The sequence below is a fragment of the Gopherus evgoodei genome, chromosome 20, assembly GCF_007399415.2.
Source record: "Gopherus evgoodei ecotype Sinaloan lineage chromosome 20, rGopEvg1_v1.p, whole genome shotgun sequence".
Classification (NCBI taxonomy): domain Eukaryota; kingdom Metazoa; phylum Chordata; order Testudines; family Testudinidae; genus Gopherus; species Gopherus evgoodei.
This window is the reverse complement of record NC_044341.1, coordinates 1,558,987-1,622,485: the sequence shown is the minus strand read 5'-3', so window position 1 is coordinate 1,622,485 and position 63,499 is coordinate 1,558,987. Positions and strand designations below refer to the sequence as shown.

General features: G+C 50.2%; 1 protein-coding gene across 4 annotated transcripts; it reads right to left on the bottom strand.

Moving 5' to 3' along the window:
- Positions 1 to 10,217: 10,217 nt before the first annotated feature.
- Positions 10,218 to 55,742, bottom strand: RSPO1 (R-spondin 1). 4 transcript variants are annotated; one of them, XM_030539384.1, is made up of 7 exons: positions 55,683 to 55,742; positions 54,966 to 55,200; positions 36,682 to 36,786; positions 19,047 to 19,238; positions 17,093 to 17,242; positions 14,996 to 15,184; positions 10,218 to 11,677 (listed from the first exon to the last, which is right to left on the bottom strand). In XM_030539384.1, the coding sequence occupies exons 3-7, from the start codon at positions 36,722 to 36,724 to the stop codon at positions 11,520 to 11,522; spliced, it is 732 nt and encodes a 243-aa protein (XP_030395244.1). In that variant the 5' UTR covers positions 36,725 to 36,786; positions 54,966 to 55,200; positions 55,683 to 55,742; the 3' UTR covers positions 10,218 to 11,519. The 4 variants fall into 4 exon arrangements, with proteins under 4 accessions (XP_030395244.1, XP_030395245.1, XP_030395243.1 ...); XM_030539385.1 differs by lacking the exons at positions 54,966 to 55,200; positions 55,683 to 55,742 and adding an exon at positions 36,271 to 36,306 and having other exon boundaries at positions 36,394 to 36,769; XM_030539383.1 differs by lacking the exons at positions 36,682 to 36,786; positions 54,966 to 55,200; positions 55,683 to 55,742 and adding exons at positions 21,859 to 21,991; positions 36,394 to 36,478.
- Between the last annotated feature and the right edge of the window lie 7,757 nt (positions 55,743 to 63,499).

Here is a 63,499-nt window from a genome sequence, read left to right as displayed (position 1 = left end):
CACCCCCGGCTCTAGTGACACGGGGCCATGACATCACCACCTGCCCTGCTCACACTAGCCATGACATCACCCCCGGCCCTAGTGACACGGGGCCATGACGTCACCACCTTCCCTGCTCACACTAGCCATTACATCACCCCCGGCCCTAGTGACACGGGGCCGTGACATCACCACCTGCCCTGCTCACACTAGCCATGACATCACCGCCGGCCCTAGTGACACAGGGCCATGACATCACCACCTGCTCTGCTCACACTAGCCATGACATCACCCCCGGCCCTAGTGACACGGGGCCATGACGTCACCACCTGCCCTGCTCACACTAGCCATGACATCACCCCGGCCCTAGTGACACGGGACCATGACGTCACCACCTGCCCTGCTCACACTAGCCATGACATCACCCCCGGCCCTAGTGACACGGGGCCGTGACATCACCACCTGCCCTGCTCACACTAGCCATGACATCACCGCCGGCCCTAGTGACACGGGGCCATGACATCACCACCTGCTCTGCTCACACTAGCCATGACATCACCCCCGACCCTAGTGACACGGGGCCATGACATCACCACCTGCTCTGCTCACACTAGCCATGACATCACCGCCGGCCCTAGTGACACGGGGCCATGACATCACCACCTGCTCTGCTCACACTAGCCATGACATCACCAGGGCCATGGTGACACAGGGCCATGACATCACCACCTGCCCTGCTCACACTAGCCATGACATCACCAGGGCCATGGTGACACGTGGTCATGACATCACCATAGGCCAGAGTCACACTGGGCCATGACCATCCCGGGGCAGGTCTACAATACGGCCCTGCATGCACCTGTGCGGCTTTGCTGAAGATGCTCTAAGACGGGAGCGCAGTGGCTAGCGCTGTCGACACGGCGGGTTATGGTCGGTATAACTACGTCACGTAGGGGTATGGACTTTTCACACCCCTGCGCAACAGAGTTTTACCAAAGGAAGCGTGTAGCATAGACCTGGCCCCAGTGTCTTCTCATATGGAAGCTGTTTCATACACTCATTTGTATTGCCCTTCCCTGTACCCTTTCCCATCCTAATAAAGCTTTTGTGAGATGGGGCAGCCAGAAATGCACATAGTTTCCAAGGTGTGGGCGTACAATGGATTTATATAGTAGCATTGTGGTATCTTCTGTTTTATTATCTATCCCTTTCCTAATAGTTCCGGACATTCTCTTAGCTTTTTTGACTGTAACTGCACACTGAGCGGATCTTTTCAGTGAATTATCCACGATGACTCCAAGATCTCCTTCTTGAGTGCTAACAGCTAATTTATATCCTCATAATTTTGTATATAGAGTTGGGATTACGTTTTCCAATGTGCATTACTTTGCATTTATCAACATTGAATTTCATCTGCCATTTTCTTGTTCAGTCACTCAGTCAGACTCTTAAAATCCACAGCAGGTTTCTGTCCAGCCTAAATATGGCTTTGCTCTCCACATCTCTAAGTGCCCTTTACTCTGTTGTTTAGCCATGGTGGCATTGTATGGTCCTCTCACTGGTTTTTGTATTAGTTGTACTCCCCTCTCAATATCTACCTATCATCTCTTGTCTTATTCTTGGATTATAAGGTCCTGGGGGCAGGACCCCTGAGTTGACTTTGTTCCGTGTTTGTACAGGGCCTAGCACAGCGGATCCTGCTCCATGACTGGGCTCCTAGATGCTAAAGTAATAATAATAATGAAATCATAATAAAATAATAATTTATAATAACGTTGAATTGCAAAAAGACAGAGGAGTTAAAAGAGTGTCCAGTGCTGGAGATTGGTAAAGTCCAATCAAAAAAAACAATTGCAAAAATCCATGGATGAGTTCATCCCTTCTTTGAACAGAGGCTAATTTCATTATGAGTGGAGCTGACGTGAAATCCAGCCAAATCTTCTCATTTTTTCAAACAATATGGTGTATTGTTTCTCTTTCCTTTCAAACTCTCCTGAGCTTGCTGGGTTTATCACCTTCAGTTCCAAACAACTGAGCCATTTACTCTTGCTTATTCCAAAGCAGATGTCTACCAGAGCCATTAATCTTCTGATTATACTACATGGAATCAGACAGCCAATCAGATTACTAGATGGCTGATCCTTATTTACTGATCTCAAAACAAATCTTGCAGTCAGCATTTTCCTCCACCTATTTTTATGAATAACCTGCTTTCTAAACAGACAAAGCAAAGAAACAAAACAATCCTCCAAGCCATTTGAAACACAGCATTTCCTGTACTGTAAAATGAGCACCGGCTCCTAATTTGTTCCCCTGATTTTGTGCTTTCTTCCTTGGAGTAGCCATGTGATGTTCCGGATGTGAAATCACTTCAAAGGGAGATGGAGTCACTAGATGATGGAATTTATTTCTGAAAATTCTTGACTACACAAGATTTCTGTTGCAGAAAAGGATTGCTCCATTTTGGGACCATTACCATTCAACAGGGCCCTGGCCCCTATTCCACACTCAGTCCTTGCTTAGGCACAAACGCTCATTGAAGGTTATGGAAATGGTGCTTGAGTAGTGACTTCAGGATAGGACTGTACACTGGTTTATAGTTCTCTGTGCAAAAGGAGAGGAAAGCCCATGAATCTACTCCCCCACTAGGGTTGCCAACTTTCTAATCACACAAACCCAAACACCCTTGCCCCTTACTTCCCACCCCTTCCCTGAGGCCACACCCCTGTCCTGACCCTTCTCCGAGGCCCCACCCTGCTCACTCCATCCCCCCTCCCTCTGTCATTCGGTCTCCCCCACTTCACTCACTTTCACCAGGCTGGGGCAGGGGATTGGGGTGTGGGAGGGGGTGTGGGTTCTGAGCTGCGGGGTGGGACCGAGGGGTTCAGAGTATTGGAGGGGGCTCTGGGCTGGGGCAGGTGGTTGGGGTGCACGAGGGCATGTGGGCTCTGGGAGGAGGTTTGGGTGCAGGAGGGGGCTCAGGGCTGGGGTGCGGGAGAGGGTGAGAGGCGCTTACCTCGTGCGGCTCCCAGAAACGACCAGCATGTCTGGCTCCTAGGCTCAGGGGCAGCCAGGCAGCTCTGCGTGCTGCCCCTGCCTACCAGCACTGCACCTGCAGCTTCCGTTAGGTCCCAGCCAACTGGAGCTGTGGAGCTGGCGCTCGGGTCAGGGGCAGTACACAGAGATCCTCTGGCTGCCCCTGTGCCTAGCCAAACATGCCGGTTGCTTCCGGGAGCTGCACAGTCAGAGCAGGTAGGGAGCCTGCCTTAGCCCCACTGCGCCTTTGACCGGACTTTTAGCCACCTATTAAAATCTTCCAGATTGATTTCAGTAACCACCAGGAGATTGATGCCGATTCTGGCAGGCTCCTGGCCAATCCAGGACATTTGGCAATCATATCCCTCACAGAAAGCCATTCAGGGAGTGACCTCCCCACAGCAGGGCTGGAGGCAATACTTTACCTACTGGATAGGCTAAGCAGGGCAGTCCTTCCCTGGCCTAAAAAGAGGGTGCCACAGTCATCCAAGAGGAATGGAGAGCTGTATTTGCAAGGACACTGGCAATGGAATTTTCATTGTTTTTAAAATTTTGTTTTACCCACAGAAAAATAATAAGAATCCTTAGTCTCAGAGTGAAATCTATTGCATCCTGAAATGTCTCCATGCAGACTGTATGCTGGTTTATTATGGTAGCATTGGGCATAGAGCAGCAACAGTTTGTTGTTGTAGGGATGCCCATGGATGCACTGGGTTGGTATTGTAGGGTTGGTCATGGTGGCCCCACCTTGTTACAGCAGTGATGATCATGGGTTCACTGGCTTGTTAGTGTGGGGTTGTTGGCAATGATTTTTAGAAACAGAATTGATAAGATTGAAGCATGTTTTAAGCAGTCATGTTAAGAATTGCATGGACATTGCAAACAATTGCAAGAAAACAAGTTGGGTGAATTGTGTATCTAACATCCCTGTATATGTATGTAGTCATGTCACTGCCAGATTTGAATAGACATTGGACAAGATCCTCACCTACTGCCTCAGAGAAACTATCCTTTCCAGGATCCAGCCCTAGCTGAGGGTCTGGCTCCTCATTTCCAAATACTTCTCGTTAGCACTGGAGTGGGAAATGTACTTGATTAGTTTTAGAATTTCTGCTAGGGCACTCTAAAAATGAGGCTGTTTGGTTTTTTTATGACTTGCAGCATTTTGCTTTTTGATCCTGTATAGTCCCTGTGGTCTGAGGTACTTTTAATTTTTGAAGTGCTCAAAAGTGATGTGTAAGATGATGTTAATAGCCTCTAATTTTCAGTCTGTTTTGGATAAGCCTAGAATTTCTGGTTTTCTCTTAGTGGAATTATCTGTGCCTTAAGAATTTACAAAACACATACTGATGTGGGAATTAAAAAAATTGATTCCAAATTGTGGATAATTGTTTAAGCTATCAGACTTAAGGCTTATGCCAAAGAGTTTTCCCAGGACTGGTGTGTTTTCTATTAGAGTTGATATCAATCTGTCAAATGATCCTTTTGATTTTCAAACTCTTAGACTAAATAGTTGAGTAATACTTGCCTTCCTTTCCCCCCATCTTTCCCTCTCTTTTCCTTAGGAAAACACTCTTTTTATTGTTAACTAAAAATCTTGGACTGCTTCCAGAAAATTAATCTTTCTTTCTTTGAAAGAATAGAAAAAGTGGATTTCATAAATGTAGCGTATTTGATGGAGAACTCCTGTTATAAATGCCTGCTGGATCCTGAGGGCATCTGGATTGGTTTGTTGGGGGAATTTCTGCCTTTCAAAGGAGTTGGCACAAAGGCCACAAGGCTGATCTCTCCAGGCTTGAGAATGGGAAGTCCTGTCATTCAAATCCAGATGTACTGAGTGGGCTGCACACATTTACTCTTCCATTGAGCAGAAAGGGTGAAATACAGGGAGTTTATTGACATTAATGTGCGTTCCTTCTTTCATCTTCAAAGTGCAACATCTTTAAACACCTTTAGACATTTTTAAATCAGCAGATCCAAATAACTTGCATCCAAAAATTTTAAAAATCTGGCTGAGGAGCACACTGGACCATTAACATTGATTTTTGATAAATCTTGGAGCATTGGGGAGGTTCCAGAAGGTTGGAAGAAAGCGAATGTTGTGCCAATTTTTAAAAAAGGTAAATGAGAGACCTGGTTAATTATAGACCCCTCAACTTGATATTGATCCCGGGCACCACAACATCTCCTGATGACACTGTCGCACAGATGAAGTTGTCATCCTCTAGGGTGAAGCTTGTGCAGGGAGACAGGGCTTTCTTGGCACATGGCCCAGGTTTGGTGATTCCTTAACAGACCTCAGATCTCGCTGCCTTTGATTTATCCTTCCCACAGCTGCAACTCAAATCAACAAAGAAAAGAGAGCAGGAGGAAGAAGAGAGGAAAAAGGGAGGTGACGGTAAGAAAATGGGGAGAATGAAGGGAATGAGCAGTGATTGACTTTAATGGCACCTGTGGGTGCTCAATACCCTGCAGGATTGAGTCCTCTGAGAGCAGGGTGCTTGTCGGCTCAACCCCGTGCAGTTCTCTTAGGTTTATAGAGCCTGACTGACCACTGTGTCATTCTGTTGAAGGCCATGGAATTATGGCAGCGCTGTGAATCAGGCCTATGATCTCTATTATATGCATAAAGTATTTATTAGGAATCTGGAATATAAAGCATTTACACATAAATATTCTCTCTGAAAATAAAGTAAGACAGGAAGATTTTGTGATCTGAATTTATTAGGCATACAATGTGATTTATTCTCCAGAAAGCTGTGCATCTCATGTGCTGCATTTGATCTTCTAGCAGTCCGTGTCCAGCGATTTTGCATACAATTTGTCCATGTGCAAGATGGATGACACACAAGAATCTAGCCAGGCTACATTGCACTGGTTGTAAATAATACTATATAATCTACCTACGACACCCAGACCACTATTTGTTCTCAGCAGGGCTCTGCTGCTCTTCAGATACCAGTGGAGTGCTGGCAGGCTGTTCTGCCTGAACTGTAGTGTGGTATTCAGCTGGGTACAGTATATTATCCTCTATATAAATACCATCAGAATGATTTATTTGGGATGACTGGTTGTATAAAGTTGGGATTTCTGTCATTTAAATGGAGATTTAAAAAAAATAGTGTTCAGCTTTACCTTCCCTTTCTGCGAGGTCCATTGATTTAATAAAATCTGTCAATATCAGCCAAATCCCCTCTCAGCTCTCCTTCAACAATGTAACCCAAATAATTGCATCAAAGAGCACTGAGGCCACCATCCGAATATCCTTCCTTTCATCAAAGCCAGGACTTCTTCGGAGTGAAAAATCATTTGAATGTAAACATGAACTAAAACATGTATACATTCCCTCCATTTCGATGGGAGTAGAAGGTTAGTAAATTATTATTTGAGAAGTCTGTGTGTGCACATTTTAAACCTGTGGAAGGTGAAAATCTGGATTTATATTAAACATGGAGGGTGAAAGCATAATACTTACAACCAGTCTGTGTTTGATGAGATGGGTCTGTCTTGGCTTCGAAATCTCAGCAAATGAGCTAGAAATTAAACAATTTCAAAACTGAGAGTTGTAGAGTGGTGATATTTTGTTCCTTCTCCATTGCTCTAGTTCCATCAGAACTGGGAAAAATGATCCAAATGCTAAGCAAACTATCTGGAAGCTATGCATGCAGATTTTGAAAAGAAATCTGCCATTGACTTGATGTCGGTAAAAGTATTTTTGTCTCACTAATTTAAACAAAGACATCTCTGTCCAAAGGAGCTTTCAACAATGTCCATGAATCGATCTATCTATCTATCTATCTATCTATCTATCTATCTATCTATCTATCTATCTATCTATCTATCTATCTATCTATCTATGTGAATAGCACAGAACACTCCTCCAATTCCATAAAAGATTGGGTGGAATTATGGGACATGAATTCAGGTAGCTTTAGAATCCAGAGGTAATAGGGTTGTCTTACAGGTAGCCATACAGATACCTGAAGCATTAATCTTCCTGGAATTGTGGAGAATAAACAGCTTCATAAGAGATGTTTTGTCCTGTCTATAAATATTTTTGAACCACTTGTTTGAGACATACCCTGATTTTTATGAACATTATGTGAACAAAAATTACCAGCCCCACAGCCTGCTAAGAAGCATGTTTTATGGGGATGCCATGTGGAGAACACCACAGCAGATTTTGTATTGTAAAGGGAAAGAAAGCACATAGGTGGTGGAACTAGGGGTGTGGGGGGCTGCCGCACCCCCTGACTTGAAGTGGTTTCCAGCATATACAGGGTTTACAATTTGGTTCAATGGCTCTCAGCCCCCCCCACTATACAAATGGTTCCAGCACCACTGAGAGAGCATTAACATGCAATTGAACTGAGATGAATGAAGCCCTCCTAAAAAATTCCCAAATTGGGACCAGTCGCACCCCCAAGCATTCCCCAGGCTTTTGAGCCTAGGCGCCTCTTCTTGGAAACATGTTGGCTAAAGACAAAATACTTTTAAATCCCCAAACACAAACCAGCTCTCTGGGGATGTCAATGAACATGCAAAACGGGGGGTGGGGGGGACAGGAATCATGAACATTTTCAAAAAATTTCGGAAAAAAAATGTCCAGACAAAGTTTTCTAAAATAATGGATTTAAAGGAAAATCACATTTTTTACTGAAAAATTTCAAAACTAAATGTTTTTGTTTTGTGGTTTTCCACTTTGTTGCTGAAACAGGGAGAGGAAAAAAAACTAAAAAAAAACCCCAAAAAGTCACAAAATGAAATTCTTTTGTAAAATTTTCAGTTTAAAAAAAAAGCCATTGAAGAATTTTGACTAGCTCTAAGTGGATCCAAACCAAACCTCAGGTGGTGACGCAGCCTAGACACACCTGGCACTAATGGGTGACCCCTCCCTGCACTAGCTGCGGAGCAGAAGGATCTGAGTGACATTTGTGTAGAAAGTTTTGAGGGTCAGACACCTCTATTGAATATATTGCTTTGACAGGAAAAGCAGCCATTTCCAAAACAACCCAGCAGAGAGGACTGGAAACCTTTGTCAACAGCCCTCGCTAATGCCCGAGGGCCCCACTGCAAGTTAACAAATTTGGAGTGAAAATCCTCCCTGGCACAGTGTTCGCACAAGGGCTATGCACACTTAAGCTGTCAAAATAGGGCTGAGGTGGTACTGAAGTGTTGCCTAGGCTTTGTAGCCTCTTCTGAAATAACAAGTAACTGACAAACAAACATGACAACAACAGCAAATCACAGACGCTGCAGCACCACAGGTGCCTGGTTGATTTATCTTGATGTGCAGTTTAGTTTTTAAATATGGAGGTTAATACTGGATATTCTGTACTGTAGGGAATCCTGAGTGGTAACAGCCAGGAATAAATTATCATGAATCGTTCATGCCCTCTCTCTCTGCTCTTCACTCTTTGCTGCGGAGTGGATTGGGGCCCTGGGGATGGTGGTGGAAATTAGCAAAGTGAGACTCCCGAAAGGGTTACTGGATATTGCTGATGAGCAGCTGGAGGGGAAAAGGTCCATGTTAGGTACAAAGCCACAATACAAACAGGCTACTTATCTCACAGTTTGCTGACAACAGAAAATAAAGTGACCTCCAGTCTTTCAACTGGGGAAGTCTCTTCCAGAATTCATCTAAACATGATCTGTAAACAGTTGAAAAGGCAAGTTTTGAGACCCTCTCGTGCTCTCTGCCTCATATGCTGCTCATTTATCATTGTGCTGAAATGGAATCCCCTTGAAAAGATATAACAGCTGCTTGTTTACTTAAATACAAAGTGGATGATGGGCCCAAAGGCCTTGCTGTCAGCACGACAGGCACAGAGAGCTTGGTGCAGTTCTGGAACTGGGACAACTATGCGGCTCCCACATTCTGAACTCTGCGAAAACTGCACTAGAGCAGGTGGGCCAAAGAGAGAATTCCAGTAGCTTTTCCTAGAATTGCAACTGCATGGACTTGTGTTTCTGAAATACAACGCGCACTCTTCCCAGCTAGCCAGCAGGGCGGGCTTGTGAGGAGATACAGCCAGTCACGTCAGGAGGCCATGCGTGACCTCAGAAGGCATCAGCACATTATGTGTGGGGGCAGCTCTCCCCCAGTGCATGTACCCCTGGGAAGCACCGGTTGCTTTCGCACTCTGCCACAGCCAGGAAGCAGAGCAGGAACAACAAGGGTGTAATAATAACAGTAATAACCAAAACCCTGCTGAGTGCTAGGGATCAGCGGGGTCGCAGGTCAGCTCACTCTGATCCCCCCTGGGGGCAGGACAGCTTGCCCCTGACACCCCTGGGACGGTGGGCAGTTTGCCCAGGATACCGCTCTGTGGGGCAGGGCAGCTCGCCTGGGCCCATTCCTCAGGAGCAGTGATTTGGGCTGGATCTTAAAGGGATGAAGAAGGGTATGCAAATATCTACACCAAGGGACACACACTTTGAAAGATAAGACCTGTGGGGCAGGTAGAATTCATTTCTTACCGGTATGCTGCACCAGCTAAAGGGGGGGCATGTCACCTCCCCATGTGACCCCCCATGTGACTCCTCACATGACCACCCCCTGTCCCCAGCCTGGAGCCCCGCGTTCTCCCCTTCCCTTCCCCATGCTTCATCCCACGTTACCTGAGGGTGCTGTGTCCTCCTCCCACTGCGCCGAAGACTTCTGAACCGCAGGGCTCTCCGGAACCGCAGAGCTGAAAGCAGCAGAACGTGAGGCGGCCCCACATTGGCAGCTCCTCCGACGTGGCTGTACCACCCACAGCCCTGCCTGCAGCCCTGTCCTTCAGCGGGGCTGCCTACAGACCCGACAGGAGATGCTAAACCAGGGGTAGGCAACCTATGGCATGGGTGCCAAAGGCGGCACACGAGCTGATTTTCAGTGGCACTCACGCTGCCTGGGTCCTGGCCACTGGTCCGGGGGGCTCTGCATTTTAATTTAATTTTAAATGAAGCTTCTTAAACATTTAAAAAAACTTATTTTCTTTACATACAACAATAGTTTAGTTATGTATTATAGACTTATAGAAAGAGACCTTTAAACGTTAAAATGTATTACTGGCACGTGAAATCAGAGTGAATAAATGAAGACACCACTTCTGAAAGGTTGCTGACCCCTGTGCTAGACACAGCTGCATGGAAGGGCTGGGGGCGGTACAGCCGCACTGGCAGAGCTGCCGGTGTGGGGCCGCCGTTCTGCTCCTCTTGTGTCTTTCCAGTATGATGGACCGGCTATAAATAGCTTACTGGTACAGTGTACCAGATCGGACCTCTCTGCTTGCACCACTGGATAAGCCTGAGTACGGTGCTTTGGGTAAAATTCACCCTGTACACAGAGGCTGCACAAAGTGTGTGCTGCTTCAGCCTCTTGGAAGCCTGTGGGCCACAGGCCTTGTGCTGCACAGTGGCAAATTTCACATGGGGGATTAAATCTTTGCTAAAGAGTAGGGAGACCTAGAGAGTGCTGATGCTAATTCTAAGCCAGTCCAACTGGCGATATGCAGATGAATGGTTTTCTAATGGATGTAAAGGTTCTGTGCCCTTTTCTCCCCGCAGAGACAGAAGTGCACTTTCTCCATTAGGTTTGGGAGGAGTCTGAACAAAGGGACCAGCACCTTCCTCAGTTCAGCACAGAATCCTTTCAGCTGCGACTGTCGTCAGAATCGCAGTGTCAAACAACCGGTGGTTTGCTGTAACGTCTAATTTTCTCAGCTTGCTGCATGATGGGAAATTCCTGACAGGGCTTACTGAACACAGACAGGGATTGTGAAAGTGAATGACGACTGATTTGTGGCTAGGATGCAGCTGGCAACATTTTCTGAGATTTTCTTAAAGCTCTTATGAGTTTTCCTTCTGCAAGCGAGGCCCTGCCCCACGGGCCACCAGCCTTCGCGGGGGCTGAGCCATGAACCACACGCTCGGAAATTTAGTTGTCATTTTGTTGGATTTTTTTTTAATTTGAAATAAATTTTTGAAGCCATTTCAGGGTAGACATCTCTGATCTCTTCTCACAAAGGTTTAACATATATTCTCTTACAGCTTAAAACACAAAATAAAGGAAGGGGGAATAGAAACAGGCCACTGCCTTTGCGCGATTCCAGATCCTTTGATTTGGAATAGTAGCAAATCAGTTCTAGTCTCTGGCTGAAGCTGCGTTATGCTGGGGTTTACATGGCTGACTTCTATCTGAGACATTTGCTCAAGAATATCTGCATCACTGCCCTCCTCTCTGGTTCACACTTTCTCCCCAGCTTCCCATTGTAAAGTCCTTGGCATTTAAGCTTCATCTCTTATATTTTCTTACTCCTCTTCTTTGAAGTTTGCGTTTTGCAGTCTATGTTGCGTACGTGTGTGGTCTCTGTCAGTCTGTATGTGTGTGTGTATAGTTTCTGTGTCTGTCCCTCTATCTTTCTGATTGTGTATGTTGTGTAGCAGTGCTCCGGTTCAATAAAGCTTTCATATACATAGCAGCAATGAACTCTTGCCATCGTGTGACTGTAAAGGGGCAGCTATTGAGCAGGGCTAGCAGGAGTCATGGGGACCACAGTCCCTCTCTGCTGGCCTTTCCTTTTCTTGGTGCCAGATCTGGCATCTTTGGTGTCTTTCTGGTTTCTGTTTCCATTCGTGTTATCTTGCTTTTCTTGCTCGTCCTTTCTCTTCCTTTTTCCTGAAACCAAGCAAAGGAGCAAAAATGAGACTACTGAATGGAATGCTGGCTGATCACAGAGCTGAGCACTGCCGCTGCCTCGTGACCAGTGGGCACGCTGGCCCCAGCGGCTCGTGAGCGCTGCCGCTGCCTCGTGACCAGTGGGCACGCTGGCCCCAGCGGCTCGTGAGCGCTGCCGCTGCCTCGTGACCAGCAGGCACGCTGGCCCCAGCGGCCAGTGAGCGCTGCCGCTGCCTCGTGACCAGCGGGCACGCTGGCCCCAGCGGCTCGTGAGCACTGCCGCTGCCTCGTGACCAGCGGGCACGCTGGCCCCAGCGGCTAGTGAGCGCTGCCGCTGCCTCGTGACCAGCGGGCACGCTGGCCCCAGCGGCTCGTGAGTGCTGCCGCTGCCTCGTGACCAGCGGGCACGCTGGCCCCAGCGGCTCGTGAGCGCTGCCGCTGCCTCGTGACCAGCGGGCACGCTGGCCCCAGCGGCCAGTGAGCGCTGCCGCTGCCTCGTGACCAGCGGGCACGCTGGCCCCAGCGGCTCGTGAGCGCTGCCGCTGCCTCGTGACCAGCGGGCACGCTGGCCCCAGCGGCCAGTGAGCGCTGCCGCTGCCTCGTGACCAGCGGGCACGCTGGCCCCAGCGGCTCGTGAGCGCTGCCGCTGCCTCGTGACCAGCGGGCACGCTGGCCCCAGCGGCCAGTGAGCGCTGCCGCTGCCTCGTGACCAGCGGGCACGCTGGCCCCAGCGGCCAGTGAGCGCTGCCGCTGCCTCGTGACCAGCGGGCACGCTGGCCCCAGCGGCTCGTGAGCGCTGCCGCTGCCTCGTGACCAGCGGGCACGCTGGCCCCAGCGGCTCGTGAGCGCTGCCGCTGCCTCGTGACCAGCGGGCACGCTGGCCCCAGCGGCTAGCGAGCGCTGCCGCTGCCTCGTGACCAGCGGGCACGCTGGCCCCAGCGGCTAGCGAGCGCTTCCGCTGCCTCGTGACCAGCGGGCACGCTGGCCCCAGCGGCTAGTGAGCGCTGCCGCTGCCTCGTGACCAGCGGGCACGCTGGCCCCAGCGGCTCGTGAGCGCTGCCGCTGCCTCGTGACCAGCGGGCACGCTGGCCCCAGCGGCTCGTGAGCGCTGCCGCTGCCTCGTGACCAGCGGGCACGCTGGCCCCAGCGGCCAGTGAGCGCTGCCGCTGCCTCGTGACCAGCGGGCACGCTGGCCCCAGCGGCCAGTGAGCGCTGCCGCTGCCTCGTGACCAGCGGGCACGCTGGCCCCAGCGGCCAGTGAGCGCTGCCGCTGCCTCGTGACCAGCGGGCACGCTGGCCCCAGCGGCCAGTGAGCGCTGCCGCTGCCTCGTGACCAGCGGGCACGCTGGCCCCAGCGGCCAGTGAGCGCTGCCGCTGCCTCGTGACCAGCGGGCACGCTGGCCCCAGCGGCCAGTGAGCGCTGCCGCTGCCTCGTGACCAGCGGGCACGCTGGCCCCAGCGGCTCGTGAGCGCTGCCGCTGCCTCGTGACCAGCGGGCACGCTGGCCCCAGCGGCTAGTGAGCGCTGCCGCTGCCTCGTGACTAGCGGGCACGCTGGCCCCAGCGGCTCGTGAGCGCTGCCGCTGCCTCGTGACCAGCGGGCACGCTGGCCCCAGCGGCTCGTGAGCGCTGCCGCTGCCTCGTGACCAGCGGGCACGCTGGCCCCAGCGGCTCGTGAGCGCTGCCGCTGCCTCGTGACCAGCGGGCACGCTGGCCCCAGCGGCTCGTGAGCGCTGCCGCTGCCTCGTGACCGGCGGGCACGCTGGCCCCAGCAGCTCGTGAGCGCTGCCGCTGCCTCGTGACCAGCGGGCACGCTGCAGGCCTGTGTTTCTCCTGCTCTCTGAGGAGTTAGGGTGGTTGAAGTGCACTTCCATGAGCTTGGTATTATTTGTGTTCACAGAAGGGGTGAGATGACTGAAATTTGAACTTGGTTTTGTCATTTTCCATCCCTGGCAGGGCATTCAGAGCTGGCATTTCTGGTGTTACAGGCCAGACTCCTTAGCATGACTGGAAAATTCACTTTGTGCATTTGAGAGCCACTAAACTCAAGGCCTGTCTTTTCCCCTCTGCTCCTTGTTGTCTTCTGCCTGCACGGTTAGGCACTATCCAGAGCTGGGCTTCCCAAAGCAGCCAGCACAAGTGCAGTCCTAATGCAATCAGGAAGGGAACGAACAAGCCACCGGCCTCCATGAGTTCACAAGTCCAGTGACTGTAAACAGTACTTTTCATTGGTGGGAATGAAATAGCCTCATGTTCAGGGCAAAGGAATCCACTGGGAACAGCGAAGAGAACACAGCATTCTGCAAAGGGGACTAGAGAGGAAGAACACCCCAACCATTGCACTGTAAGTTGGCTCTGAGCTCCAGCCCTTTGCTGGTCTGTCTTGGCGTGTTTTCTAGCTCCAGAGAAGAAGCTAATGGAATAAGAATGCCAACATACAGCAGACATGGCAAGCTGTGTCCAGGGACGACTTGTTAAGCTGGATCCTATTAAAAACTAATTGCTCAGTGGCTCATTCTGTTTTTGCAGCCAGGTGTTCTTTCTAGTTGTCATGTTGCACACCGGCCCCGAAAGGCTTTTGACAGGGCAAATTGGACACACACTATAAAGAGCAAGGCAAGACACTCAGCGCCTCATGACATTGCATGAAATACAGCACAGCTGCTCACATCTGTCGGTTCGGGCTGTGGCAAGGAGGGTCAGGCAGCACAGACGTGTCTGTCCTGTGGAGGTGCAGCACAAAGCAGGGCCTATTTGGGGGCTGGAAGGCCCAGCAGGTCTCAACCCCAGACCTACACAGCTGCCAGGCAGTGGGGCATCTCCAGGCTGCCACCCAGTCTGCGCTCCACTGCCCAAGACCCGCTGAGGACACAGACCCGGGGAAGTCCCTCCTCAAGGGGTCTGACATGGGGCAGCCTGATGGTTCCTGATTGGCTCCCTGCCCTATACAAACCCAAGGAGCATTCCAGGAAGTCCAGGCAACAGCATGGATCTCAGGTAGCTGCCAGCACAATTCCTGCCCCTGGCTCCTGAGTGCCTGGCCTTGCCCTCAGCTTGATTTGGACTTCGCCTTTGGACTCAGAGTCTGAAACCGGATTCTGACCCTCAGTATCAACCCCAGTCTGGAACCTGACTACGAACTCTCCTGCTACTCCCAGCCCCAGGTTTTCCCCTGCTCTGAGCCTGGGTCTCGACTGCCCTTGTCAGGCTCCTGACAGGGCCCTGTTTGTTACATCCTGCAGTGAAACTAAATGTTGATGCCAAGTGAACAGAACGTGTTTCCAGAGGGAAAGGGTATAATGCCCTGACATCAGCTCACCTTCAGGGCACTGGTTCTTCTGCACGGTGCATCTCCGGAGCTCTGTGGTGGCAGGACACACGGACACATCTCCAGAGGGAGCCTGCAGAACCTTCCGCGATCTCTCTTCGTTGCCTTTCTTGAAGCCACACAGCTTCCTTTTCTTGGCGCACGGGCCCCAGGGGCCCCACTCGCTCAGTTCACATTGTGCTGCCAGACAGCAAGAGAGTCAGGAGGAAACTACTTTCCCCAGTGCCCTCGACACGTCCTGAGAGTCCTTCCCCTCCCTCATGCCGCCCACCATCCCAGACAGATGTCTGTCTCCCCCAGAGCTGCCTCCAGCGAGGCGCAATCCTTCCCCACATCCCAGCCCAGCCAGAGCTCTAGGGTGGAGCCTCTGGCATTATTCAGACATTTGAACAATGTGGAAAAATCTCTTGGGAAGGGAATTTTCCTGGCCTGTTGCAAGACGCTTGGGGTCCAAACGCCAGTTCCGAGCTGCACCACAACGGGTTGTGGCAATCAAGAGCAGGGACCGTGTAACAAGTCAGCGCCTGAGAAGAAGGCTCTGCCTGCACCTGGCCTCAACCAGATGGCTCAGGGCATCACTCCCTCAGGGACAGCTCCCCCAGGCCAGTTCTCTGCTCCCCAGCCCAGCAGGGGAATGGACCCTCGGAGTGCATCACATCTGCCTCTCCTCGAACAAGTCACCACCGTCCCTTCCTGCTTTTATACTCGCTCGTCTCCTAGAATCATGTGGCCTTTCCTTTTCGGCAACCCCAGACGTGGGTCACTACAGACCTCGCCCTCATGAAGCTGGGTGCCGACAATGGCCGCACCTGCACCTTTGGAGTTTTGCCTAACCCAAATAGCCCCATGGCTCTGGCCTGCATTCTGCCGCACCCCGCACACCTCCCAAACGTCCCTAATTTTGAGGGACCTATCCCGCTTGGCCCCCAAGGTCCCTGCATTGCACACAAGCATGGTGCTCCCTCATATTCACTGCGGAAAATTATTTACTTTATGAACAAAGACTGGCGAAACTGAGGAGCCATTTGCACGAAGGGAAGGAAGCCTGCCACAGTTTAAGTTTCCTGATGGATAATTTTTGTGTGTGCTCATTTGGGGCCTTTGTCACCCACTGCACCCCACATCTGGGCCTTTAGCAGGTCAGAGGTGTGCTCCCCCTACCCCTTCCTGAGGCTGTTATATCCTTGAGTCCACCATTTAGGTCGTGAGTCTCAGCAGCAGGTGTTTTCAGAGAAGCAATGAACAAACAATGAAGCGGGACAGTGTGCTGTAGGATCCCCGAAGGTTTGTGCTCCTCCAGAGGGTTGAGTATCTGGCTGTACTTTCACTCATTAGAATGCTGCTGCAGCTAACCCTGTCCCCTGCAGGGTTTATTGATATCTTCCAAACCACAACTATGCTTTAAAGCAACCGACACAGAAAACTGATCACGCATTTTGCAACTAAATATTAAATTGCCAAGGGCGGCGAGCTTCCTGCAGAGTTAAGCCCCTGACTGTTTGTTGTTGTTTTTTGTTTTTTTTTTCAGATGCAAATATGCAACCACTGAAGAACAAACGAAGATGCAGATTCCTGTTTCTCTGGTTTTGCACAGCACAGCAGGGATGTGGGCAGGGGGGTTCAGGTGCAGGTCTTACAGGGAAAATCTGTCTCCAGGCAGGAAAGGTCACATGTACACTCTGTGTTTCCTGGGACTGGAGGAAAAACTATAGCACTCCCAGATTTACTGGGATGTTCTCATAGGAAAGAGAAAAGCTTTTCAACAACATCAGCTGGAATTTCTTGGCTCTTGCCGAACCCTTCAGGTACCTCCAGGTCATCTAGAATGCACCTGCTGAGCTGCTAATTGCAACTTTCACATACAGGCAGAGTATATACTTGCCGGGCTGCCCACTCTGGCACCCTAACATGTCACTGCTGCTACTGGGACGTCACTGAAATACAGCAGGTGTGATGGAGGAGCAGCAGCGAAAGCAGGCAAGTATTAATACGCTGTTGCATCCAGACAGGTAGCACAAGCTGAGCCTGCAGAATGCTGCGAGACCTGGCAGATAAATCAATTGCTAGAACAGCTTTAATGCCACTTACCAGGACTGCTGCACTCCATAGTGCCACTGGCAGCAGAGTAGCCTTCTGGGCAGGTGGAATAACATCTCCCTTTGTGCAAGTACAAATCTTCCTTACATTTTGTGCAAAAGTTTCGGCTGAAACAGGCCTCACAGTTCTCAATTTTGCATTCTGGGGAGGAAAAAGGAAAAAAACAGCCACATAGTTTGAATTCTACCCCCAGGGCCAAAATCAGCAGATCCATGGATATGATTGAAAAGCAACTCCCGGCAGGCTTCTGTGGCCTTTATGTACAGAAAGTGGAAAGTGTGTACTGCAGTCAAGTTACATTTCAAGGCGGAGACTGGGCACCATCTGCTGGAGAGCGGAAAGGAAGAGTGGAGCTATGCAAAGGGGAGGTCTAGATACCCCACTAGGAAGCCCTCCTGGCCCCATGGAATCTGCAGACAGCCAGTGTGTGTCTCTGAGCATTCTGCCAGGCCTGGTTGTGCTACCAAGAAGGAAACTGGTTTCCTTCTGCCACTGCCCACTCTTGCAAGATAGAGCCGCTCTGCTGAAGTTATCACATAATCAGGTTGGGCTCATGTTCAGTTTGACAATCAGCCAAAATGGAAGAACACATGGAGCTGAGTCCAGTTTCGGGCACTCCTTACGCGGCTGCAGCGTGGGCTACACAAGCGGGCTGTGGTGCCAGGTTCTATAAAGCTGCTAATGAAATGACCCTAGGATTGTCTGTAGGTCCAACTCACTCACTGGTGTTTCTGTTGGCCCAGCCCCTTGCAATGGAAGACAGACAGACCCAGGCCAAAGACCCAATTCATTACAGATGGGCAGACGAAGGAAGAGGTGGCATCTGTGGCACTGGTTCCCCAGATATCACACAAGATCCTGGAAGTAAGAGCATGGCCACCACAAGACCCAAATCCAGGCAGGTACCCACGCCTGCAGCTATACCTGGGTTACCTTGCGAGGACAGCTATGACACCAGTATGTTAGCATCACTTTGACCCGGTGGATAAGACAGACCAATCACAACACAAGAAGTGTCTAAATCTTTGTGTTTGACAGTTCACCTCCGGCCCCAGCCTGCCCCATGCCCACCTTATAAAGACCCATGATAGCAACCTGACCCTGGCTGAAGGGCCCGTGAGGACATTTTGTCTGTCACTGCCTGAGGCTCTCAGTGGTTTAAGCGCATTTTGTTCCCAACATGTGTTGGGCCAGACGCTCAGTTGGTGTAACTGGGTGTAGCTCCATTGACTTGAGCAGAGTTGCACCAATTTACACTCTTTTGCAGTAGCTCCAAGCCACATTTCTGCACTTCCCCCCTAATTTGTACAATTTCCTGCTCCTAACAAGAATGACACCAGTCAGCTCCTAGTCTAGGTCCCTGGGGACTCTGGCCAAAGACAAAGAAGCCAAAACGCAAGTCAAAAGCTGAGAGGAGGGGCTGATGTCCAAGCTAACAGATGCCGGACAGGCTTTTCAGGCCATCGTTACGTCAGTGTCCACTGATTTATCTCTCTCTGTAGGACAGTCTGTGTGTGCTCTTTCCAACCTAAAGTAAACTCACTTCACTGCTTCCACTGACCCTGGCTTGGCAGGAGCCATTCGGTGGCACTGGGAAAGCTTATGGTGCATGCTGCTGCTTCTTAATCTGTTTCAAATAAACCACTATGGGTTTGTGGGTGGAAACGCAGCCATCTCTGTGGGGGAGAGAATTACATTTCCATCTCAGGTGCAAAACAGGATAAATCTCTCTTCTGCTCTCATGCCTTCCTCAGGGTGCAAGCAGCAAGTCACAAAGAGATCCTTTTCTGTGGGTATTCTCTGGGCAAGTCACTTTCCCTCTCTGTACCTTAGTTCCCCCATCCATATAATGGGGATATTACCACCTATCCACCTCCTGGGGGCAGGCAAGAGTTAACTCACTGCAAGCCTTGGATGAGAGGACCTCCCAGGCCCTGGCACTTACTGATGCACTTGTTCATGTCTGGATTGCGAACACCAAAGTACCCCAGCGGACAGGATGGCAGGCAGATCCCGATCTGTCGGATGTCATTCCTCTCCAGCAGTATGAAGAGTTTGGGGGAACATTTCAGGCACCCGTTGAACTCAGAACACAGGTCACAACCTTTCGCACAGCCGTGACTCACCTCGGCACTGACTGAAAAGGCAAGAGAGATACCCGCAGATTAACACACACATCACAGAGCAGCAAGATTGTCCAGGGGAACTGGTTGCAACAACAGCAGCTCGTTACATGGCCCACTCTCGTGCTGGCTGCAATCTGCTGTTCAGGTTTATAAAACATGTTCACAGGGTTTGTGGAATCAGCCCTTGTGGTCAAGTGTCTGCAAGAACCAATCCACCCCCGCCCCAATCTGGGCCCTTTCTGAGCCTCAGCAAAGAGTCCCTGGGCTGAATCAGCAAGAAGACGGAGCCCTCCTCCAGGTCAGCACTCCTCTCTCCAGTTAGCAGGGGCAGCACATGTGGGAAACTGCAGGGTGAGTCTGGCACAGGCTTCGATAATGAAATGACAAGCATTTTGGAATTATTTGCAAGGAAACTTATCAGGCTTCAAAATGGACGAAATGGCTCAGGCCTGAGTTAAGCTGGTCGCTCAAACCCTAACCTCCCAGTCCCAATTTCTGGGCCCCCCTTTGTCTCTGTCTCCTATTTCTCCCTCACTTCAACCTTTTCTTTGCAGTTCAGCAGGCCAGGTGTGGCTCCAGAATAAGCATTTCAGACAGAAGTGTTCCCTAGCTCCAGCTTTAGATCTGCCCAGTCTGTGTGGCGAAGCATATGGCAGAGTGACTAGGTGTGACATCACACTATGGATGGAGCCTTGGCCACTCCGACATGTGGACAATAGGGGAAATGTAGCAGAATTATGATGAAATGATGGGAGAGGAGGATGTTCCAGTAGGTGTCAGCAGGCACAAATCTGCCCAACACAGGAGTTATCAGAAAGGAGAGATTATAGGAAAACCCTTCGCTATTGGTGTTACTGAGCTAACCCAATCTGTCTTCTGTTTGGTGAAACCCACCTTGTATCAGTCTGTCAAACCACAACCTTTCAACACTCCAAGCTAACCTTCACCAGAGCTGCACCTCCCTGGCCAAATGCAACCTCATACCAGTGAGAGTGTAACCTGAAAGTACAAGCCCATCATTAATTTGGTCAGGATTCAGGGCTAAACTTCCAGTGGACAATAGAGGATGGGACACTCTGGGAGACAAGAGAAGCTCCCTGAGATGAGGGAATCAGGCAGAGTCCCTGTCCCATCTATCCTGATGTTCCTTCTATGCAGACATTGCTGTTGCTAAGTCAGGGGTGGGGTGGAGAGGATGGAGTGTGAACACTGATACATGCCCAGAGGTATATTGGTTTAGGTACATGCCTCTGGAGAGCCCAGAGTTCAAATCCCAGCAGGACATAAACTGGGTCCACCTGGCTGCAACATTCATGTGTCTGTAGGACAAAACTACTGGCTAATTGGGCCATTTCCACTGAACCAGGACTCGGCATAGCAGGAGCTGCTGCTGGTGCATGAGCAGAGCTGGGGCAGAGGGGTGAGGAACAAGGGTTTGAATGCAGAGCATGCTGCAGCTCAGAGTGGAGGTACATCAGCAGAGCTGGACAGGGAACACTTGGACAGGCTCTCCTCCCTGTTGTAGCTTCTCATTTGAAATTCGCCCCAAAGACTCCCATTTTAACTGGGACTGACACTGCCTGGGTTTTGTGCTGGAATGTTCTGAGAGTCACAAGACATCTTTCCTGCCAGAAACGTGGCCCAGCTCAAGCTGGCTCCAGAAGAACATTTGAAATCTCCAATTCCAAAAGCCCCTGTGAAGAGAGCTGAGTGTTTCTTGTCAGCAAGCGGCCCTGTGTCTTTGGGCCTAATAGCTCACGCATCATCCCATGGGAGATGGCACTAATGTTCCTGCAGCTTTGAGATGGTTTATTGCTGTGGTGAAATGCTCCCTAGCCCTGGCTCTTAGGTAAGAACGGACTCTTTGATGGCCAATCAGCAGCATCATACAAACAAATCCCTCTCTCAGGAGACCTGCCATTAATATTTGATGCAATGAGTAAGCTCATGGCCCAGCTTAAATGCTGCCCAGAGAAAATGAGTCAAACCCAGATAAATAATTGATTGCTCCTGTGGCCATTACAAGCACCATTGTGCTTTGTGGCCAAGGCACATCTGTTCCTCAGGCCCCTTCCAAGTCTGGCCCGCATCTTCCTCAATGGGACGCAAGCATCTGTTCACACAGCAACATTTAGCAAACTCCTTTAGCTAATGCTGCCCAGCATTCTCAGGATCCCCGCTGCCCTGGTCAGCATTGGCATTCATATGTGCTACTGTGAGAAAAACATATTTGGCCTTGAGAAGGTAATGTTTGCAAAACTCCTCTGTGTCCAACTTGCAGCACAAGGGAAAGAGACCTCAAGGATTCCCCATTCTTGCTCATTATTCCTCTGCCATCCTTCCAACCCAGGAGGGCTGCATGCTCAGCTGACACCAGAGCCTATCCCATGATGCTCCAGAACAGGCACCCAGACACCACGTTACTGAGTGCTCGATAAACACCTGGATTAGATATTCAGAGAGAAGGGCTCTCTCCTTCCCTGCCCCCTTCTCCCAGGCTGAGCAGGCTAGAAGAGATGACCAAGAAGCAAGTGATTTGAACTTGAAGCCCGGCATTGCACAGCCACTATTCTCAGCCTCATTTCAGAAGCAACTGCAGCAATATCTGGGACCAGTGCGATTGCTTAATACCTAGAAGAGATGGTATCTCGCACTCTGTCTTGGACCATACTGATGCATAGCTGGATGGAATCATGCGCCCAAATCTACTTGGGTGGGGAGGGAGCAGGGCTGTCGCACACCTGGTCTGGTTGGTTTGGTTGCTCTGAACATGGAGATAAATATCATGAAAACAACACAGCAATTTGGCCCAGTGTCCAAAACCTGTAATAAACCCTGAATAAAAAAAACCCTGGCTCCCTCACCAAAGCGATTCCACCATCCCCCCACCCCCAGCGACTCCATCTTCCGCTCAGAAATAACACATGGGCTGGCTTTGGCTACCACTCCTAAAGCAGCCGCAGGGGAATGCATCTCTGCAGATCCCTGGATCCTGAAGTGGCCTGGGAGTATGTGCCTGCAGCGGGCTGAAGTGGGGAGGGTCCACATGCCTGGCTCAGCTTACTGCCTGGCTCCTGGAGCAACTCACTCAGCCCAGAATCACATACCCGCATCTGCCTGCAGCCATCTACTTTACAGGGAGGTAACCAGGTCAGCCAAGGACCATCCTCCCTGGTCAGCAGGGTCCTGCCCCAGATAAGCTGGGCTCACATGTCTGTGGATTCCAAAAGGGGAAACCCTGGTGTGTCCAGAAAAAGGGAAATCATCCAAATATCTCTCCACTCTGCTTGAAGCTGGTTCAGGTCCCAAACCTCCTATATATGTCAGTTACATCAGGCGACAGGGAGATTTTACTGCCTCCCAAACTGAGACCAGTTCTGAGGCCCTAACCTCAGGCCAAGAAAAATGTCCGCTTTCATGTTTGAGCATCTTCTGCTTCTAATTATCATACAAAACTCTGCTTTGTTTTGAAACTAATAACATTTTTTGCAGGCTAGAATGCAGGTTATTTTTATTAGTTAATTATGTAAGCATTGTCTGCATTTATAGAATGTCTACATCTTTTTGTATTTTAAATACTGCATTTATTATACCTCAAAAGCAAGCACTGGAACGACAGAATCTTTAAATTCCAGGCTAGTAACTGAGCGGCAAGGACTTGGATTCACAAAGGAAAAGAAAAATCTCGCTCTTGCTTCCAGAGCAATTTGCAAACCCTCTAAATCTCTTCAGTAACTTATCAGAACCACATAGCTGCTGATGGCATTTTTCCTGTTTGGCCTACAGAGGCTGTTCTAAGCACAGAAAATGAAAGAGAAATCAGAGCAGATTCCTGATTCAACAGAACAAATTCTCATTACTGGTCAGGACTGAATTCTTGCTAACTCTTGGACTTGGCTCCTCACCGTTTTAGGGACAAGTTTCCCCTTGGATTGGTGCAGGGGCTCCCACTGAACTGCATAAGAAGGAGCCAAGGGGAAGCACATGGAGGCAGAATCTGGCCCCTGCCTGCAGAAAGGGATGCAGCTGATTTCATTCTGTCATTATGCCTGCTCGGGCAGGACAGGAATTTTACTCTGTTTTGTGGTTTGAGCAGCCCCGCTGACCTGTACAGAGTGGCTGTGCTGATGGATAGGGGCTCCCTTTAAGCAGGGTGACACCTCCCCTCTTGTTTCCCTGCCTCTCAGCAGAGCAGTGGAGCTGCATTGCCCACTTGGGCAGAAAACCACTTTCATTTTGACCCTTTTAGCAAAGAGCCCACCCTCTGCCTTGATGTTCTGATCCTGCTCCGGCCTGCAGCCAGAGAGCCTGCAGCCCCTGCCTCGGGCACATACGAGCTCCTCTCCCTGCAGTCCCCGCACGCACTGCTCATTTCTCAGCCCACTTGGAAGTAGTTGGATGCTGAGGCTTTTAACAGCTCCTTCTCCCCAAATCTTGTTTGCTCAGAGCCATGCTCACTATCAGAACGTGTCACTAACTCACCTCGGGCCCAGAACAGTGAATCACCCACTAGTTTCGAACCGAGCACAGCGACTGCTCAATGACCACCGAGCAAAGACACCCAGCTCCACTCCCTGAGTGGAAATGGTAGAATGGTTTATATTAACCAGCCCTGCGCCACGCAGATAGACGGCTTCAATGCAGAGCTACGGCCCGGGGCATCCCATCCCAGGGGGCGTTCCACGGGGCTCTACTGGCTAATGGAGCTGTTTGAATTGGCGCTTGGGGTATGTTGTGCTAGAATTTGACATCTCTTCTATATCCACCAGGGGCAGCTCCAGGGACAAGCACGCCAAGCACATGCCTGGGGCGGCAAGCCACGGGGGGTGCTCTGCCGGTCGCTGCGAGGGCGGCAGGCAGGTTCCTTTGGCGGCATGCCTGCGGAGGGTCTGCTGGTCCCGCGGCTTTGGCTGACCTCCCGCAGGCATGCCGCCAAAGGCAGCCTACCTGCCATGCTTGGGGCCACAAAATATCTAGAGCCGCCCCTGATATCCACACAGGCAGCACCACTGCAATCTTCCCAGACCACCTGCCCACTTCCCCTGGGCCTCAGACCTCACCACCAGGGACCTCCTCTGGCCAAGAGGGGGATCCCATTTCTTTGTCCGTTATTGCTACTTATTATTATAGCACCTAGAAACCTGAGCCGAGGTCAGGCCACTGGTGTGCTAGGCCACTGCTCCTAGATGGTCAGAGGCTGCCCTGAGACTAGACAGGCAAAGAGTCGGGGGGTGAAGAAGAGGCACAGAGAGGTAGTGACTTGCCCAGTTCCCCAGCAGGTCCATTTAACCCTCGGTCTCTGTGCTGAGCCTGGCCATGTGCCTTGTCAAGATGGTATGTGCCTGCGAGGGAGACGACTCAGCTCAGCTCATTGCAGGGGTCACCAAATGCTGGTTACATGGTGACGGCTGCTGACCAAGGCCTGGACTGGAATAGGTGACCTTGGGGTGGAAGGTCACACCCCCATCCCCGGAGTTACTTTCCCCGACTCTCCCATCTGAGCCACAAGTTTTGCAGCGTCCCACCCAGGTTTCAAAAACAGAATTTTACTGTGAAAATGGAATGACGTCAGGGTGGAAACACTCTCATCCCAGGCACCAGCATGACTTCTGCACAAGGAGTTGCACATCCTGCACTAGTGAATAACCAACCACTACCAGCTAAAGTCATTGGATCACCTTACCAGCAGCCGTGCGCTAGGAAAAAATCAATTTCTCATCTCTGGAGTATACCGTCACCCTGACAAGGCTTTGGTGTAGTGTCCAACTCAGCATGGGTTCAAGAGAGGAGTGGTTTGTGCCTGTGATTTCCCCTAACTCTGGTCACTGGGTTTCAGTACTTTGCCTAGTACATGCAATACATCCAAGGTCTCTGTAGGAGCCTGAATGTAACCAGGTATCGGGCTGAAGGATCCTGTATGTAACCAGGTATCATTCTTGCCTTACAGAACTGTTTCTTAAAGACACAGGTAAGCTTCTGGAGGGAGGAGGTGGATGAGTGGGGATGGCACATCCCCTCTGTCTGTGCTGGGTTAGGAACGGAATGAGGGCACACCACTAAGAGCAAAATCTCTCGTTTGCTGCTTGTCCGTGGCTACGGAGCGGTGCTGCTGCTGCACCAGGTTCCTCAGGAGGAGCTCCTAAGGAGGCAGGAGTGTGTGACAAGACTGAGGAAGCAGGTGGAATTCCTGGGTGCAGGAGCTGGAGGCTCAGTCTCTAGGACAAAACCCAGAAGGCTGAATAGCAGCACCCGTTCGCTGGCTGCATCGCCCTCTGCGCTGCCCAACAGGGAGTGCTTCAGGAAGCTCAACCTGTATGTTTCCCCAGCTGATCCACCTGGTTGGCATCTGAAAAGGGGAGCTAATTCCTAGCTTGGCTGGCATGGCGAGCTAATTCCCAGCATGGCAACCCTGCCGAGCCCTTCCTGAGAGATTACAGCTTGCATTCAGCCAGATCTCACTCATGCAAGAGATGCACTGACACACCGAGCTCCAGGGGCAGTGCCCTGGGCCAGTTATGCTCCCACGGGACACTGAGTCCCAGGTTTTCCTGCCCCTTCCCTTCTCGGAGGGGGCAATGCTACTTCTGTCAGAACATGACAGATGCGGAGGAGCACACGGTTCGGACGGACACATCCCTTGCCGAGAGTTTATTGAAGAGGATGCTCTATGTTCTAGTAAAGAGGAGAAGATAGAGTTGATAAAGTACAGGCAGGAACTGAAGAGAAACAGCCAAAGACACAGAGTCCTGTTCAGTCACATCACATGAAGGCAGACAACTAAATATTGACACGTTTTATAAGTGCTCGGATCCAAATGCAAGAAGTCTAAATACTCAGATGGGTGAATTTGAGTGTCTGATAGCAAATGAGGATATTGATATAACAGGCATCACAGAAACTTGGTGGAACGATGCTAATCAATGAGACACGGTACTACCCGAGTACAAAAGACACAGGAATGACAAAATAGGTCGTGCTGGAGGGGGACTGGCATTATATGTGCAGGAAAGCAGAGAGTCAAGTATAGTGAAAAAAAAATGAATCAAACTGTACCATAGAATCTTTATGGATAGTAATTCCAAGCTTGAATAATAAAAGTCTAGCAACATAAATATACTATTAACCACCTGACCAGGATGGTGACGGTGATTGTGAAGTACTCAGGGAGATTAGAGAGGCTACAAAAACCCATTAATAACAGGGGATTTCAACTATCCCCATATCGGCTGGATACATGTCACCTCAGGATGCAATGCAGAGATAAAACTTCTGGACTCCTTTAATGTCTGCTTCTTGGAACAGCTAGTTCTGGAACCCACAAAAGTAGAGGCAATTCTTGATTTAGTCCTAAATAGTACACGGGATCTGGTCCAAGAGGTGAAAATAGCCGAACTGCTCAGTAATAGTGACCATAATTTACTTAAATTTAACACCCTTGTGGGGGGAAAATAACTCAGAAACCTATCACGTAGCATTTAACTTCAAAAAGGGGAACTAGACAAAAATGAGGAGGCTAATTACACGGAAATTGAAGGAACAGTCACAAGAGTAAAATGCCTGTAAGCTGCACGGAAATTATTAAAAAACACCATCACAGAAGCTCAATCTCTATGTATACCCCAAATTAAACAAAAAACAGTCAGAGGGCCCCAAAATGTCCCCATGGCTAAATAACAGAGTGAGGGCACATCTACATTGGCAAAGTTACAGCGTGGGCAGTTACAGCGCTGCTCAGATCGCGCCACAGGAAAACTGCTGTTGTGTGTTCACACTGACAGCTGCCCGTGCAATAGCATGCTCACACTTGTGGCGCTATTCGGAGCAGTGCACTCTGGCCAGCTATCCCACAGAGCACCTCTTTCTCTTCTGCCGCTAAGACTTGTGGGAAGGCGGAAGGGGTCGCAGGGCATCCTGGGTCCTGTCCCAATGCTCCGTGATGCATTGCTTCGCATCCCAGCAATCCCTGGGCTTCTGTCCGCATTTGGCGCCATCTTTCAATGGTTTGTGTACTGCGCACCCTGCCCTGCCACTTTCTGGCTGCAGGAATGGATCTCAAGCTGTTGACAAGAATGCTGCTCGCACTGACCAATACGTCACGGGAGGCAGTGGAGTTATTCCTTAAACTACAAAGGCAAGAAGAGCGTGACATTGATCTCTTCACTAGCAGTAGCTGCAGCACAAGACTGCTTGTGGCATTCACGGAGGTGCTGATCACAGTGGAACGCCGCTTTTGCGCTCGGGAAACAAGCACTGAGTGGTGGGATCACAGCGTGATGCACGTCTGGGATCACGAGCAGTGGCTGCAGAACTTTCACATGAGGAAAACCACATTCGTGGGACTATGTGATGAGCTCGCACCAGCCCTACAGCACAAGGACATGAGACTGAGAGCTGCCCTGCCATTGGAGAAGCGCATGGTGATTGCACTGTGGAAGCTGGCTACTGCAGACTGCTACTGATCGGTCGCTAACCAGGTCGGAGTGGGAACGTCGACCGTTGGAGTCATGTTGATGGAAGTGTGCAGGGCCATTAATTGCATTCTGCTCAGAAAGACCATGACTCTGGGCAACGTGCTTGAGATTGCGAATGGCTTTGCAACAAATGGGCTTCCCTAACTGTGGAGGGGCGACAGATGGGACGCACATTCCAATTCTGGCACCAGACCACCTAGCCACTGAGTACATTAATCGCAAGGGGTATTTCTCAATGGTTCTCCAGGCACTTGTGGATCATCGTGGGCGTTTCAGACATTAACGCAGGCTGGTCCGGAAAGGTGCATGATACACGCATCTTTTGGAACGCTGGCCTGTTCAAGAAGCTGCAAGCAGGGACTTTCTTCCCTGATCAGAAGATTGGTTAGGGAAAGTCAAAATGCCCATTGTGATCCTGGGAGATCCCGCCTACCCCTTAATGCCATGGCTCATGAAGCCGTACACGGGGCAACTTGACAGCAGCAAGGAGCAGTTCAACCACCGGCTGAGCAAGTGCAGAATGACTGCGGAGTGTTCCTTTTAGCCATTTAAAAGCCTGCTGGTGATGTGTGTATGGGAAGCTGGACATGGCCGATGACAATATTCCTATGCTTAGAGCCACGTGCTGTACGCTCCGTAATATTTGTGAAGGGAAGGGTGAAAGCTTCACTCAGGGCTGGACCGGAGAGGCTCAGCACCTGGAGGCTGACTTTGAACAGCTGGAGACCAGGGTTATTAGAGGGGCACAGCGTGGGGCCATAAGAATCAGGGATGCTTTGAGGCAGCAATTCGAAGCTGAAAGCCACTAGTATTTGTTGCTATGCTCGGGATTGCAGTGCTTGTAATGCTAGGTGGTGATTGGTGCACATGATGCAAGAAGAGGCCTTAACATAATTGTATGCTGCTTTGCAGTGCTCTTTTTGCTTTCACTTAATAGAATGAGGATTGCTTTCGAACCTACACAATTATTTTACTGAAAAACAACAACTGGAGGAAAGAGTCAAATGAAAAAATTAATCAGCAGGGAGAGGGATGGGGGAATGGAAGATCTCAAGAGGAGGAAGGGTCCCGGGACGGCTACAGATTTGTGTTTGTCCAGGGATCATACCCAACCTTCTTCTTTGGAGTACGATGCAGTGGGTGCTGTACTTCAGCAGGGCCAAACTGCAGAGGAATGGGTGTTGAGTGCAGTGGGAGTCCACACTGCTGGACTGTGAGGAGGGAGGAGTGGAATGCTGCAGGTAAATAGTGGAGCCAGGAAGTTGATATGAGTGTGTTGGCGGTGGGGGGCGCCTGGGAAAGAGTTTTGCAACAGTGGCTGCATGGGAGAGTGGGCACGGAGCTGCTCAGTTTGAAGAGCTAGTATCTCCTGGAGTGTGTCCACCTGTCGCTCCATAACTGTTAAGAGCTGCTCCGTGGCTTCTTTCTCATGTGCCGCATTCTCCTTTTGTTCCCTCTTCTCGCTGTCCCGCCACTCCTTCAGTTCCTTTTTCTTGGCAGTGGAGAGCATCATAACCTCACGCATAAAGTTCTCCTTAGTTCTTCTTGGACCCCTTCTAATTCTTCACAACCGTTCTGCTGCCAGTAAGGGAGGCTGAGCTCCCAAGGTAATCTCTGTGAAGTTTAAATGCAACATTTTACAGAAGCAGGATTGTTTGCAACACAGACAACACTGTTTCAGTGCTTTAAAACACAGCCAGTACTCACACACCTGACACTAACTGGCTGACCCCAGGCAAGCACACATAAGCCACAAGACCCCCCAAAATGGTGAGCAGCCGCAGGGGCAGGGGAAATCACTGTTCCTCGACCCTGCTGTACACTGGATATGTGGCTCTTGGGGGGAACCATTCCTGTCCCACACTTTCCACAGGAGGGATCATTATGGTGAGAGTGATCAGAGAATCAAGGGAGGGTCTTCTCCAAGCATGCAACTTCCACCCTGGCCCCTATGCAGCACGTCTGTGTGCAGCAATGGTGTCCCGTCGTTCCCCTCCCACCCCCATGATGGCACAATGGCAGCTCTGCCGAGGAACCTGTGGAAGCAGATTGCCCAGTATCTCCACGAGAGTTTCCTGGAGATCTCTGAGGGAGATTCACGTGAAGTGAGGGAGTTAATCAACAGCCTGTTCTGCCACTCAAACTAGGCAGGAGGTGAGAGACAAGCCTGCTTTCTGCAACCCTCCTGCCCCCAGCAACTCACTTCAGCAATTCCCAAAATCAGATCCACTTACCAGGGGCCTCCTCTCCTGTTTGCGCTTTGCCGAGATCTGACTGCTGTGACTGGCTAGGTTCCTCTGGGGTAGAGAAGAGCCCCTGACTGCATGCATCTCTGACCTCCAAGATATCCTCTGCATCTGGTTCCCACTCCCCCTCTTCGTCCAAGATTTCCTCCTCTTGGCTCAGTCCACGCTTGACTGGCGACAAAGTATCCACAGGGGACATCTCAGTAGCGGTTGGGTCACCACTGAGTATTGCATCCAGCTCATTGTAGAACCGGCAGCTCATGGGCACAGCACCAGAGTGGCGGTTTGACCCCTGCGCCTTGTGGTAGACGTTCCACAGCTCCTTCACTGCCGTGTGTCCCACTCACGGCCCCTTTCTGTCATGCATCTTGAAATCTGTCTGTAGGTATCATAATTCCTATGGCTGGAGCGCAGCTGGGACTGACCAGCCTCCTCTCCCCACATACTGATGAGGACCAGTAGCTCGGCATTGCTCCAAGCAAGGAATCTCCTGGTGCATGGAGCAGGCATGGCCACCTGGAAAGATGCGCTGAGACCACTGCATGTGTCACTGAGCAAACAGGAAGGGGACTTTCAAAGGAATGTACGGGGTGGGGCTGCCGGTCGGTCACCTGAAGGCAGGGCAGTAGAGTTCAAACCGATGGCCAGAGGGGTGAGAACAGGCATTGTGGGACACCTGCCAGAGGCCAATCGCAGCGCTGTAATCGCCAGGGTGTCTACACTGGCACTGCAGGGCTGTAGCCCCAGTGCAGAAAGCTCTACGCCTCTCATCGAGACGATTTTCTTAAAGGGCTGCAACTGTGCAGTTTCTGCACACTCAGTGGCTTGGCAGCGTGTACACCTCGAGGGTTACAGCGCTCAGAGCTGCTTTACTGAGCACAAAGTGCAGACGGGCCTAAAAGGGGTGGCCAGAGACAAAAAGACATCTTTGAAAAACTGGAAGTCAGATCCTACTGAGGAAAACCAAAGGGAATTTAAACTCTGGCAAGTCAAGGGTAGAAGTATAATTAGCCAGGCCAAGAAAGAATTTGAAGAGCAACTAGCAAAAGACACAAAAACTAGTCGCAAAATATTTTTAAGTACATCAGGAAGCCTGCCAGACAATCAGAGGGGCCACTGAACAATCAAGGTGCTAAAGGAGCAATCAAGGAAATTAAGGCTGTTGCAGAGAAGCTAAATGAATTCTTAGCATCAGTCTTCACAGAAGAGGATGAGCAGGAGAATTCCATATCTGATCCATTCTTTTTAGGTGACAGAACTGAGGAATTGTCCCAGACTGAAGTGTCAGTAGAGGAGGCTTTGGAACACATTGATAAATTACATAAGAGCAGCACTACGGGGTCAGACCAAAGTCTATCTATCCCAGTATCCTGTCTTCTGACAGTGGCCAATGCCCAGGGCCCCAGAGGGAATGAACGGAACAGCTAATTATCAAATGATCCAGTAGTAAGTAACCAGGACCACATGCTATTCACCCGAGTCTGAAGGAACTCACATATGAAATTGCAGAACTACTAACTGTGGTATGTAACCTGTCACTTAAATCAGTCTCTGGACCAGATGACTGGCGGACAGCTAGTGTAATGCCAATTTTTAAAAAAGGCTTCAGAAGCAATTCTGACAATTACAGGGCAGTAAGCCTGACTTCAGTACCAGATAAATTGGTAGATGAACATGATATGTTGTGGAAGAGTCAACACAGTTTATACAAATGGAAATGATGCCTCATCAATCTGTTAGAAATCTTTGAAGGTGTCAGACGAACGTGGACCAGAGTGAACCAGTGGATATAGTGTACTTGGACTTTAAGAAAGCGTTTGACAAAGTACCTCACCAAAGGTGCTTAAGCAAGGTAGGCAGTCATGGGATAAGAGGGAAGGTCCTCTCATGGATAAGTAGCTGGTTAAAGATCGGAAACAAGGGTAGGAACAAATGGTCAATTTTCACAGTGGAGAGAGGTAAATAGCGGCATCCCCAAAGCTCTGTACTGAGACCAGTGCTATTTAACATCTTTAGAAATGATCTGGAAGAAAGGTGGCAAAGATTGCAGATGATACAAAATTACTTAAGGTAGTTAAGTAAAAGGCTGATTGCAAAGAGTTTCAAAGAGATCTCACGAAACTGGGTGACTGGGCAACAAAATTCAGTGCTGATAAATGCAACATTGGAAACCATAATCCCAACTATACATATAAAACAATGGGGTCTAAATTAGCTGTTACCACTCAAGAAAGATCTTGCAGCCATCATGGATAATTCTCTGCAAACATCTGCTCGATGTGCAGCAGCAGTGAAAAATGCCAAAAGAATGTTGGGAACAATTTGGAAAGGGATCAATAATAAGACAGAAAATATCATATTGCCACTGTATAAATCCATGGTACGTCCACACCTTGAACACAGCTTGCAGTTCTCGTTCTATCGCCAAAAGGATATATTGGGGTTGGGAAAAGTCAGAGAATGGCAAAAAAAAATGATTAAGTGTTTGGAGCAGCTTTCTTATGGGGGGAGATTAAAAGGACTGGCACTGTTCAGCTTAGAAAAGCGACAACTACGGGGGAGAAGGGATATGATAGATCAGGAATGGTGTGGAGAAAGTCAATAAGGAAGCGCTGTTTACCCCTTCCCGTAATACAAGAACCTGGGGTCACCCATTGAAATTAATAGGCAGCTGGTTCAAGACTTCTTCACATAACACACAATTAACCTGTGCAACTCCTTGCCAAGGTTATGTTGTGAAGCCAAAAGTATAAATGGGTTCAAAAAAGAACTAGATAAGTTCATGGAGGATAGGACTGGATGACAGGGGATGGATCACTCGATAAGATGGCCTATTCTGCTCATTCCCTCTGAAGCACCTGGCATCAGCCACTGTCAAAAGACCGGTCACTGGGCCACTGGTCTGACCCAGCCTGGCTGTTCATCTGTAACAAGGCAGAATGGGAAGGGCTGTGGTGAGCTCTCAGAGCAGGGGAGAGCACGGCTCCCTGGCTTTCCCACTCCTGGCAGCTTTAATGTCTCAGAAGTGCTCCAGCGTGTCCCCCAGTTTCCTCAGCGCTGCCCACCTCTCTAAGTACTGTCTCTTGCCATATAGCATCCACACACAGCAGGAACAGGATCCGCACACTGCCCTGACACAGGGTGGGCTGGCAGCAACCATCAGACTGGAAAGGGCCAGGAGGGCAAGGCTTGGTGTGTAGCTTCCCAGGTGCTTTATGGATTGGCAGGAGGGTCCAGTGAGTGCTAGTCAAGGAGAAAGGAGGTGGGGAGCCTGCAGGACAGAGGCCTCACCCTGGATTCATTCAGAACAGCTCCGCACTTCAGTTCACAGATACAGCCTGCCTATTTGTACTCCACTCCATAGGTGTTGGAACTAGGAGAGCTGTGTGGGGAGGTTGCCGCAACCCCTGGCTTGAAGTGGTTTCCATCATATCCAAAGTTTACAGTTTGATTCAGTGGCTCTCAGCACCCCCACTATACAAATTTTTTCAGCCGCCCTGCTCCTGTCATAAACAGATAGCTAAGGGTTAATGTCTCTTTCACCTGAAAAAAAAGTAACCTGAAGCACCTGACCAGAGGACCAATCAGGAAACCGGATTTTTTCAACTCTGGATGGAGGAAAGTTTGTGTCTGAGTTCTTTGTCTGTCTGCCTTCCTCTCTCTCAGCTTTGAGAAGTGATTTCTGTTTCCTGCTTTCTAATCTTCTGTTTCCAAGTTGTGAGTACAAAGATAATAAAAACAATAAGGGTTATTGTTTTTCTTTTGTTTTACATGTCTATAGTTGCTGAAGTGCTTTAAATTGTATTCTTTTAAATAAGGCTGTTTATTCATATTTCTTTTAAGCAATTGACCCTGTATTTGTCACCTTAATACAGAGAGACCATTTGTATGTATTTTTCTTTCTTTTTTATATAAAGCTTTCTTTTAAGACCTGTTGGAGTTTTTCTTTAGTGAGGAACTCCAGGGAATTGGGTCTGCAGCTCACCAGGGAATTGGTGGGAGGAAGAAGTCAGGGGAAGACCTGTGTGTGTTAGATGTACTAGCCTGACTTTCCATTCACTCTAGGTGAGGGGGGAAGAGAGATTGACTCTCGGTAATTCTGTTTTCCAGGACTGGGAACGGGGAGGGTGGAGTCCCTCTGTTTAAACTCACGGAGTTTGCTTCTGTGTATCTCTCCAGGAACACCTGGAGGGGGGGAGAAGGAAAAAGGTTTATTTCCCTTTGTTGTGAGACTCAAGGGATTTGGGTCTTGGGGTCCCCAGGAACGGTTTTTGGGGGGACCAAAGTGCCCCCAAACACTCTAATTTTTTGGGTGGTGGCAGCAGTACCAGGTCCAAGCTGGTAACTAAGCTTGGAGGTTTTCATGCTAACCCCCATATTTTGGACACTAAGGTCCAAATCTGGGACTAAGTTATGACAGCTCCCTTCGGCTGGGGGGTGGGAAGGAGAGGGAAGACCAGAGAGGGGCATTGGGCCTAATTCCTCCTTGCTGTAACTCTGCTGATGCACCTGAAGTTGCACCAGGGTTTAATATATTCTGGGGTAAAGTCATCCAGGCCAGATGGCTTTCCCCCTCAGCTATACACATTGCCCATCACCACACTTCGTGCATTACGTACAGGCACCAGGGTGGTGGAACAATTTTTATAGAGGGAGTGCTGCTCATGGAAACCATGGAAACCATGTATTTGGTGTTTGGCAGGGGTGGGGTGCCTCAGTCCCCCCTAGTCCCAGCACCACTGGCAGACACTTCCAGTGGCACAGGAAGGGTGTCACTGCAATGCCGGAGCAATAGGCTGACTCTGCCCCAGGGCCCACGGGAGTTGCGAGCTCGACACTCGGGCAGATATTGCCTCGCTGTGGTGCTGATGGATGACCCCCTAGCTAAGACTGTAACTGAGACCCATTTGGGACTTGTAATTTATAACATTAACCATGAGAGCACATCTCCCCTGGAGCAAGCAACTGCTGCAGGCCTCCCTTAGGACTCACAGACACAGAGTAGTTGGACCAGTTTAACATAAATCAGTTAAAAAGCCAGTGTAGTAAAACTGGTGCAAACCCCTGTGTGGATGCTCTTACATCAGTTTTAAACTGGAGATATCAGTTGACTTGCACCTGCACACTTCCTGATGCTGCTGAAGTGATCTGAGAGTGTCCACACATCAGTTTAAAATGCACTGTTAGTTAAACTGGAGCAACTCTGTGCAGAGAGATGGCTGTAAAGCAATAACCAACTCCAGCTAAATCAAACAGGAGCCCCTTTCAGGCCAGGCTGACTTGCACCAAAATAACTAACTGGGTTTTAAGTCACTCTCCTTTGTTATTTCCATTCAAGTTTGTGTGCAGAGCAGGCCTCAGCGGCTGAGCCAACCTGGGCTAAGCTGTTAACTGCCGCTTGAGAGGCAGGGTAAGTACTGCTGAGTCAGGCTGGAGGTGGGCCCAACTGACTTTCACCAGTTTCTAAAAAGGGTGCGGCCTGGCTCACTGGGCTTGAGACAAGCAGAAGGTTTTTGCAGGAAGGGCTGAGGGTGAGCTAGAGTCTCTGGGATCTGCCAATCTCAGGCAGGAAGTTTAGGTTGAAATGCTCTTATTGCTTTGAGTTACCAGCACAGCCCATCCTTGGAAAGCTTGGTCACTAGCTCAGAGTCTGTGTGCTTTGTTAAAGAGGGGGCAGGGACTTGGCCCATTCATAATTCCTGGTGGAGCTGAGGCTGGAGCGGAAACTCCCTTTTTCAGTTTCCTGGATGCACTCGCCAGCCTTCAGTGCAGTGAATTTTCCTGATTCACCTGCAGCCCCTGTTGCTATTCTACTCCATGCACCTGCCGCTGTTCTCTTCCACACACTCTGTAGCCACTGCAGGCTCTCGCTGGCCTAGAAGCTGCAGGTTTCTTAATGGAAATCTGGAACAGGGCTGCAGGTTGTTACAAACCCAGAGCCCAGTAGTTCTCCCTTGAGCTACGAACTGGGGGCCAGCTTTGGGGGAACATGAGATCACTGTGTTCCTGGAGAGTCAGAGGAACCAGTTCCTGCTCTGAGCTCAGTAAGGGATGAGGGAACTGTCAGTCCAGCCAGTAGAAAAAGCTGGGTGCAGAGGAAGCAAACTTGGAAATGTTCCCTATCTGACAGCAAGACAAAGGGACGTATCTTTCCAGCCAGGATCCTTGCGGGATTTGTTAGGCACTGACCTGGAAAGACACAAACAGCCCCAGCCCCTGCCCTGAGGAGCTTATGCAGTCAGGGACAGAGCAACATGTCAAAGCGTTACCTTATGCTTTGGGCGTGGTAACAATCCCGTGCTACCACCCCCTTCTGCACTGCTTACCCTGAGCCAGCAGGTCCTCCCCTGTCCTTTGGGTGCCTGCGAACGCCAGGGGCATGTTACGCACAGACACTGACATTCTGCATCGCGAGAGGGAGTCAGAGAAGAAAAGCATTTCATACATACTTCGTCTTTGCCTCTTGCCCTTCACCACCTTGCTGCTGCCTGTCAGATCCATCAAGCTTAGAAAAACCACCACCAGAAACAGTCCAAGCTGCATAGTAACTTCCCAGTGCCTAGACTGCAGGGTGATTGAGAGTCCGTTCCACAGCGTGGTGTCTGGGTTTGCTCCTGCTAGTGTGTCTTGGGCTGGATCAGAAGTGAAAGTTTGCACACGATGCCTGGTACCGGACCATATCCGCACACCATAATATCAGCCACAGAAAACTTAGGTAGTAGGTAACATGAGTCTACCTTCAACCCCATAAGGAGCGCAGGAGCGTGGATCTAGTCCCATCTGGGGGCTCCCATGCCGTGAGCGTTAGCTGCTTGTAGCTTCCAAACGCACACCCACACAAACTGGAAGGGAAAAGGAACAGATTAACCTTATGGAATAATAAATGTTATTTTACGTCTAGTGCATAAACTGCTCAGCGGGACGCTGCAAGAATTAATATACAAGTGCAGGATGAAATAGAAGGCCGGGAGGAATAACAACATCACAGAGCCCTGGAAGGGCAGAAAGTGGGTGGGGGGGCAGGCAGCAGATCTGCAGGGAGGAGATTGACAGGTAAAATTACTTCACAGACATATCTGGAAGTTCCTGTTTGCTTAAAAACTAATAGCAACCTATTTCCTTTGAGAAAGTTAACATGACTGAGTGTAGTTTTTACATTGACTAAGGGATGGCCTATTTCGAGCTAGAATGTACTTAAAGTGCTACCAATCCCGATCACTGCTCATCTGACAGCAACCAGCTTGTAGGTGAGGCTCTTGTAGGCTGCCAGCTTCAGAGAAGTCTCCAGTCAAGTTGGCCTCATTGAATGTCTAGTGACTTAATGTGGGCAAGTAGCTATTGATGTGATTGTAGCTACTGAGATTTCATGCTGTGCGTAGGGACAGTGCTGCTCATCCTCCCTCACACAGACTAGGTACGATTGTCCCAGGTCAGAACCACAAGCCAAAATTTCCTATACAACAAAATTTAAAAAAATCTGGAAATAGCAAAATGACTTTTCTGGCATGTGTCAGTCAGCTTTGCCCAAGACAAGGCACAGGCCCCACGTTTTCCCAGCCTTAAAACATTGTTATTACCTGGAAAGTGTCCTAGATCATCCATTTTTTATAAATCGGAAATAACTGATAAATTCACCAAACCATGCGCAGGAGTTGTCATTTTAGGGCTGTCTCTTGTCTTTGCTCTGCTGGTACTGCAGATCCAGCCAGCAGAGGAAGCCCAAGTTAATGAACAAAGACTATCCTCACAGCGGTGCTGACATCACTGCAATGAACAGTGATGTACCAGTCGGGAAGCAATGGTGGCATGTGCATGTGGACAAATCGGGGCAAGAGCAACTCTGACAAAAAGCAAATTGTTCTGTGCCATTGTTCTAGGGGAGTAAAGAGAAATGAGAGAAAATGTCTGGGTGTAGGGTGACCAGATGTCCCGATTTTATAGGGACAGTCCCCATTTTTGGGTCTTTTTCTTATATGGGCTCCTATTATCCCCATCCCGTCCCGATTTTTCACACTTGCTGTCTGGTCACACTAGCTGTGTGTGTGACAATGTCCCTATAGTAGAAAAGGGTGCCAGCAATGTCTGTAATAGGGGATTGGAAGTCAGGGCCCCTGGGTTCTCATCTGCCTCCACTACTCATTTGCTGTGTAACCTCTGAACAAAACTCTTTCTTCTTTGTGCCCCATTTCTTCTATCTGTAAAATGGACTTAATATATTACTATTTGTGTTACAGTGATGCTCAACCAAGTACAGGCTTCCCTTTAGCTACTGCTGCACACACACGTTGTAACTGACAGCCCCTACCCCAAAGACCTGCTGGAAAGGTATGACAAGTGGGGTTCCGCAGGGATCTGTTTTGGGACCGGCTCTGTTCAATATCTTCATCAACGACTTAGATATTGGCATAGAAAGTACGCTTATTAAGTTTGCAGATGATACCAAACTGGGAGGGATTGCAACTGCTTTGGAGGACAGGGTCAAAATTCAAAATGATCTGGACAAATTGGAGAAATGGTCTGAGGTAAACAGGATGAAGTTTAACAAAGACAAATGCAAAGTGCTCCACTTAGGAAGGAAAAATCAGTTTCACACATCCAAAATGGGAAGAGACTGTCTAGGAAGGAGTACAGCAGAAAGGGATCTAGGCGTTATAGTGGACCACAAGCTAAATATGAGTCAACAGTGTGATGCTGTTGCAAAAAAAACAAACGTGATTCTGGGATGCATTAACAGGTGTGTTGTGAGCAAGACATGAGAAGTCATTCTTCCGCTCCACTCTGCTCTGGTCAGGCCTCAGCTGGAGTATTGTGTCCAGTTCTGGGCACCGCATTTCAAGAAAGATGTGGAGAAACTGGTGACAGTCCAGAGAAGAGCAACAAGAATGATTAAAGGTCTAGAGAACATGACTATGAAGGAAGGCTGAAAGAATTGGGTTTGTTTAGTTTGGAAAAGAGAAGACTGAGAGGGGACATGATAGCAGTTTTCAGGTATCTAAAAGGGTGTCATAAGGAGGAGGGAGAAAACTTGTTCATCTTAGCTTCTAAGGATAGAACAAGAAGCAATGGGCTTAAACTGCAGCAAGGGAGATTTAGGTTGGACATTGGGAAAAAGTTCCTAACTGTCAGGATGGTTAAGCACTGGAATAAATTGCCTAGGGAGGTTGTGGAATCTCCATCTCTGGAGATATTTAAGAGTAGGTTAGATAAATGTCCATCTTGGATGGTCTAGTCAGTATTTGGTCCTGCCATGAGTGCAGGGGACTGGACTCGATGACCTCTCGAGGTCCCTTCCAGCCCTGCAATCTATGAATCTATTCCTGCTCTCCAGATAAGTGCCTAATTGCGCATTGAATCTTGTTAAGTTTCTAGTCTCAGTGGCATCCTGTGACAGCAAATTCCATGGTCTAACTGAAGATCTGGATGACCCTTGAATAAAAGATGTTGAAAAAAAGCAACATGTTTTCATGATAAAAGCAGTTTCCTGCCAGCTCTAGCATGGACACTTCCCAGACTGAGCAATGAAGGATAAAAGGGGGAAGCTTCAGGATATGAGGTGTGATCAACAGCTACAGAGTTTGCAAACAAACCTAGCAACCGTACAGAACTGGCAATGTTGGCCTGGACTCCAGAATATGCACACTGCCCAGACAGTGCAGCCAAGGGAACATGTGCTCCTTCACTTTGGAAATGATCGAGGAAGTGATTTCTGTGTATTGTGTGTCTGGAAGAAGTGAGACCTCCCGGCTAATAGAAAACTCTGACACAGCTCTTCTGGGTGCAGCTGGCAATGCAAAACCCCACCAACTGCTGCCATTGTGTGGTGAATAAAGGGGACAACATTCACACTGTGAGATCAAATGAAACGGAAAATGATTTTAATCCCTTTAAAATAATTCTGCATCGCCAGTGCTCCCAGGGCCAGTCTAGATGGGTCTGGAACTCAGTGGGGGATGCAGTATGACCCCCACTTAGCTGGAAATGGGCTTGTGCTGATTCTAAACCGCGAGGAGCATGGCACAGAGAGAGTCCCATCCCCATGGTACCAGGATCTCTCACACGCTGAGGGGAACAGGGCTTTCGGCAGAGTTTGTACACTAGGAGCCCAGGTGCTTGGCTGGAGTAAATTGGTGCAGCTCCATTGGCTTCAATGGAGCCATGGTCATTTGCACCAGCTGAGGATCTGGCCGTCGGCCTCCCAAATGAGTCTGCAAACAGTTCAAGCCAAGTGCCATGCTGCTAATCTCAGCTATGCAGCAATCTGCCAGTGCCTCCTACAGTTCAGCGTGGCAGCCGCTCCCTCCCTCAGCGGGTCAGCAGCCAGCGAGCTGTTTACAATGCTCAGACTTTGGCTTCAGACCAGCACTTGCAAACGCAGCCTCGAATCCCACTAGCATGCAGGTACCAACCAGCGACAGTCGGCCAGGGGAAGAGGGCTGGACAGATTTTGCAAACCCATGCAGGCATTACCAACAGGAGGGGGTCACCCTCTGGTTCCTCACCCCAGGGACTTCTCCTGGGAAGTGTCCTGGCCTGGAGACACACTGGCTGACGAAGAGGATTCTGATGGTCATTCCTGTCACTTCCCCCCGGCCCATCACCACAATAGCCAAGAGCTTAGAGAAACTATATCTCCACTGCACTCTTCTGGGCATTAAACCCACTACTTTAAAGTATCACTTCTTGTGCATTCCCACCTCCCGTTACTCCAGGCTGACTTTGGCGTGCAGAGAACCCCCAGCCCTGCTAGTTCCTCTAGGCCAGCCCAGTGCATTTCCTAGTCTTCTGTCTCAGCGAGTGTCCAATGTCCCAGCCCAGGCAATGAGGTTTTCGTCCACGATCTTGAGAGCTGAGCCAAAGCCCAGTGCAGTTGGTGGAAGTGCCTCAGGGCCTTCGAGAACAGTTCTGGGCCCGCTGACGTCCTTTCCCCACCTCTCACTCCCTGTGGCTTAGCCTGCCTCCAGCTGGAAGGAACGGATCCACTCTTATGCAGCAGCTGAGGGTGAGAATGTGCCTCAGGGCCAGTGCTGGGGAATATTCAACTCCACTGCTGACCACAGGCCCCATGGCCAAGAGGAGTTCTGGGTTAGCTGCTCCGGGCAATCTGCATGAGAGGAAGGAAAGAGGTCTCTGGCGATGCCCAGGATGGGGGAGATCCCCCTTGGCAGAGGGCCAGTGCAGGGCCACCACTGAAATCTGCACAGAGGAGCTGGATTCGAGAAATCCCCTGCTCCTCCCCTGCTCTGATAGCATAACAACTCTGAGCACTGGTTGGCAGCAGGATCTGAACCCAGCACCCAACTACAGGCCTCTACCACTTGAGCTGAAGGAGTAAATCCTGTTAGCTGGTGGCAGTAATAGACCATCATCCTCTAATGGACCAGCTGCTGGAGGGGGACATGACCCCTGTCTTGCCCATGTGTTGAGAGAGCACATCTCCAATTGAGGTGTTCATGCTAAAATGGAAAGCTAAGGGCTGCTTTGATTGCAGAACGGTGCTGAGGCCTGTGAACTATTTCTCACACACCGGGCAAAGGGTCATTGCCATCCTCCTATCCCCGTGACTTTGAGCTTCCCCACGACCCTGCTATGGCCCCCCGAAAACTGCCCTGGCAGGAGCACAGCACTTCCCATGTGCTTGTCGTTAGATTCTGCAGCAGCATGGCGGGGGGTGGGCTTCAAATAAATAGTCACTCGGGTAAACACCAACTTGTGCTGTGCTTTGAAGGCTGTTTGCTGCAGGCTGCTTTATAAACACTGTCAAGTGCTTCAGTGAGGCCAGGAGTGTTTCCCAACGTGGGGAAGTGTGCAGGGGAGGCCTGACCCTTGGGCAGCGCTAGCCCCTTCCCCCGGCCCGGACTGACACACACACGAAGAGAGAGCATGCACGGTCACATGGCGCAGCATGGACATCCAGCTCTGGAGCAGAAACATTTTGCAGAGGAGGATTGTGGCTGAGTTTGGGCCCTTCTGCAGCAAAGTGCACATCCTATACACTTGTCCTAATCTGCAATCACCTTCCCAGCTGCCGGGGGGTGAGCAGCAGCCAGCAGCTCCCAACATCTGCAGCCAGGCGCTTCCCATACCCAGAGCTTTGGACTGGTCCTAGTGTTCTCACTTTACTCCATGGGGCCCAGGCAAGGTTCACAGAGCTCATCAGAGAGGCACAGTTTGCCCTGGATTTGGGCCCACCTAGTGCCCCACCTCCCTGGGCTCTGCTCTCACCAGAGGGAGTCACTGAGGTGCCATAGGAGGGAGGCAGAGCTAGCAAAGGCAGCAAAAAGCATTCTCCTCTAAACAAGTGTCTGGGGCTCCAGGACAGGATCCCGTCTGCCACAGGCGCTCCTGGGGAGCCTCCATCCATGACACAGTGAGGCCAGGAGCATGGCTACAGGGAGGTGGGGGGGACGTAGTCTTCTCTGGACACACACGGCGGGGTTTGCACTGGAGCAACAGGCAGCCAGGCTCTTATCACAGACTAGACAACACTGACTTGTGAATAGGGCACAAGATTGCCTGACGGTTACAACCGCTCTGTGTTTGTGACTAAAGCTAGATGGCATTGAGTGCAGGGAGCATTTCTGGTCCAATTCCTCGACATCTGCGCTAGCTTCCAGCTGCAATTCTGTGTGTTGCCTTTGATCTAGAAAGCCTTGTGTTGCTTGGGACTGAATGTGAAGCCCAGCAGTCTCCCCACGTGCACCCTGCCGCTGAGGAGTTCATGGTAACATCTGCAGGCCAGAGACAGGGAATTCGCAGAGAGGGGAGAGGGCTGGACTCTGGGATGCATTTCCCTTGCTGCTCCAACACACTCTGAGATTCAGGAGAAAAGGGAAATTTTCCAAAACTCACTCTCAGAGTAGACCAGGGTGGAGGATTTGCAAAAAACAATGAATCTGGCATGTCCTGCCTTCTTCTCCCCCTGCAGATGGGATCCAATTCTCCCAAAGGAAATCCTGGTGCAAAATCAGTCGCCGAACAATTTCTGCAGACCATTCTCGGCCCACAAGCCATTCATTACAGTGGTTAATTTGTGCCAGGTCAGAGTCCCAGCACCTCTGGGCCTGGGAGTTCAGAGCCACAGCATGTCTGGGCTTGCCATGTCAGTTATGACAGTAAAAAAATTGCTTGAGCCCTGGCATCTCTTTCATTACAAATAAAACACTGGTTCCTTGCATGCGTTCAGTATTTGAAATTCCAGCACCATTCCTTTTGATTGGACACACTGGTCACATGGTAGCTTTCCCTTTGCTGATTATAGCAGATTTCTGGTTCAAATAGTCATGATTATGAATTCAAAATTAGCTTCAGAGAACCCTCTCCAGTCCTTCTGCAGAATTCGCTGTCTAGGCAAACATTCCCAGCTGTAAACACAGCTGCTAGAACTTTTGCAGAGAAAGCTCCCCGCACGCAGAGGGCCAGCATCATGTCTGTGCACCACTTACATCCCACTTAAACCCTCCATTTGGGCCTTCTGCCGTGCAAAGGCCTTGGAGTTTCATCTGGAAAGCAACCTCAGAGGGTGCCAACATACTTGAATCAAATTCCTTTCATTTTCCATGTTCTACCCCAGACAAAACCTCAGAAGCCTGGGCTGGCTGCTGGCCCAGCAGAGCAAGTGAGTTTGTGTCCTGGCTGGAGATGGGGCATGCTGAGATATTTAGCTAAAATTTGGCTTTGCTGCAGACACTTCTGAGATTTTAAAGCTAGAAGGGGGCTAGTCTGACCTCCTGTGTAACTACATCTCAAATACACAGGAGAAGTCAGAAACAACAGATTCCAGTGTTCCCCGAAGACTGCAGCCTAAACCCTTGAGGTGCTTTCATTTGTCACACAGAGAAAGGGGAAAGTGAATGGATGGGGCAGGAGGACCTGTTTCCAGCTCTTCCTCCCAGTCTCATGCCATGAAATATGATTCTTCAAGCTATTGAAGACATCAGTCAAGCTCAGGTTGCTGCAAACTATTCCCAGTCTAAATATTAGCAGGGTAGTAAGAGATTTATTCCGTTATCCCATCGGTCGAGAGAATTTAGGGTAACCTGAATTGCTCTGTGTTCATTTGTGGAGAAACTTGTCCTAGCATCCAAGATGACAGCAAGCCTTCTTGTTTGCAATTCTGTCAGGATAAATTGGTACTTGGGAGCCCCATTCAAACCAAAAAATGTAAACCATCTGGATAATTCACCATTAGCCTCCTCCACATGAGGTGAGATAGACCAACATGATCTGCCTGGAAGATTGCAGAAAAAATCCATAATAACCAAATTGCTGATATATTGCTCCTTGCTAAACATATGCAGCTATCCGTAATGTAAACGGGCTCTCCTGAGGTTTACTGAGTCGGGGAGAGAAGGACCAGATGCTTGTGTGAGGACTGGAGACAGGACAAAGGAGATAATATTCCAATGGCAGCAGCATATGACCCCTTGTGAAGTCCCACCAGCTTGCAAGTGTCACTCAGTCACCGGGCGATGCTCTGGAACTGCTCCCCACCAAGCCAGTCAGGACTTTGGGGAGCCTCCTCTCCCTTGGAGCAGACTTGTTCAGGGCAAGAAGCTCACATGGCTTCACCTCCTGGGTCTCTCCTTGGAGCATTCAGCATCCTCTGTCCCTCCGTGCGCTTCCCACACCGAGCCTGCCCCAGCGGGGTCCTGGGGAAGCCACAGAGTCCTGCACCCCCACTTGCAGTCAGACGTTGACCCTCAGCCAGCCAGTAACACAGAGGTTTAATCGATGACAGGAACAGGGTCTAAAACAGAGCTTGTAGATACAGCAAACCGGACTCCTCGGCCGGGTCCATTCTGGGGGGCAGTGAGCCAGACCCCCACATCTGCACTTCACTCCTAATCCTCAGCCAACTCCAGACTAACAACCCCCTCCAGCCCCTCCTCTCTCCTCAGCCCCTTTCCTGGGCCAGGAGGTCACCTGATCTCTTTGTCTCCAACACCTTCAGCTGGCACCTTTGCAGAGGAGGGGCCCAGGCCATCAGTTGCTAGGAGACAGAGTGCCAGGCATTTAGGTGCACTGGCCCCTTCCTCTGCAGCAATCACACACCCTTATTCCACCACCTAGATATTAAGAACTGCATAGGGGACACTGAGGCACTGACACAGTATTCAGAGAAAACATTAAGAACATTCCCAGTTCGTCACAGCAAGCACAAACCCTGCCTGCTGGATACATGATAAGAATGTTTGGGGGAGCAGAAGCTGGCATCATGGCCTGGAGCTGGGTGAATAATCTTCTCATTTGTAATGCACAATTTATCTGATGAATTTCACAGTGTTAGTTCCTTGCACAAAGGGCAGATTTCTGGAATTTAGTCATTCTTCCAAGTTATTTCCCAAATGGTTTCACTGCCGCTTTGCTGCAGGAATTCAAAAGCTGAGCTGTTTTGATTGGGTGTGTAGGTGACACAGTATGGCTCTTTCCCGTCTGCACTGCTGTAATGCTTACGGTCAGGTTTGCAGCATAAATACTCACCATTACACATTCAGAATTTGTTTTCCACTAATATTTTGCAACATTGATTTAAAATTCACTGTTCCGGTGAAAATTCTTGTCTGTACAGCTCACCGGCTGGCTGGGACATTTGTAGAAAGGGGACACAGTCCAGGAAAATCAAATGACTATTTGCTAGAAACAATGTGTGAAATTCATCCCATGCAGAGAGGGGGCAGCATGAGGCAGGTCAGACACGTGATAGGGCCAACACCACCCTAGAGTACCAGCCTGTGGAGTGCCCCTTTGCTCACTCTCTACAGCATCCCAGGCTTTGGGGTTTGAAGTGGGGTGTGGGCCCAGGGTCGGCCCCTCTCCAAGTACTCATTTCATTTTTGTTTTTAAAACAAATGTGCTTTGGCCATCGCTGCTCCCCCCCACGCCCAGCACTGCACAGTTTGCCAGGTGCATGATGGGGTTTTCTGCTCTTCCTTTAGTGTTAGGCACTGCACTGGGGAAGGCTAGAGGCAGGCACCAGACTAGAGAGGCCTTCGTGGTGAACCCTAGGTTCCTAAGGCCTCCTCTACATGTAAACTTGCACCAAAGTAACCAGGCCAGGCTGTAGCAGGCTAATGCCTTGGGAGGTGTTTGCTTTGCCACGTGTCTGACAGGACCCTCCACTTTGTGGTCTCAGTCCTGTTTACTTTGCACCCTTCTCATGCCTGCTTGCATTGCTAGCCCCCTGGTCCTGACAGCTGGTCAGCCTATTGGAGTAGACCAAACCCACTTCAGCATGTTCAGATGAGCTGTCGCCCGTTGCCTGACACGCCCAGATCAGGATTGCAGGGGAGAATGAGTTCTGATGGGCAGTCAGGCAGGTAGGTTGAAGACAGACACTGATGGAGCTTTCTGCATCATACTGGGTTAAATCCCGGGTTCAGAGCCATGGCAAAAGACTACAGCATGTCTCACAAGTGTCCCAGAGGACAAACCACCAGGTGCCTGTGCTCCCAGCCTTGTGCACAGGTGCAGACGGGATTTGTGCTGTCATCCTGGTTTGGCAGTGGGGTGCCTCACTCACTGTGCACAGCTGTGAATGACACACAAGCCGCTAGGCAGGGGACAGCCTGGCCCATCATTTTCATCCTAAATTTGCCTCCATCCTCTATAGCACAAGTGTCTGTGTCTCCACTTGTGAAGTATTTAGATTGGATGCCTCAGACCGTGCTATTAGCCCATCAGGCTGCAGATTGTGAGCCCCCTGCGGGCATGGCACTGGCCTTTTTCTGTTTCTGTTTCTTTTACAGCCACTATTACAATGGGTCCTGAAGTGTGAGTAGGGCCTGGACATGCTACTGTCAGATACCAGTGGGCCATAATAAGATTAATGAGGCGGTGGACCTACACCTGCAATGCAAAGAACGACACACTTTACCATGAGACAGACATGGGTATTATGGGACACGTGGCCCCCATCCCATGATCCAGACCCGCGCTGTAAACCTCGCACAGAAAGTGAGAAGTAGCATGCGATTTGCTGATAAGCATCGTCTTCTTTTGACAGGCTGGCAGCTCTCCCTGGTACAGAACAGCCATTGGTCCCTGCCTACAGCCCACCAGCATCAACACACCACATCTTGCACAAGCTCTTGGCACATAATAGAATCAAGAATCTAAACACTTGGGAAGCGGATGGGTCTGCAGCTCATGGCTAGATTAGAGCAACACTGTGCCTGAGCTGAGTCCTGCACCCCTAGCAGCTGTGCGGTTGGATACCGGGAGAGCAGCATTGCCTACACAGCCATTCCTGCTCAAGAAAGCAGAGTTTTTCGTTCATATTTTTATGATGCTTGTTGTCTAATGTTGGCTCCACCTGTCCCCTGCTACCAACCTACAGCAGCAGCCCTGTTCTATCTGACATGATTTTCCAGCCACCTGGAGGCCAAGCAATAGAGTGAACTCGAGCCAGTTAGCCCAGCCCTATGGTCAGGGAACTATTTACATTACTGCAAGAGTAGCCCTTGGAGTCAGAGCCTCGTGGCCCAGGCACTGGCAGTTCTGCTCAGAGATTAGAGCTTTCCCCTCTTTGCATGTCGCACGCCAAACCCTCTGTGATGCAGCCACTGTCACCTTCTGCAGGCATTAGAAGTGACAGCTCAACAACCCAGAAATGATACAAGAACACTGCGTCTCTGGGAACTTCACAGCTCTGTTAGTGTCTGTTCTGGGGCCAGACTTTTTATGACCTCCACTTCAGATGGTATGAATCCATTTGTAAACAAAAGTAGTTGCAGTAGGTTACAGAGAACTAACTGCTGGCTGTGCAGCATCTGCCACTCAGGGTCTGTCTGTCTCAGAGGCCCCATGTCTTCTGCCATCCCTGGCACCCACCCCTTGCTACAGAACTGTGCACCTGGTTGCAAAGAACACTTTCCAAACATGGACCAAGTGTCAGAGGAGGTGGTAGTATCTGCCTGAGTCTGCAGACTGCCTGAAATGCTGGGCCAAATTCTCCACTGGTGTAAACTGGACCATCTTCAAAAGTGCCTCCTCCTACTTTCAGCTTGCTAGGAAATTCTCCTCTGCTCCCACCCACATGTTTGTCAGGTTCCAGTAACTGACAGCACGTGAGACTGATGGCTTACAGACACAGGACCACTTGACCGTGCACAGACTCTTGACCGCCCAGGTTCAAGAAAGAAGAATTCAGACTGGAACGGGTGCAGAGATGGGCTACGGAGCTGATCAGGGGGATGAAGAGCCTGTCTTTGAGAGGAGACTGGAAGAGCTCGGCTTGTTTAGTCTAACACAGAGAAGGCTGAGAGGGGATCTGACTGCTATAAATACATTGGGGATAAATACCAGGGAGGGCGAAGAGCTATTAAAGCTACAGAACAATGCTGGCACAGAACAAATGGGAATAAACTGGCTATGAACAAATTCAGGCTGGAAATTAGAAGGTTTCTAACCACAAGAGTGGTGGAGGTTCTGGAACAGCCTCCGAGCGGGAGTTGGGTGGCAAACAACAATTAATTTTAAGAGAGAACTGGACAAATGTATGCGTGTGATTGTATGACAGGTTGCTTGTGACGGTGGGGACTAGGACTCAACAGTCCTGGGGTTCACAGTTTACATTTTATGTTCCTAAAAGCTCATGCTTCATGGTTTCAGGTAGCCAGCTGCAGGGGTCAGGAAGAGATATCCCACCCCTTCCCTCCCCCAGTGTATTCTGGGTTTTTCCTTTAACTCCTTTTTCTGATGCATTGGGGTGGCCATGGCTAGAGATGGCACTGAGCATTCTCCCTCTCAGGTGCTTGCCTGGCTGGTTCTTGCTCACGTGCTCAAGGTATCACTGGCTGCCACACGTTGGCAGTGACCTGGGGTGCTTTTGTGGGTTTTTTTGTTGTTGTTGCCTTCCTCTGCAGCTGGGTGCGGGTCACTTGCCAGGATTACCTGGGTGTCTCTCACGTAATTGTCTCCCTGCCACTGTGGGGGCTTCGCGCTCTGGTGCACTTCAGTCCTTCCCCATCCTCATGGCCCAGAACAGTCCAGTCTCCTGAGGGCTGTGATACTTTGGCCTCATTTCAGTAGTTGGGTTTAGTCTGCGGGCGGAGGCCTGACACATACAGGAGGCCCAAGCAGCTGATCTGGTCCTGTCTGGCCTTAAACTCTATACTTAGCATAAATGTAGCCCATTGCATTGCTAGGCACTGGTGTGCTTTACAAGGCTGGGTAGCTTCCATTATCCCCATTTTATGGATGGAGAAACAGAGACATACCAATGGCCACCCAGCAAGTTGGTGGCACAGCTGGAGCTAGAAATCAGGCCTCCTGCATCTCCCACTTTGCTCCATCTCGCAGCCAGGGCAGCCTTCCCACCCATACTTGGAGCTGCTTGTGTGATGCTCCCAGCCAGTTACCAGGAGCAGCAAAGCCCAGCTATTACACACTTACAAATCTCGTCGGGAAGGTCAACTAATCATTGGAGAGATTTGGTGTGGACAGGAGAATCTTTTTCTGCCAATGGTGCCTAGTCCTCAGCATCGTTAAATAAACCTACTTCATAAATACAGATTAAAATAAATCTTCAGAAGTTAAACAAAGTGAAACGCCAGCCTTGCACGCAGTGATTCAGCCTGTGTTTATATTACACCAGCTCCGCTTTGCTTTGCCTTTCCCTCCCATTAAAAATGTGCAATGAGGTTACTTGGAGATAGTGAGGGGTAGCTGTTAGAAGGTTTGCTTGGAGGGGTGGGCTGAGGCAGGTGATCTGGCTTCTAGTTCTGAAGCTGCCACTGAATTGCTAGTTCCCCCTGGACAAGTCACTTTTCCTCTCAGCCTCAGTTTCCCCATCTGGAGAACCAGGTGAGTGCTAACACTCGCGCAAGGGAAGTGCTTTGAGATGCTCCAGCGAAGAGTGCCACGTACGTTCATCGCTGGATCACTTCACCACCAGAGCGTGCCTGGCATGCCTCCGGCCAGCAAGCATCCATCCACATACACACTCAAAGCCACTTTGTTCTGCTTAATCCCTCAGGCAATAAAAATAAGAGGCATTAAGTCAATGTCCTAACCAGAAGGCCTTTATTTGATATTATATTTCAGAGCCAAAGTTCTGCCAAAACCATAAACCATCAAGCTAAGCACTGAAAGAAATAAAAAACCTGGCAGTAGAATTCTCCACAGCATTGTTGAGGTTTGAGTCCTTCTGCCGGCTTCTGCAAAGCATTCCCAGCAGCTCTGCTGGGAGCCTAGCAACAGGGACTGCATCTAGAACAGACTCCTGCCTGCCAGAGGTCCCACCTGCCCCTTGCCACCACCTTGCTTGGCTACATTACCACGTCGCTTTCACATCCACCCATCATCCTGAGCTGGGCCCCAGAGTCTCTCTCCAGGCTGTATCCTGCAGCTCATGTTGTCACTGCCCATCCGCATTGGGTGGAGATACCATTGCGCTGGTTAGACTGATGAGGAAGAATGCCCTTGTGGTAAAGGGGCTAGACTGGGTCTCAGTACACCTGGATTCAGTCCTTGGTTCTGCCACAGAGTCACCATGTGACTTATTCTTATCTGTGAAAAGGGGGTGATAATACTCTATTTCTTTCACCCTTAGTCTGCCTGGTCTATTTAGACTGTAAGCTCTTGAGAGCAGAGACTGTCTCTTACTAAGTGTCTATACAGCCCCTAGTACACAGTATGCCTCTAGGTACAATACTACTAAAATATTAATTAATCATTACTACATGTACCAATGCTCCAGGATCACCTGTGGTGCAATACATTATAAACCATCACCTAAGGTAGGAAACTTCCTACCCATAGAAGACTCTCATCATCTTCAGTTTGCTTCTATAAAAGACACTCTGTAGCGAAAGAAGCCACCTCCAAGAGCAAACCTGGCAAGTGCAAAAGGTGTTAACCCTCATTGGAATCCAAAAGGGAGCCCTGAAGTTCTGGGCGTGATGACGAGGTCAGGTGCGTGTGTGAGGGAGGGAGAGACACAGTACCTGCGTTCTTTCTGCACCTTAGTGTGCCTTCTGCACCTTAGTGTGTCTTCTGGCACCGTTATAAATGCACAGGAGGCATCACGTCTGGCACTGCTACATTACATGGGATTGGGAGCAGATTAGGAGTGTGTCTGGGGATTTTGTTTGGGACAGGTCCAATGCAAATGTTCCTTAATTTCCCCCAGTAGTTTTTTGCACAGTAGAACTTACATTGCATATTTGCAGGAGCATCTGCACAAACTGTCCCTGGGTTCGGTAATGCACTTACAAAATGCAAACTACAGATGAAAAGCAGAGGTCCAGATGAGGGAGAGAAGACTCAGAAGAGGTGTTTCCAGCTGTGTTTTCAGAGCAGACCAAGGTGGGGCTAAATTTGCGGCAGTTCCCTAGAAGCACCCTCTGAATATTTCTGCTAAACTCAGTCACTGACAGCCAGGGTTGCCTCCCTCACAAATACTTAGCAGAGTTAAAGACAGAGAGACAAGAGAAGAAGCACCTGCTCACATTGCATGAGGACAGAACCCCCCACTCTTCCTCTGAGACCCTCAGAGAACTAGTGCAAAGCCCTAAACAATTCTGAGCAAACTGCCGAAGGCTGCAGGCTGGTCGGCTCACAAACGTGCACCTCTTCGGTTAAACTGCTGCAAGCACCTGTTCTTTCGGTTTAAGAGCATCCACACAGCAGTTTGCATCCGTTTAATTACATTGTTTTAAATTCACACCAAGTCTCCATGGCTGAGGCCAAGGGTATGGCTACACTTGCACTTCAAAGCACTGCTGCGTGTGATCGGAGCGCCAGCTCTCCCAGCGCTGCACGTACTCCACATCCTCTGCGGGTGTAGAGAGCTCTCCCAGCGCTCCATGTACTCCACATCCCTTACGGGTGTAGCTTGCAGTGCTGGGAGCCGCGCTCCCAGCGCTGCAGCATTGATTACACTGAGGCTTTACAACGCTGTATCTTGCAGCACTCGGGGGTGTTTTTTTCACACCCCGAGTGCGAAAGTTGCAGCGCTGTAAAGCGCCAGTGTAGTCAAGGCCCAAGTGTCCATTCGGAGCATTTGCCAGTAGAGCAACATACCTAGTGTGGACACCGTTTATACCCTAGAACTGCCCCTTTGCTGGTATAGCTTATTCCACCCCCTGTGCAAAATAAACGAAAAGCGCAGTTTTGCTGCTATAGCTATGTCTGCATTAGGGCCTTTTGGTAGCACATCTGTGCTGGTTAAAACTCACCTCTTCTCATACCGCTGACCAACAGAGCTACCAGGGCTGGCCAAAGTTTGCAATAGAGACCTGCCCTGAGAGAAGCCAGCATGAGTCAAAAGCTGCTGTGCTAATTGCTCTGTGCAAAAGAGGATGAAACACAGGGGCTCAGAATCCCAGGGCATCATGCAGCCCTGTCTGTGCAGAGGATGAAGCCCCATGCAAAGCGAGCATCTGCTAAACACAAGATTCCTAAAAGGATTCCCAGCACTCTTGCCGTCCTGTCTAAATGTCACGCAGGCTTCAAAATCTGAACCCTGCAGAGCCCCAGAGTCCTGCACAGCCCCTCGGAAGCAGATCAAAAAACAAGACTGGGAAAAATCAAGAGAGACCCCAGCTTTGTTTGGGACAGGACAAGGAGGTGGGTGGTGGAGATCTTGTGCTTTCCATGATCAAGGCATTCCAGCAAGTTTAGCTGTGAACTAATTTGCAGTCTATCTTCCTGGGGGGATTCTACTGCTGCCCTTGAACAGAGAGACTCAGGGGACTAAGCAGCAGCTGGGTCAGGGACCAGAGAGATGCAGGGAGGACTCCAGCAGCACAAGCCGGGGTGTGCCACTGGGCTGCCCCCAAAACCTGGCACTGCTCAGCAGCTCACACAACCTGCCGGGTTGGTCTGTAATGCGAGGCTTTCTCCAGCAGACACAGGACAAGTCCAGCATGTAAAAGCAACTTGGGGAAGCTAAAATCAGAAGGTGTGATCCCAGGAGCTGTCAGCTGGGGCTGTCTGAACCAGGGATACTTGACAAAACCTGATTATTCTTCTGTCTGTTTCTACTACAGGATTCATCTTAACCATACCCCAAAGGAGGGCATCTCTTCGGGTCAGGGCTATCTCCAGATCCCCAGCTGAGGGAACGGGGTTGAGCTGGGAGCAGACTTGGCATGGGAGAACCTTGCCCTTCTCAAGATTTTCCTCTCTTTGCCCCATCCCTGCTTTCTCCATCTGGTGTTCCTTTTACACCTCCAGCGGTGTGTGCAGGGGCGGATCCAGGCACCAGCGCTCCAAGCATGTGCCTGGGGCGGCAAGCCACGGTGGATGCTCTGCCAGTCGCCACTAGGGCGGCAGGCAGGGTGCCTTCGGCAGCTTGCCTGTGGAGGGTCCACTGGTCCTGCGGCTTCGGTGGACCAGCGGACCCTCTCTGCTTGGGGCTGCAAAATGTCTAGAGCCGCCCCTGGGTGTGTGTATGTGTGTGTGGGAGCTGAGGTCTATCTGAGTGCAAATCTGTGCAGCCTTTTACATCCACTGATATTTGACACAGAGGCAGGTGTTAGCCTAGGCTGGAGAAGAGGCAGGTTCAGGTCCCTGCTCTGCCGCAGACATCTGATGTGAATTTGGGCAAATCCCTGTCTCTCTGTGGCTCCCTTTACCTAGCTGTACAATGGTGAGGATAGCCCAGCGCTGCCTCGCCAGGGGTGCTGAGGATAGACCTGGTAAATATTCCGACGTTGCTCAGATTGCTATGGTGCCAGGTCCCAGATAAATACCTTAGACTGACCGAAATAATGGGAACCACCCAGGAACCTTCATCTCTCAGTGCAAGCTGGCTGTCTCTCAGGGGTCTCAGCTGTGAACAGCCCCACCCCAGGCACCTGTTGTGCCACCCTGAGCAGTACGTACTCCTGGGAGTTGTCCCACTGGGTGCATGGATCCCTAGGCAGGGGACAAAGGTTTCTCGCGTTGCTCAGCTCTGTGCCCAAAAGTGCTGGGCAGAGAACTCAGTGCCCGCAGAGCCTGCCTCTGCTGGCAGGACAGTACTTTACATGCCTACCTCTCCCAAGTGATGCGTCTCCCTAGGGCACTGCTCTCCATCATGAGGGAAGTGCAAAGGACCTCATAGCCCTGACTTTGCAGGAGACAACAGGAATCTGCGGGACAGAAAGTCCCCAAACTCCTAGCGTTCTGCCCTCTCCCAGCTATAGGCAGATGGCACCAAGAGCCCTTTGTTCCCTGATGTGCTCCCCACAGAGCAGCTGTTTTTCTCCACACTCTGACCTTTCATTAAACAAAGCAAACCCAAACATCATCCGCCAGCCCCTCTGGTTGTGGGAACACCCCCTAGTGCGAAGCCCAGTGCCCCGTTACCTCACCGGTTTGACAGCCAAACAGGGAGACAGCAGCACTTCCCAACGGGTGAACTCCCCCTGCACATCAGCAAGGGGTGTTAACTCGGATGTCTAATTACGACCAGCATCACTTTTAATTGTTTCCACGCTGTTACTCCTGTGAGAAACAGCCAGTCAACACACTTATCGGGTGCTGTGCAGGTACCTGCTATGCACAGATGGCCCCTTCGTTTGCAAGGAGGCTGAATTATCATTGGCAATTTAAATATGCAAATAGTTTCCTACTCAGTTAGCTATCCTCCACCCCAAACCCCACTTTGCCTCCAGCATTTATAATGGTGTTAAAAATATTAAAATGTGTTTTTAGTGTATAAGGGGGGTCGCACTCAGAGGCTTGATGTGTGAAAGGGGTCACCAGTACAAAAGTCTGAGAACCCCTGTCCTAATACATATTTCTGAATAACTCTCCCTTGTGTCCTACATTAAGATCTGGCATGTAACATACAAGCAGAGAACAGAAATAACCCACCTTCCCCATAAGGCTTCTCCCAGCTTGGTGGTTGGGGCATTGAGGAAATCCTCACAGAGTTTGCTGAAATTCTTCACAGCTTTCCATTGTCTTAATTCATTAGCCATATTGTAGGAGGCAAACCCACAAGTCAGAAGCCGACAAGGCTCACACTCCTAGCTAACAGCCTGCATTGCAAAAGCTTAATCTAAACAAACATGCATTGTGAAACCCTTACCTCGGAGTTGTCAGTCACTCATGATGGCTGAAGAGACTCTACTAGTTTCTCAGTTTTAAAATACCGCAAGAACAATCACAAAAATCCTCTGTTCCTCCAGGGAAAGTTACACGCGAGTTTCTGTCAAAAAAAAAGAACATCCCTGCGAGCTCACGGGGAAATCTGGTGCAACAGGGCTTCTGGCGGTTGTTTGGCTGGTTGGTTTTGAAGCAGATTTCAAATAGCCTCACAAACTCTGCGGAGAGAAACAAACCCTTCTGGGATGTGCAGGATTTCAGCTCGTAAAGATTGCCCAGGCTAGTTTATACTCCATCAGCCCACACTGCTCCCTGTGTATGTGATCATATCAGAGCAATTGGCACATTAATAACGCCTGCTCACAAGGCCGCAGACTCCATCCCCATTCAAGGAATATGGTTGTGGGTTGTTGTTTTTTTTTTTTTTAATTATTATCATTACCAGAGTATCCAGCTTTGTAAAAGCATCCAGTGCAAACTCCAGCATGAGGGAATTCCACCCTACTAGTACCACCTCCTAAGACAATATCCAGCCAAAATATTCTGACTGTTGCAAAACCCGGACTGGAGCTCACCAAAGGACCATCCAATGTAACATCCAGAGCCAACAGGGTCTCAGTAAATCCCAGCAGGGTGACATAACATAGGGTTCTTTGTAGTCTGTTTTATTTATGGCTGTTAATTTTAATTCCTTACTTACATTTCAGTGGTAACTGGCATATGAAGTCTTCAGCAGTCACTACTGCATCTGTTAACAAACACAACAAATATTAAAAGCAGCTTGTTACCCTCTCGAGGGGAGACGAGACTAAGTAGATGAGTGTTCAAGCCTAGTTATTTTTCAGTCTGTAACTGTGCTGCAGGAGGAAATATTCATGCTTAGGAAGTTAAAGATTTTCTTAGGAGAACAACCCTGCTGTGGCAGGGAGCTGTGCTCTGATACCTCCCGGCCCTGATTCCTAATCTGCATCAGTTGCTGCCTTTCGTCCAGTCCTGCCCAGCTGCGTTACCCCCTTGCTTTCCTCTCCTGAATATGGACATGTAGAGAAGGCCAGTGGCTAACCTCTACTTTGCATCATGAATTAATTCAGACATGTTAGGAAAACGCAGGAAGCGCAAGTGATAGAGGAACCCCCGAGATCACAGACAATCAGCTTTCCCACCCGCTGTTTCTGCATTGCCCATGGGTCTGCTCCCAGTGTAGCCCATGGTAAATGTCCCCTTGGCTTTGATGGCAGCAGGTCATGCCTAAGGCTGTGCCATGGAGTAATGATGTGTCCCAGCATGACTGGCAGTCACACCATGCTAGGCTGCGTGAGCCCATCAGATCCACAGGACTGGGCTGTCTGGCCCAGGAATGAGAGGTCTCCATGAACACACAAACTGGAAGCCCTGGTAATTTGTGCTCATTAAAATTCTCATATTAGATGTTATCTCCTGGGCCCTGGCCAACTTTCACATTAGGCAACTGCATTCTGCATCCCTAACACCTCCGTGCCTTTATCGTCGATACAGAATTCTTCTCCGGTCCCTCTCTGACACTGCGGTGCTGTGCTGCGACACAAATGCTGGGCTCCACCCGACAAGTGGCTGTGTTTCAGCAGTGGGGAAGTGATCCATCTATCTGGAAAATGTCTGTCGAACACTTTAGGACCCTTTGGGATCAAAGATATTCTTACTGCCATCATTGCTGTCCTGACACAACACTGTCTCGGTGACATGTCAACGTCACATCCCAGCACAATGTCCCACATTTGGGGATGCTCTCTCTGTTATACAAAATGACTTAAATGACCCACCCAGTGTTTAAAAGAAACCCAGTAGCCATAAAGCACCAGCCCTCCCCTCCCAACCCCCACCGGCCAGCAGATTAACATGACCTGATGAGCTGACAAGCTGGACAGGTTCTTTGTTCCATGCTGGTGGGGTGCAGCCCTGGCAGCAGCTCCCTGATCCTCTGGCCCTGGTGGCAGTTGAGTAAAACCTCCAGCCTGACGTAGTGCTGTTATTTCTAAACTACATAAAGTTCTATATGAGAACCAATGCTCATTTGTTTCCCTGGCACCAGCGAGGTGATATGGCCAGCAGAGCTGGTATTCCCCTGCATGTCCATTCCTCCTTCCCAGCCCTGCACACACAGAGCCTGCCAGCAGCATTAGGCAGGGAGAGTGATTCGGAGATCTGCTGAGCTCTCCCTCAGGGAGGAGTCCGATACCTCCAGGAGTTGCAGCGCTGCAAGGAGGGCTGCTCTCGGAGAACAGAGTCCCCCACATCGCAATCACCCAGAGTAGCCACAAACGTCCTTGCCTGCTTTGTGTGGTGCTGGGGACGCCCCCAGCAGCTCAGTCCCCCTCGCTTTGCAGAGCCGGGGTGCTCCGCCTGCGTGGCACCACTGCAGTCAATGGCATGAAATAGGAGCAAGGCCCAGGGGAAGCAGGCGCTACACATCCACTGAATCAGCTCAGGCTCCAGCGCATGACCCACATCCATTGTCTTGACGCTCCAGGGACTTGCAATACAGCAAAGCTCTTGCGGGGGAATTGTCCTGTTGCAGAGGGCCTAGGCACCACTTTAGTTCCACTTCAGCCTCAGAGCGTGTCCTGCAGCCGCTGCTTACGGCACTGAGCGAAACTGTCCGACTGTTACCTTGTGCCCCACCCAGCCGTTGGTTGCTTATATCTACCTGCTGTTTCACACCTTACATTAAACTGTCCACTCTTCGGGGCAGGGAGGGTCTCCTGTTCGATGTGTTTGGGCAGTGCCAAGCACAGCAGGGCCCCAATCCCTGACCGCAATACAAATAGCAATAAATAATAGCTACCATGGTCTGCGGGGACAGGACACTGGCGATGGGAGCAGGAGTCCTTGTGGCACCTTAGAGACTAACAAATTTATTTAGTCTCTAAGGTGCCACAAGTACTTCTTTCTTTTTGCCGATACAGACGAACACGGCTGCTTCACTGAAACCAGACAGTCTAAGACAAGGGATGAGTCACCAGAGGGTGCTGTTACACATGCTCTTCCAAGTTCTTTTCCTGTGCATGTGAGCAAATGTTTAGACTTGGGAAGGCATGTCCTGTTGCTGTTAATTTTTGCTATTCAAGGTTCAGTATAAAGAGGGTGAGTTAAGAGCTCGGAGCAGTGCAAGGAGCTAGAGAATTTGTTCTACCTTGATCTCTAACTGGAGCCAATTCCTGAGGTGGGGCAGCTGTCTGGGAACCAGGCACTGGTGTTGAGCTGTTTCCAGGCAGAAGGGATTCCCTGCATGCTGTTTGTGATCATCGCAGTTCCAGGACAGGTGCTTGCAAGACACAGTGGTCCAGAAACTGCTGTAAACGTGAGTTGCACTTAATGCTGTGTCTGTACCATCCTCCTTTTATCTGCTGCTCCCTTCTCAGCTCTCTCCAATGGGACTGCAAGGAGGCCTTGTGTGCTGGTATCCATGGAGGAGCCGCCTCCCAGAGGCCTTTGTCCATGTGACTGACTTCCTCCCTAGAACTGCCTGGAGTTAGCCCCTCAGCCCTGGGTATCAGCAGCATCAGAGTCACAGATTCATATTCACAGAGTTTAAAGCCAGAAGGGACCTTTAGTTCCTTCAGTCTGAGTCCTATACAGCCCAGGCCAGAACATTTTGCCTACGCTCTTGGGACTGAGCCCAATAACTTGTGTCTGACTAAAGCAGGGGCGGGGAACCTATGGTCTGTGGGCCGGATCCGGCCTGCTGCTTCATTCCAACCATCCTGCAGCAAGTCTCCTTGCCGAGGCTGAAAGCCCCGAACCTCGGTGCCCCACCCCTCCATGGGGCTGGAGCCACAAGTGCCAGCTCGCCAGGTTGTCAGAAATCCAGTCAGCTCCGTGCAGCTTCTGGCAGTGACTAGCATGTCCGGCCCCTAGCTGCAGGGGCAATGAGGGAAATGCCATGCGCTGCCCCCACCCACAGTGCCAGCTCCGCAGCTCCCATTGGCCAGGAACCGCAGCCAATAGGAGCTGTGGGGGCAGCATCTGGGGTCATGGGCAGCACACCCCATGCAGAGCTCCCTGACCCGTCCACCTAGGGACCAGACATGGTGGCCACTTCTGAGAGTAGCACAGACCCCTGGCAGGCAGACAGCCTGCCTTAGCCCCGCTGCGTCATCGACCAGGCCCCGCCTGAGGTAAGCGCCGCCCTGCCGGAGCCCGCACCCCAAACTCCATGCCCTCCTGCACCCTAACTCCCTCCCAGACCCCACCCCAATGCCCTGCCCCAGATCGGAACCTCCTCCCACACCCTAACTCCCTCCCAGACCCCCAACCCCCACCTCAACTCCCTGCCCCAGGTCAGAACCCCTTCCCACACCCTAACTCCCTCCCAGACCCCACACCTCCACCCCAACCCCGTGCCCCATGTCAGACCCCCTCTCGCACCCAAACTCCCTCCCAGACTCCACATCAGACCCCCCACCCCCACCCCAACCCCTGCCCCAGGTCGAAACCCCCTCCCACACCCTAACTACCTCCCAGACCCCCAACCCCCACCTCAACCCCCTGCCCCAGGTCGGAACACCCTCCCACACCCTAACTCCTTCCTAGACCCACACCAGAGCCCACACCCCCAGCCCCAGGTCAGAACCCCTTCCCACACCCTAACTCCCTCCCAGACCCCACCCCAATGCCCTACCCCAGATTGGAACCCCCTCCCACACCCTAACTCCCTCCCAGACCCCCAACCCCCACCTCAACTCCCTGCCCCAGGTCGGAACCCCTTCCCACACCCTAACTCCCTCCCAGACCCCACACCTCCACCCCAACCCCGTGCCCTATGTCAGACCCCCTCTCGCACCCAAACTCCCTCCCAGACTCCACATCAGACCCCCCACCCCCACCCCAACCCCTGCCCCAGGTCGAAACCCCCTCCCACAGCCTAACTCCCTCCCAGACCCCCAACCCCCCACCTCAACTCCCTGCCCCAGGTCGGAACCCCCTCCCACAGCCTAACTCCCTCCCAGACCCCCAACCCCCCACCTCAACTCCCTGCCCCAGGTCGGAACCCCCTCCCACACTCTAACTCCCTCCCAGACCCCCCACCCCCACCCCAACCCCCAGCCCCAGGTCAGAACCCCTTCCCACACCCTAACTCCCTCCCAGACCCCACACCAGAGCCCACACCCCCAGGTCCAGCCTTCACCTCCTACCACACCCAGAATCCCTCATTTCTGGCCCCACCCCAGAGCCTAGGGGAAACCCTGAGCCTCTGTGCCCCACCCCACGGGGCTGTGTGTGGCCCTTGACTGATTTTTTCTGTGGGTCAGTGGCCCCGATAGAGGAAAGGTTCCCCACCCCTGGACTAAAGCATCATCCAAGAAGGCAGCCAGCCTGGGTCTGAGGGCACCAACAGATGGGGGATCCACCCACTTCCTTGGGAGTTTGTCCCTCCATGGCTTAGATTCATTCAGTCACATTTGTCATTGACGGAGAAGCCCCCAGGCAGGACTGGCCTTACCCTGAGGCGAATTGAGGTGGCTGCCTCATGTGCCAAACTGTGGGGGTGGGGGGAGGCGCCACTAGGACCCAGAGTGTCGAAAATGGTGTCTGGTGGTGGTGCCTATGTATTGTCTCTGCTCTGAATGCACAGAGATGGTGGAGGGCTGTGCTGGAGGAAGGAGGGCACAGGAGACATAACGGGCAGGCAGGAGAAAGGTGAGAGGGAATAACAGAAAGCAGCAGGAGCCGCAGGGAGAGAGAGGAGGAGGAGCCTCTTATGTGCCTCTCTAGAACCCCCAGGAGCCTGGACTGATTCCCACCAGCTTCTCAGGGAGCTTCCTGTTTCCTGCTGCTTCCCTGAAACCACTTGAGGAGAACAGGCAGTCAGCTGAAGTAGTGGGAGCCAGTTAGGCCCTCAAGATGCTGATATCTTCCCTCACTCAGGCCCTGCTACCAGCCTGCTTATTTTTCCCCTCCAACTGAGTGTTGAGAGCCACTATAGCTGGCACAGAACAGCAGTCATGAGTGAAAGAAGAAAACGCCCCTCTGGGGCAGCATTCAGAAAAAGACAGAAAGCAAAGGAAGCTTTTCTGTCTAAGCAGGAAGGAGCTCTCCTGAGATACATAGATACAAATGTTCATGGTGAGCCTTTCAGTCCCAGTGAGGATGTGAGTGGTGAGGAGATGCCTGATCTTCCAGTCAGTCAGAGTGCAGGTGACCTGGCAGCTACTGCAGAATCCATATCTCCATCTCAAATGGATGTAACCATGCACATTCCTGAAGAAAAGTGTAGATCAGAGATAGTGTGGTGGAGGCGCAAGAAATAGCTGCTGCTGAGTTTAGTTCCTTAAATCTAGATGATCCAGGACTGTGGACCCACTTGAGCCGTAGCCTGAGGGACTTCCTTGTACTGCATGGGCCACAGCAAGTGAAAAACTTCATGTTCCCCAAAGACAATGAAAATAGAAGTTTCCATCCATCACATTACTGGCGTGAAATCCTCAGTGGTGACAAAGTGGAGAGGCCATGGCTTATGTACTCAAAAACCCAGAATGCTGCATACTGTTTTTGTTACAAACACTTCCAGTCTAATGTTTCAGCCACATTGAGTTCTACATGAACAAAGAACTCGAAAAATCTGGCGAAAAATCTGGCTAGAAATCTGGCATGCCATGAGAAGGCAGTAAATCACCAGAAAGCATTCCATAGGTGGAAAGAGCTTGAGATGAGAGTAAGGTTAAAGGCCACCACAGATGATCAGCATCAAGAGAAGATTGCATCAGAGTTTCTTCACTGGCAAAATGTTCTGAAAAGCCTCATTGGCATTGTGAGAATGCTTGCTACCCAAAACCTAGCACTGCGTGGCACTTCAGATCAGCTGTATGTGCCAAACAATGGAAAATTCATTAAAACTGTGGAGTTGATGACTGAATTTGATGCTGTACTCCAGGAGCATCTAAGAAGAGTCACCACCCAAGAAATGTACACACACCACTACCTTGGAAAAACAATTCAAAATGAGATCATACAGTTACTGGAAACAAAAGTCAGACAGAAGATTGTGGCAGATCTGAAGCTAGCATGATATGACTCGGTTATTCTGGACTGCACACCTGACATCAGCCATATGGAACAAATGACTTTAACGGTGCATTTTGTAACAACAACAGAACCTAGTGAAAATGTCCCTGCAATGGTGACTGTCCGAGAGCATTTTCTAGAATGTATTGACATTGATGATACTACAGGAGCTGGTATGACAAATGTGCTTCTTAAAAAGCTGGAAGATACGGGAATTGCGATAGCTGACAGGAGAGGTCAGGGCTACGATAATGGCGCCAACATGAGAGGAAAGAACAGAGGAGTGCAGACACGGATCCAAGAATTAAACCCTCGATTTTTTTTTGTCCCATGCAGTTCTCATTCATTGAATTTGGTGGTCAGTGATGCAGCATCAGATTCTAGTGAGACTGCTGAATTTTGTAATGTAATTCAAAGCATCTCTGTATTTTAATCTGCATCAACATATCAATGGCAAATTTTGAAGCAACATCAGGGAACATCCTCTCTGACACTGCAACCGCTGAGTGCCACACGCTGGGAAAGTCGAGTGGAGGCAATAAAGCCTATCAAACTCCAACTTGGGAAGATAGATGATGCCATAGTTGCCATTATGGAAGATAATGCTATGACAGGAACTGTTCATGGGAGAACAGTGGCAGAGGGAAATGGAATCACCAGAAACATACATAACTTCAAATTTCTGTCTGGCTTAGTGTTGTGGCATGATGCACTGTTTGAAATAAATGGTGTAAGCAAGAGACTCCCAGGTGTTGACCTTGATATATCTGGAGCAATGGAACAACTGGACAAAGCAAAGTCATACCTACAGTCTTACCGGTTAGATGAGGGATTTCAAAATGTTCTGAAGAGTGCACAGAAGTTGGCAGAGGAACTTCATACTGAAGCTCTTTTCCCACCCATTCAAGAATACAAGGTTACTGAAGAAGAAGACATTTTGATTACAAGGCACAGGATAATCCCATAAGAGACCCTAAACAACAATTCAAAGTTGAATTCTTTAACCAGGTGCGAGATTGTGCAATATAGTCCTTTGAAGAACATTTCATGCAGCTCAAGAAACACAGCAGTACATTTGGGATGTTGTATGATATTCCAAAACTCCTCACTATATCTGAAGAAGACCTACACCACCAATGCAGGGCACTAAAGACAGTGTTGACACATGATGTCATGCGTGATATTGATGCGAGTGATTTAGGTGATGAACTGAAAGCCCTTTCAAGATACATTTCAGTAGGATCAACTCCAAAGGCTGTCCTGGAATATATGTGCACAAATAAGATGACCACCCTCTTTCCAAATGATTTTGTTGCTCTGCGCATATTTCTGACACTTCCTGTAACAGTTGCCAGTGGAGAATGCAGCTTCTCTAAGCTGAAGTTAATAAAAACACATCTATGCTTCACAATGACACAGGAGAGGCTGGTCTGCCTTGCAATCATCTCAACAGAACATGAGCTGGCCCAGACTGTG

What these genes read in the sequence shown, in the direction of transcription:
- RSPO1 (XM_030539385.1), bottom strand. Translation starts at nt 36,487, where the DNA reads ATGCAGCTTGGACTGTTTCTGGTGGTGGTTTTTCTAAGCTTGATGGAT. An exon ending in GGAGGACCTGCTGGCTCAGG is followed by an intron (nt 19,239 to 36,270) that starts GTAAGCAGTGCA and finishes TTGCCTTTTCAG; the next exon opens with TCAGTGCCGAGGTGAGTCAC. An exon ending in AGACATGAACAAGTGCATCA is followed by an intron (nt 17,243 to 19,046) that starts GTAAGTGCCAGG and finishes TTTCCTCCCCAG; the next exon opens with AATGCAAAATTGAGAACTGT.